At 40.4% G+C, this 69,675-nt stretch overlaps 1 long non-coding RNA gene and 1 pseudogene across 1 annotated transcript; one reads left to right on the forward strand and one right to left on the reverse strand.

Annotated features, from left to right (window-relative positions):
* Positions 1-31,440: 31,440 nt before the first annotated feature.
* Positions 31,441-31,806, reverse strand: LOC147620171 (uncharacterized). Its single transcript, XR_015261783.1, has 2 exons — positions 31,679-31,806; positions 31,441-31,587 (listed from the first exon to the last, which is right to left on the reverse strand). It is a non-coding gene; the product is annotated as an uncharacterized LOC147620171 (long non-coding RNA).
* Positions 31,807-35,529: 3,723 nt separating this feature from the next.
* LOC147620172 (uncharacterized) lies at positions 35,530-54,873 on the forward strand (annotated as a pseudogene).
* Positions 54,874-69,675: the final 14,802 nt, after the last annotated feature.

Genomic DNA, 69,675 nt, shown 5'->3' on the forward strand with positions numbered 1-69,675 from the left:
GGTAGTAGGCTTTCTACATGGTGTGGATAGAAATGTGAGGGCATAGGATTTACTTATGTATGGTGAAGTTGAAGCATATGTACAATGATGGTCCAAAAGTATTATGAAGAATAATAATAATAGTAATAAATAAATAAAAATATATTTAAGTTTTGTAATACACACACCTAATGAAGTATTTACATAATTAGAGAAAATAGAGACCCCCATATTTAGGCCCTTATATGAAATGAAATATTTACACAAAATGGGTCGTAATAATTTTATGTATTTTTGATGAGTAGCTAGCAAAAAAAAAAATATAGAAGATATGGGTAAAGTCCCTAACGCACACACGCCTATTTACAGCGAAAAGGTATTTATGACAAAGAGTTTATATGATTTTCCTTGGCCGAGGTAGCTCCTAGTGGTAATGTGGATAGCCGAAAAAACGGCTATCATTTAGCCCTCCCCCTAGATGATGGTATATTTATGTACCATCATAATGTAGGCCTTTTAAAGCAAGTGGTGTAATGTGGTTCTCGTGTCCATCTTTCTTCTGTTCCTTGTGTTTTGCACCACATCCATCACTCAAACCACATAACTTACATGCCCTTTTATCTCCTTTTTGTGGTTGCTTTTGTAAGTCTGTCGGTAGAATGCGACTCAAGTATGGCTTGAGTCTGTAGCCATTAACCCTCTTAGAATGTTCTTTGCCATCCAAATCCATGAGCTGATAATAGCCAGAGTTGAAAACCTTCTTGACAATGTATGGTCCCTGCCATCTAGTTTCAAACTTGGCATCAAACCGATTATCAAGTCGATTGTCATACCTTAGCACAAGATCTCCTTCCTTGATGCCCTTGTCTTTCAAAGTTGCATTGAACTTCTCTGCTGCTTGCATGGCTTTTCTTCTATAACACTCGTATGCAGCTTCTCTTTTCCACTCTAGCTCAACTAAAGTGAGAAGTTGATCTACCCATGCATCTTGATCTCCTAGTCCACCTTTTCCATGTAGCCGCATTGTTGGAATGTTGAGCTCAATAGGCTGCAATGCTTCTTGACCATAAACCAAGTGAAAGGGTGTAAACCCCGTTGCTTCTCGGTAGGTAGTCCGGTATGCCCATAGTGCTCCATCAAGGAACTCATCCCAAAGCTTCGTCTTGTTCTCCACCATCTTCCTTATGATTCCTATAATGACACCATTAGCCTTCTCTACTAACCCATTTGATTGGGGATAGTAGAGTGTGCTATGATGATGTGAAATATGAAGCAAACTTCGGTGAGCAAACCTTTTCTAAAACCTGGACCATTGTCAGAAACAATCTCCAAGGGGGTGCCAAATCTGCAACATATATGAGTGTAAACAAACTTGCTTACAGTCTTTCCATTCACCCTTGCCACACTTTGAGCCTCCACCCACCTAGTCATGTAGTCTATGGCCACTAAGATGTACAATTTTCCATTTTTAGTTCTAGGTAGTGGACCCATAGCATCAATGCCCCATTTTTCAAATGGACCACTTGCAATGACTAATTGGCGTGGACCATGTAGCAACCTCTTATTACCATTGACTTGGCAGTTATGACAGCTCCTACACCAATGTTGGACATCCATATGTAAGCTTGGCCAAACATACCCAGCAAGCAAAATCTTTTTCACGGGCGGTTAGTTCTTGAGCAAAATGGCCACCACATGCTTCTTCATGCAAACCCTCTAAAATGACTGGAATCTCCTTGGTTGTTGGTACCCTTCTGCACACTTGATCTTTTCCTTTTTGGTAGAGGGCACCTTCTAAGAACAAGAAAGAACTTGCCCTCTTCATGAGCCTCCTTTTTTGTGCCTTTGTGAAGTCTTGTGGGAATTCACCTTCCAAGATGTAGCTCACTATGGGAGCCAGTGCCTCCATTCCTTGGTACCGTGGTTGCTTAATAGCCGCTGTAGCCAAGACTACTACTTGCATTTCCTTCTTAACATATGCAACAGCTTGTTGTGCAAGTAGATCAGCATCCTCATTTTGTTTCCTAGGAATATGAAACAATTGCACCTCCTCAAATTGATTAAACAGCCTTCGGATAACATGAACCTTTTGCCTTAATCTTTCATTCTTGCATGCCCAAATGCCTAAAATTTGCCTTACAATAAGAAGTGCATCCCCTTTTACCAGGAGACGTTGAATCCCTTGATTGATGCACACCTTCAAACCATGAAGTAGTATGTCATACTCTGCTTCATTGTTGCTAGTAGAACTTGGCAAGCTCTCCTTCATAACCACCTCTCCATTTGGGTTGAGCAGCACCAGCCCTCCCCCTGCTTTACCTGTGGCTTTTCTAAAAGCTCCATCAAAGAAAAAGGTGAATGCATTAGGTATAGTTTTGGGTGCTGGCAATGGTGGGGTCTTTACTTCAGGCACCTTAATCTCCTTTTCATGCACTCTATAAGTGAGAATCCCTGCCAATTGTGCACGCACACTATCTTCTACCTTGAAAGAGTATTGGAATTCTTGCAATTCCATAACCCACTTTGTGATTCTAGCACTGATAGTCATTTGAGAAGACACCCAAGGAAACAAATTTTGTGTAGTGAGAATTACAAAAGGTTTTGGTAACAAGTAGGATCTAAATTTTCTCACCACAAAAATGAGAGCAAGCATCATGAGTTCCGCTTCCGTGTAGCCTTTCTCCAAGACATTCATGACCTTACTAACAAAGTAGATGGCCGCATCCTAGTACTGTGGGGATCTTGCTGTAACAAAACTGCACCCACTGTATCCTTTCCAACACTAGAGCTAACAAAGAAAGTGTACTCCCAACAAAGGAGGCATGAGTGTTGGTAGCTCTGACAAAATGACTTTAATGTTACAAAATTACTCCTCAAGCTCATTAGACCATGCAAACTCTACTTGTTGAGTCAATTTTTGCAAGGGGTGAAGTAACTCTGAGGCTAAGTGAATGAAGCGTGACATGTACTTCACCTTTTGAATGAATGAGATGGCTTCCTTGAGATTCTTTGGAGATGGTAGGTCGATAAGAGCCTTTGCCTTTGTAGGATCCACCTCAATGCCTTTGGAAGAAACCTTATGACCAAGCAAGATTACTTCATTCTCACCAATATGACATTTGTCGGGATTGAGTTGGCCCCCCATGTCATAGAGTTTCTTCAAGCCTTCTTCCACCCTCTGCACATGCAATGACTTAGAGCTATAGATGCAAAAATCATCTATGAACACTCTAATGGATTTCCCAAAGAATGCTCGAAACACCATGTTCATGAAACGTTGAAATGTCGCTGGAGCATTGGTTAAACCAAACGGCATGACTCTGAAAGCACAACAACCCCAAGGAGTGATGAAGGTTGTTTTCAATTGATCCTCCAATGCAATCCCAATTTGAAAGTAACCCGAGTAGCCATCACATATTGTATACTTCTCATGACCTGCTACCTCATTTAGGATCTCATCTTGAAATGGGAGAGGAAAGTGGTCCCTTTTTGTCGCCTCGTTGAGTGGACGATAGTCCACACACACCCTCCATTTGCCGTTCTTCTTGGGAGTGACCACGACAGGAGAGACCCACTCTGAATTTTCTACAGGATATATGAACCCCACTGCTAGAAGCTTCCTCACCTCTTTGAGTAGTGCTTGCTCCTTGATGACTCCTAGTCTTCGTAGCTTTTGTGCCTTAGGTTTGGCTTCTGGCTTTAGCTCGATCTTGTGTTGAATGGCCTCTACGCCACGCACATCTGTGTAATCTTTAGCAAAAAACCTGGGAAATTTCCTTAGTACACATTTAAACTCCTCTCCTTCCTCCGATGTAAGCGTTTTTGAGAGCATAGCATCAAACATTTCTTCATCATGCACAATTTGGTCTTCTTGAGAGCCTACCTCCTCCAAACCTTGACAGGGTGTCTCTTTGTCTTTTGCTCTGAATCTTACCCCCATGACTTCAATGGAAGACTCCTCGTCCATAGTGCTACTGCTGCTTTCTTCCTCTGAGGCGTCATCGGTCCAATCCTCCTCTGTTTTGCCTTGAGAAGATTCTTCATTTATCTCCTCTTGTCGTTGCTCCTTCATGTTAAAGATAATCTTCTTACGATTTTCATTCCTGCAAATTAACTTTCCATTTTCCCAATCCTGCAAAGCTCGCATTCTCATTAGCCATGGTCTACCTAGAATAAATGGATAACCACTTCCCTTGGTAGACATAACATAAAAATCAACGACCTTCTTAATGCCAAAAACTTCCACAGAAACATTCTTACAAATCCCAAGACACTTTGCTTTGCTATTGTTTGCCATTTTCACCTTAATTTCAGGTGTTTCATAAATATGCATGCCTAGTTTTTGCATAAGGTCCTCTGTCATGATGCAAATTTGTGCACCCCCATCTACTAGACCCTTCTTAACTAGCCTTCCCTTGATGTAGCAATCTAATATAGGTGTAATGTCCTCATCCATCTCGGCTTGTGAAATTTTTACAACAGGCACATTCTCTTTTGTTTTTCTCCTAGTGCTCACGGCCTTTGTTAATTCCCTCCTAACTTATGGACATAAGGCTAGAAATTGAGGCCACGAGATATCAGGACCCTTACCTCTCATATCTTCCAAAAGGTTGTATGGAGCCATACCATGTCCAAGGGGGAAATCTTGGAGGTTTATACGACGTCGTCTCCTCTTGACTTCCTTGTTTTCCTTCACTTTCTTTCCTCGTCCATGGTCACTTTGTGATGCCACACCCTCCTTTTCTTTCTCTTTTCCACGCCCTCGTTTGACACCATTTGCTTCAATGTCTACCTCCTTGGCCTTTGTTACCTCTACCACATGTACATTTGGGTCCGACAAGGGTGGCATTCCTTCCACTCCTCGTGGAGGTGGTCTTGTTGCATTGGGCCTCTGCAAAATCATCGGTTGTGTTGACTAGTGCCTTCACCTGCGTTCATCACTGGATAATTCATGTTAGGCTTCCCTGGCTCCCCACGAGGCCAAGGACAATTATACATCCCATGCCCTGACTCTTCGCAATTCCAACATTGCAAGAGTCGTCTAGGTCGTTGCTCTCGTTCTCCAACCCTTTTAGCTTGGCCCTTCTGTTCCACAGCTTGTGCAAAGTGGATAGACAAGTTATTTAAAGACTCATTTAACTTTTCTATCACCTCGACTGTGACCTCAGGTAATTCTCTACGAGTGCAAGACTGTACCTCTCCCCTAGGCTTTGAGTCATCAAAGATAAAGCCCCCCCCAAGCATACACCTCATCTTTCGGAGTTTCTTGGCAGCCCTAGCCTCAGCAGCATCAAATGTTGTGGGCTCTCCTGACTCTACTTACAATTTTAGTGATGGGTACATCCTTGCAATAAATCTCTCCTTCTTCAAGAATTCAGCACCATCTCCAGGGTTAGGAAGACTACGCAACCAAAGAGTCCAAAGACGTAAGAATTCTTGCTTATAGCTCAAGTAGTCCTCTAGATCCTTTTGCTTATGAGCAACTATTTCTTGCCATAGATTTTGTGTGTTCAAAGGAGTGAAGTAATTGTCTCTAAAAAGTTGCATGACCCCCTTGTAATCTACTCATGCGGGTGCAGGTAGAGATTGAAACCAAGTGGAAGCATCTCTTCGTAGGACCAACTCAAACATGTCTAAGCATTCTTGGTCTCCTATCACTCTCTTTATGTGGAGTGCCATTCTAAAGTTTGATAAGAATAACTCGGCATCCTCACCGAGCTCTCCAAAGAATAAGGGATAGCCACTCATTTGCCTAGTGGTATCCATGCTTGAGAAGAAGGAAGCACAAATATGATTGCACAAAGGTCTTCCTTCACTCTCTTTCTCTCTCACTCCTTTTTTCTTTTTTTTCTTTTTTTTCTTTTTTTTCTTTTTCAAAGTAGAATGAAAATGTAGACATCAAAGCTTATGTCATAACGAATCAAAGGCAAAATAAATGGATTAACCGAGGCATTAATGGCTGCTACTTGCCTAGGTCCAAACATACGACGAATGACACGCTGAAATTGTAACTTACTACCAACAACTATGTGTATTTTTTGCCTAGCATAAGAGATTGGCCTACGGTATAAGTCTTCTTGATTCATAAAACTAAGCTAAAACAAGATGAAAATATGCACATCAAAGGAAATGGTGTAATCTACAATGGGAAGTATGACAGGATTAGGTGATGCTAAAATCTCACTTAGTCTTTCTGGACCAAAAAGAAGAACCATGCGTTGTTGGTAAAAAATCTTTCTATCAATGCAAACATTCACTCTAATGGAGTGCACCCAATGAAACTGGTTGAATTGAATCCCAAGAGGATTAGGAGGAGGTGGATTGTTCATGAAAGATCACACAAAAGTACCACTTTCCTTCTTAAAATATGATACCCAACAAGCAAACAAGGAAATTTATGTGTTAAAGAGATCGATGTACCTTAAATACCCATTTAAAAACTGCTTGTTCCTCAGTGTGGGGGCACCAAAATTGAGGCAGTCCGGGGCGGGCAACAAGAAGAGCGGCCTCTAAGCACTCCTCAAGGCTCCCGTGGGTGTATCACAGTGGGGTCGGTACCAAGCAATATAAAGCAAACAGGATTCCAAAGGCCTTTGAATTGCTTGGTATTGACCCCATGACCAACGTTATCACAGTGGGGTCGGTACCGAGAGTGATATAAAATAAATAGGACTCCAGAGGGCTTCGAATTGCTTAGTACTAACCCCACGAAAAACATTATGATAGTGGGGTCGGAACCAAGCGAAATGAAACAAACAAGAGTTCAAAGGGCTTAGAATCGCTTGGTATTGCCCATGACCAACGTTATCACATTAGGGTCGGTACTAAAGTGATATAAAGTAGACATGATTCTTGAGGCCTTTGAATCGCTTGGTACTGACCCCATGGAAAACATTATGACAATGGGGTCGCCACCAACAAGCGATATAAAACAAAGAGGACTCCAGAGGGCTTCAAAATGCTTGGTACTGACCCCATGGAAAACATTATGACAATGGGGTTAGTACCAAGAGATATAAAGCAGATAGGATTCTGGAGACCTTTGAATCGCTTGGTACACCCCATGAAAAACATTATCCCCTTATGGGGTCGAAACCAAGCGATATGCACAGACAAAAACCCATAGGTCAGAACCAGCAAAACGTTAATAGAGGGTCTAAAAGAACTCTGAAATACCTACAATGGATGTAGAGGCCGATGGCGTTTGGCTCAGTTAGAGGGGCATTAAGGAGGCTGAAGTAGTCAGAGGCTCGGAGGACGATGGATGTAGCAGCGATGGCGTTTGGCTCTTACTATTTTGTGAGAGACTCAGAGGTGAAAAAAATAAACACATGCAAGAAAGGAGAGGAGTGAGCACATAGCACATACCATATTGATGCGTCATTAATGCGTCTGACCTTTTAAATGACGCCCCCCGGCCGGCCCTCGCGGAGCCATGCACGAATGCCCCCCGGTCGGCCCCCCGGAGCTGTGCCCGAACACCCCGCGGAGCCGTGCCCCCGAACGCCCCCCCCGAACGTCGTGCTCTCACGCCCCCCGGCCGGCCCCCCGGAGCCGTGCGAACACCCCGTGGAGCCGTGCCCGATCGCCTCACGGAGCCGTGCCTGAATGCCCCTCGGCTGACGCCCGCGGAGCTGTGCCCGAACGCCCCCCGGCCGGCCCCCCGAAGCTGTGCCCGAACACCCCGCGGAGCCGTGCCCGAACGCCCCCCCGACCGGCCCTCGCGGAGCCGTGTCCGAACGCGGCCGCGGAGCCGTGCCCTCACGCCCCCCCGGCTGGCCCCCCGGAGCCGTGCCCGAACGCCCCCCGACCGGCCCCCGCGGAGCCGTGCCATTGGACTCTTCTCAAACCAGCAAATCAAGCAATTTGGGACATACATTTTTAGAACTTTACACTATTTCATAAATTTTCTTTTCAAGCTAAAATCCTTCTAGGTTTAAGTCTGAAATCCACAAAGCAAACTGGCTTTGTGATAAGTTGAGACACCCATTTGCATTGAGTAAGATACGTTGCCGTCCCTCTACATCGCCAATGACATCGCCCCTTTGTCTTGGAAAACTGAAGCTTTCAGTTTTTTTTGCACGTATGCCCATCTCTCCCTCCCTCTCTTCCTCCCTCCCTCCCTCCTTCCCTCTCTCTCTCTCTCTCTCTCTCTCTCTCTCTCTCTCTCTCATACACACACACACACACACACACACACACACAAAAACACTCAAAAGGAACAAGATCAACACAGACACACACACACATGATGAGGTGGGGGGGCGAGCCGGTTTGAGCAACCCTCCACTAAAGTAAAAACCTTCATATTTTTTCTGTAAATATGAAGGCCAAGTAAGTTGTTAGGCTTTCACGTTGAAGGTTAGGTTAGGCCATCAATTTTCAGGCCTGGAAGACAGACTATTTCAGCTTACAAAATACAACTAAAATACAAAATATGCCGCTTGTATGTTTTTTATTTAATATATAAAGGATTCATCTATAAAAAAAAACTTATTAACCCCTTTAAGTCTCTTTAAATTTAGGGGTCAGTACTGAGCGGTGATGGGCTCGTGAATTCTGAGCCCTGTACCGCTTGGTACTAACTCCTCTTTTTTTGGTGCTAGTACCAAGCGACAGGGGGCTTGCATGTGTATATCCAAATCTCCTTATCGCTAGGTACTGACCCCATGTATAATAAGCGTGCATGTTCTAATTGATTGAAATGTTTTTTTTAGGCATGTCTTCGAAAGAGTTGGACATTGTCAATGAATCAAATGACGAGGCTAGGGAGTCTTGTGCTGCAAAATAGCTGTTAATGTTCTTGTACAATGCACAAGCCCACGATCATTTGCATGAGTTATCTTCAATGTTCAACAAGGAACTTTCTCTTGAGAACATCATTAATTCTTGTAGGATTGTTCTCTGTGACTGTGAGCAGGAGTATGAAGACATTGTTTCTGCCAATATCATTCTGTCCGATGGTGAATGATATGTTCATCCATCTAATTTTGCAAAAGACAAAGTTATGAAGAGGAGGCTTAGCCATTGTTTGAAAAGATTCCCAGCCGTTGCAGCAATAGAGTAGAGGAGAAATGCCCAATACACTCAAAGAAGTGTCGCCTGCTCCAATTTAGTATTGGTTTTCTTTGTTTTTTGCATCTTCTTACTAAGGAATTAGAGCCCGAGACAATGACTTTGGCAAGCACTCAAGTGCCAATCGAGGATGATGGGGTTGAGGAAGAGGTGGCTATAGATCCAGCAGAGGAGAGGGCAGAGGCCGAAAAGGAAACCTTGGAGGCTAATGCATCCCTTATCCCCTTTGATGCACAGCTATTTCATTGGAAGGTAGTCAATCAAATGAGAATGAACATGGAGAGTTGTCACTACCTTCCATGCCCAGATTTACTATTGTAGCCCAAGCTAATTATGTATTAATAGACATTATGCAACAGCTATTTCGTTGGAAGGCAGTCAATCTAATGAGAATGAACCTAGAGAGTTGTCACTACCTTCCATGCCCAGATTTACTATTGCAGCCCAAGCTAATTATGTATTAACAGACATTATGCAACATTTCAATATTCGTAGACTATTGCTTGGTTGCCTTAGAAAATTTTAGTGAAGCAGACATGGGCTGGATAGAGGAAGGAGTTGACAATTATCTACTAGCTGATTCTGTAGTCTAGGACTCTGAGTACATGCCTGGCAAGGAGATATTAAAGAAGATGCTTGATGAAGCTAGGACATATGAAACCCAATTGCCTTTTGAGGAGGAGGCTGCACAACAATTGCCGACCGTCTTGGTTTGGCAGATATAGGTAAATTTTTGGTACCTATTGTGCATGAAGACAGTAAGTCCATGATCCCTTTGTTGACAAGATCCATGCTTGAGGGTGATGAAAATCAATAGGTAATAGAGTTGAAGATTTTTCAAACTAAAAGAATTTGATTTATGTGGACTTAGTTGATTGTGTCAATTAAACATATAACATTGGTACGAGGTTTTTGTATATGATGATGATGTCCTGAAGAGAGTAGGAGGCTCAAGATCATCCGGTGCTTCCACTTCAAAGTCAACAAGTCATCGAAAGGATGTTGCTCTCACTCAATATATAAGACGTTTGAATCATCAAAAGGTACGTGCAATTTATGACACTTGCTTAAAATTGACAACAGCAAGCAGTGACATGAGTCATGATGATTACAATTTTAATACGCAGATCATTATATTTCACAAGGAGTTCTCAAAAGACAATGCAAAATTCCCTTTATTCACATTCAAAGTACTATCCAGGTTTTGTGGTGGATACGAAGTGCCTGGGAAGGTGGTGCTTGTTGAGAAATAGTTTGCACTGCGGGTGTTTGGTCAGGGGTATGGTTGCCAAACACTAAGATGCCCCTACTACCTATCATACAACACATGCTACTATAGCGGGAATTACAGACCCAGACACATTACATCCATATGGGAAAGATATCTAATAAGGAGACAAGAAAAAGCCGGCCGAAACTGTTGCCTCCAACGGTGCAGATGCCAAAAATAGATCTCTCAGCAGATGAAGAGGAAGAAGAGGAAAAGGAAGATGAAGAAGGAAGACCACTGAAGAAGATCAAGGCCGGGCCTCATCTAGACCACCTTCTCCCAACCCTGAATCTTGAGCGACGCCATAACTGATGGCGCTCTCTCACAGTTGATTGATTCCAAGTGCATTGTCGTTTTTCTTTATTAATCAATTGTATTGCACGTGTCAATGATGAGGACTTGAATGTGTCCTTTTATTTTGCTTTGTGAATCAATTTTCTGCAAGTCCATTGATGTAACTCTAAAAGACTATTGGCTCGATTCTTGCCTCCACCATGTCTAGTGTGCTTAAAGTAACATGTTCTTGCCATGAAATGTGACTTCTCTATGCCTTGAGTTGACCATATTGACAATGAACCGTATGTCTTTGCAAAATATGGTGTATGATTATATAGTATATGCTGCAATCAATGATAAAACATAAAAAAATCAGATGTATGTATTAGTTGGTCTCACAATATTGAGATTGCAGCAGTTTTTAAAGTTCTTACCATGTAATGAGTTACATGTTGATCACTCCATCCTGCAATGAATGCCTTCCTCCAAGTCTCTAATATGTTTTCAAATAATTTTATCTCACTATTGCTTTAGTTCTTTTTCTCCATGAATGCAAAGATCTTGTCAAGTGAAATCCACACATCTACCTTCCGATTTTGGATTGAACCTTCAGTTCCAATGTCCTTGATTGCATTATGTAGATCTTTCCATCGATTAAACATCTTTTGCTTGTTTTTATCTCGTCAGTCTTTGAGGCAGCATGACAAAAATCTTTTAGCTTTCACACCTTCTATTGATGGTTTTTTTGGTACTTTGTTGCCCCCTTGTGTGACTACTTATCATCCTCCTCAATTTTAACATGCCCCCCATACAAGCCAATGTCTAATAGCACTTTTTCTATTGCTAATATCCCCAGCTGAAACTGTATTGTTGGTTATGAATTCATCCACTATATCTCGTTGAACCACATTGAACTTCTTCTCTTTTTTCATTTCTCTTACCATTCTTAATGTCACGAATGGTTTTAGTTGCTTTTCTGGATTAAGATTGGGATTGATATTCTCTTTGTCATCAAGATGTATGAGAACCCTACAAATACAATACTACTCATTTTACTAACGTAGAGAACATGTAAATCCCAAAGAAGCCCAGCAAATAAAATAATATTAACTGCTAACACAAAATACATGTGAATGGGAATGCATTCAATGCAATCTTACCTTATGGCTTGGATTCTCTTCTTCAGGCCTCTAGAACCGAGCCTCAAGTTCTCGACGTTTTTGAGCTTTCTTTTTCGTATGCACCGTCCAATGATTGTCTTTTTCTCTATATTTGCGGAGGTCACTTCTTAGTTTATTGATTTGACATTCTTGTTCTTCCAATCTAACTTTTTGTGTCTTGCATTCACCAGACAAGCCAAGAAGCTCATTTGCTAAGTGTTGTGAATAATGTCTTTCTCTTTCTTGCATGTAAGAAATTGACTTGAAATATCCTAGTAAGCCTATGCCGCCATCACCTGCAAAACGTAAGAGAGTTGTGGGATTTGAAAAGGGAGGATGTGAAGTAGTACGAGGGTCAATAGGATAGATGGAGCAATCATACCAAAGGTCTATGTGTTGCTTCCCCCGACAACCTCATTAAACATATTAAAGAATTGAAACAAGAATTAACTCGATTAGTAAGGATGTTAATGAGAACATTAATCCAAATTTGGGGATTCCAATCAATCCACCTTCAACAACACATGGAGACACTCAAATTCTTAGTAAACAGTAGTAGAAATGGTGCATGTAAAAGGACATATGATACTTACCATCTTCATGTGGACATACAATCTGAGTACCAGTCTTTGAAGAAATGAAATAAGAGATTTTTTTTATGTTATTAGCAAAAAGATCAAAGGAGGGATAATGGAGAGCGTCATTTGGACTTGTGGACCGATGGGTCAATGTATCCCAAGGATCCATTTACAAATGCACCACCTCCATTTTACAATATTACAAACCTACTACATTTCACGGGTGATGGTAGACAAGGTTTGTTGGGTTATGCCCAACAGTTAGAAACAAAAGCGATGGTTACAGAACAGCAGAGGGATTTTCTAGAGATAGAGAGCACTAAAATAAAAAAACTAAATGGGTTGTATGCAGAGAAGCTTATGGCAAACAAAGAAACAATTCAAGACTTAGAGAAAAAGATTGATGCTTTAAGGAGAAAGAACATAGCACTAGGGCCACGTAAAAGAAGAAGGCAACTTTGTAACATAGAGAAAATGAAAGGTCTAGGCCTCAAGCAAGTTAGGGATTCCATGCAATTGCGATACTTCCATCTGGAGACCCAATAACTAATTTATGAATTACAGTCTAAATATTAATTTGTATGTATTTCATCACACAATTTTAACCTTTTACTTCTACTTCATAAATTTTTGACATTTCTGGTTTCTTGGTTGATCCACTTTAGCCAATTTGCATTGATACCAGCTGAAAGATCCCTGTCCCCACCTCGCTACGAATTCTAGGGTGCTAGCAGCAGAAGTAGCACTTCTTGCGCGGGACAGGGTCCCTCACTCGGGGCCTTGCCCATGTATATCCGAATAAGAGACTAATCCCTCGGTTATTCCAAAACCAAACCCGAAAAAACCTCCCTCACCCGAAAAGCAGGCGATTCCACTAGGATATTTTTACTCTAACGTAGTCAAGAGCCTTAACTAACTGAACTGATCTGATCGAACCCGTAAGTTCCATAGTTAGATCAAGGAAAAAGACTTGCACTTGGATCATAGAGACCTATTTTTTTTTCCTCATTGAGAGGCACAGCCGTTGATTCTTTTCTATGGAACAATTTTTATTCGGGATTTACCTCATCTATCGTACCATAACAGAATTGAGTCTCATTCTAGGGATCCATCAGTCTAGCCTAACCCCATCCATCCTCTTGGGTTAGCCAACCGCCCAACCACTCTGGTGATGGGATCTATTTAAAAATTTGGCTAGGTTTTGTCTCGGGTACCAGGGAAAAGAGTTCCCAGGCTCCCTAGCCAGATATTCATGCAAACTTAAAACTAGTCACACCACTTACACACCCAATATGAAATTGCCTTTTTCACAAATTCAGCTCTGTGAAATTACCTTTTTCACAGATTCAGCTATCTTTAAAACAATCTTTTAATGAAACTATAGTATCACTGATCATAATCCTCCAAAATATCCGGTTGAATCCTAATTTTTAATTTTTCCTTCATCGATGTACCTATGGCATCATTGGCAACAACCAGAACGCTACCACCTGTCAGGGGCCTTTTCGATAGTTCCTAGCTCATAGTACCCGACAATATATTCACTTATAAAAATCAAAATGGAATCTTCGTTGAAGATCAGCAAGATCAGCCAACAGATCCATATAAAAGAGCCGTGGACTCATCCGTTGAGGACCAACAAGGTCAATCAACCAGATCAATGCCCAAATTTAGAAAATAACTGTTACTCCTTGATCCAAATATCTTCCCCGATGCACGTGTGGGTATCTTTGGCAACCCAGAGCCCGAGCACCGTATGGTCAGCACCCTCTAGGATCCTTCGTAGGTCACCTAGCACTTCCCTCATAGGCCGCTTCCTTGGTCCCTCATCCAACGTACCGAAAGCTCACCATTTAAATTGAACCTAGGCTGGTCAAGACCTTGGTCGACCTTGCTATGTGAGACGTCCGCCATTGACTCTCTGTCAGCTATTACAACGGTCAAAATGCTTCCCCACCATACTTGACATAAAACAGTCATTTAAAAACAGGTCATAAATACAATTTCTATAACGAACTCTCGTATTTCCACATTGTTCCACATCAATCCACAATATTTAATCCACATCTCATTCATTCACATCTATCCCCGATTCTTATCCCATCACATCTCATCCATTCACATCACATCTCATTCATTTACATCTATCCCGATTTACATCACATCCATTTCACATCACATAACATCACATTCATTCATATCCATCATCCCATCACATACATTCTATTCACATAACATCTCATTCATACACATAACATCTCATTCATCCACATCCATCCAAATGTTCACATGTAGGATTACCTACATCTATTCATACATTCGTATCTATCACTTCACATCTATTCATACATTCATACACATCTCATCTCATTCATCCACATCCATCCAAATGTTCACATGTAGGATTACCCACATCTATTCATACATTCGTATCTATCACTTCACATCCACATATATTCATGTCACATCACATCTCTTTACATCACGTCACATTCTTTCACATACACATCCACATCCATTCTTTCACATACACATCCACACCCATTCTTCACATACATATCCACATCCATTCTTTCACATACATATCCACATCCATTCTTCACATACACATCCACATCCATTCTTTCACATACATCCACATCCATTCCTCACATACACATTCACATCCATTCTTCACATACACATCCACATCCATTCTTTTTTCACATACATATCCATATCCATTCTTTCACATACATCGACATCCATTCTTCACATACACATTCACATCCCTTCTTCACATACACATCCACATCTATTCTTTTACATACATCCACATCCATTCTTCACATACACATTCACATCCATTCTTCACATTCACATCCACATCCATTCTTTCACATACACATCCACATCCATTCTTTCACATACGTCCACATCCATTCTTCACATACACATTCACATCCATTCTTCACATTCACATCCACATCCATTCTTTCACATACACATCCACATCCATTCTTTCACATACGTCCACATCCATTCTTCACATACACATCCACATCCACATCCATTCTTCTTTCTATACCTATCCACATCTATTCTTTCACATACATCCACATCCATTCTTCACATACACATCCACATCTATTCTTCACATACACATCCACATCCATTCTTTCACATACATCTAGATCCATTCTTTCACATACACATCCACATCCATTCTTTCACATCCACATCCATTCTTCACATACACATTCACATCCATTCTTCACATACACATTCGCATCCATTCTTTCACATACACATCCACATCCATTCTTCACATACATCCACATCAGTTCTTTCACATACACATCCATATCCATTCTTCACATACACATTCATATCCATTCTTCACATACAAATTCACATTCATCCATTTATTCACATCTATCCGATTCACATCACATCTCATTTCTATGCAAGTTTGCAGTTGTTTGATTTTCTTTTGAATATAAGGAGTATTTATTGAATCAGTATCCCCAAAACTTCTTGATCTGAATTTCGGATTTCATACCAGAATTCCTCGATTTCTATAACCTTGATCCACAGATCAATTCGAAGGGTCTCAACTTAGTTTCAGATTTGGTGGAGTTTTGAGTGTATTTTTCTAAACTGGTCACACCTTCTTTCCTCGAAATTGATGAAAGAGTTTGGTCTTGGTCATAGAATGATTCAAGGTTTGAGTCGGATAAGATTTTTCCTGAACTATCTTTCTCGAAAAGGTTTGATAATTCAGTTACTATTTTACTGAATTTCTTTATTTGAATATTCACTTAACTGATTTCTAAATTAGTTTACGAATTCTAATGAGGAATAAATTAGTCATTTATGTGAATATTTCGATCTCGATAGATTTCTTGAATTTTCTTTTTACAATCCGTGTGAATATAAAACGATAGAAATTTCTCTCTTAGAGTATTTAATTACTCAATTTCTAAATACTCATAGAATTTAAACATAGAATTTAAGAGAATTTTAATTTTGATATAAAAATTCTTTATGCATCTATTTATGCATAAAAATCAACTTTAATGGGAATAACACTTTTATTAAAAAAATCCTTTTATGCATCTATTTACTCATGAAATCAAATTGCATAAGAATAACACTTTTATAATAAAATAATTCCTTTATGCATCTTTATATACATAAAAATCAAATTTAATGAGAATAACACTTTTGTAATAAAAAAAAAATTTTATGCACCTTTCAATGCATAAAAATCAAATTTAATAAGAATAACACTTTTATAATAAAAAAATTTCCTTTATGCATCTTTCTATACATAGAAATCAAATTTAATAATTAATATCAATGATATCCATGCATATTCATAGGTGAATATGTACATGGAGTAATTAGAATATTTCTTTTAGATGCAAAAATGGTGGGAATTACTCTTTTGGAATAACATTAAAAAAAACTTTCTTTTTCTCAAAATTCTAGAAAATTTTGCCATGACCTCCTTTATATGGCTAACCATTTCTCATTTTTATCTTTCTACTCTTAACTTAATTAACCCAATTTAGGATTATAGAACTCTAATCTACATAATTTTTTAAATTCAAGAGAGTAAACAATAAGAAGAGTTTAATTAATCACTAGATAATCTTTCTAGGATTAAGAAAGATTGGAATAATGTAAAGAAGAGAAGGGGGTGGCCTTTTCATCAAAGGCATAGCGTTTGAATTTAATTCAATCGTTTGCAAAACATAAAAATCAAGAAAACCATAGATTTTTCATTAAAATTCATAAACAAAGTAAGAAAATTAGCTTACATGGAGCTTGTAAGCTCTCCTTTGGCTTGAGGGATTGAGGGTTCTACTATTGTTTGAAGCAATAGTGGCCACCAATTCACTTGAAGAGGATTAGGCCAAAAATAATTGAATTATTAAAAAATTCAATATAAATGGCTCTCAGGACAGGAGTAGAGTAACAGTGCATAAACACCATTAAGCTTTTACAAAGGGGGGGCTTCTATTTATAGAAAAACGTGAGCCTCTAACCAAGCAAACCGATTCTAAAATTTTCCAGATCAGTTTGGTCAATTTTTGACCATTTTTGGGTCAGTTCAGCTTACTTTTTGGATCTAGTTGAAAACAGGAGAGAGGAGAGATAAAAATATCTCATTATTTTTTTAGTTTAAAACACATCCACACATGTGAAATAGGCGCCTCCTTGAAGAGTCCCCTTCTCCTTATTACCAAGGTGTCAAAAATGTATCATTATACCTAAAATATCTCATTTTTTAAAGTAATATTCATAGTTTTTTACTAATAAACCTTGTACTCAGTCAACTCTTCATCTTATGTGAGCATTTACTCATTTTTGGGTATTTTCTTTTATTCTTTGGATTTATCTCATCTCAACACTTGGATTAATCCTATTGGCCCATAGGAACCTTAATTAGACCATAATGCAAAGATTTCTTAAAATCTGGACCCTTAGGCTAAGGTCTTTTATACCTATTTTCAATTAATTCCAATTGCACATTGGAAAGTTCTTTTTGAATTTTTCTTTCAGGGGAAACCATTTTAGACACTAGGAGGATTTCTATATCAAAAAATATCTCAATTTTGAATTACCTCTCTCTAGAAATTTTCTCTCTCTAGACCAAAATAGGGTAAAATAGGATCTTTCTTTTATTTTAGAGAGGGAAATAATTATAAGATCAGAAGGGAAGGTTCTTACACCTATACACCTCAAAATCTGGAGAGAGGAATCTTACATCCTATCCCACTTAAAAAACACGAGATGTCCTCATCTCGCAGAGCTGGAGGACAACTCTTTCCCTTAAGATCCAATTGATTCTGGGGTTCCTTATAGTCTGGTGAACCCAATAGAATCCTAGGATAAAGATCCCCTATATAGAACTCATCATCAGATAACAATTCTTTCAGATCATATCATTCATATCCTTAACACAATAATGGTCCATTAGACCAAAATTTTCATCTGAACATTCCTCCATGGAAATTTCAATTATAGAAGTTTTTAATTTGACATCCCTTAACTTGATCCACTGGGTCAAGTGTTAACAGTAGCAATCTGTCAGCACAATCCACTAATCTCATAGTGATTTGCTGAAGTCATTATCATCATACCAGTTACGAACATCATCACACAAGGACTCATCCCATTCATCCCCTCATTGTGTTTTTGCTCAGCTTATCGCTTTTCAACCAAAATTCAGGAATTATCATTTTTCAATCAGAATCCAAATCAACTCAACAACCAGAGTTTTAAAATCATATCAACCACATTCGAATTCATTATCTGGATAGCATTTTTGTTTATAATTTCAAGTTCTTAGATTTACTCGTATTATACTGCCAGTAATGTTAAAACCCTAAAATCTCTCTAGATATTTGTTATGCATAAACATGCATAAATCAGGCATAAACTCGTCCACCCGACCACCCCCGAGCGCAAGGAATGCACCATGAATTATAAATGAAATACATCATACCTCTACCTTGATGTCCCATACCATCAAGAGGTATAACTCCAATCCAATAGCATGTAGCTATAGTGTGAAATGGTAGGTGAGTAGATATGATCCTCTACAAGAGACCATAGCCTAAGCCTCCAAGCCTCCCAAGCCTCCCTTGAGTGTGTCCCATGCCCCTATTATATAGGAGGGCCCTCAAGTGACTCTTGACTCTCCATTTCCCATGTGTGACCCTTGGATGCCTGACCCTAACCTTAACCCTTAAGGTTAGTCCTAACCCATGCTCCACTAGAGCTTGTTCCCATGCTCCCATGCTCACAAGCCTAATGTGGGTTAGCCTCCTAGTATATGCACACATAATGTGCATATAACATAGCACACATAATGTACATATAACATACTTTCCCTCTCTCCAAACATTGCACTCTTGCAAAGAAGAAGAACTGTGCTGAACAATCTCAACCGACTCCCAAGTCGAAATCTCTATTTTCCTATCTTTCCACCTAAAGTTAACCGCCGCACGGATTAGTCAACTACAAAGTTTCCTTTCCCTGAATTCAAGTACCTTATCAGGTTCATGTGAAACATAGGATAATTCTTCAACTTCAATGAGTTATTGAGGAGTAACTGTGTTATCCTCATCTTGTTGAGATATCGAGCTCATCTAGTGAGGTGGTGGACACTGATGACCCGCTTGGGGGATAGGCCCCACACTTACACCACTGGCATGGTTGGTGAGATCTTGGGTGATATGCGGCTAGTGGGATGACAGGTTGTGTGACAGCCATTCTAGAGACTGCTGGAATAGTTATAGCACCGGCTCATTTAGTCGGGTTCACACTATAGAGAACCCGTGTATGTATTTGGTTGAGTACCTTTCATATTATGTGTACTCTTATTCTTGTATGTGGTGTGTTGAGTGTTAAGTAGAGAAGAAGAAGATTTTCAGCCTCTCACCTTGTGTGTTCTCTATTAGGGTTTTGTGAGTGTGTGTGTATGCTTGCAAGAGCTCAAGCTCTCTTCCCCCCTGCATCTTTTCATGGTATCAGAGCCTGGTTCATGCTAAGGGCTGATCTGCAAGCAAGAGAACCACAGGAAGCGGTACGAGGGTAAGAGCTTCAACTACTCTTCCCTATTGTGTTGGTGACTACACCCTTGTCGGGAGCTCTACGGGAGGCACCGGCAAACGGTCTGTGAGGATTGAGGAGCTTTCTTCGCGGGAGTAAAGCTATAGGGCAACTACATAGTCCTATCGGACTGAAATTTTCGGGCCGAAAACGCGTTTCGGGCGCGTCTGGACCTCCGTTTTTCAGAAAGCAGGCGATTTCGAGCACTGCGGGTAAGTCATCGATTCTCTGCAAAACTCTGTTTTAAGAACTGCAGGAAGACAAATTGACTGTGCAGACAGTGTGGGTGCTGCAAAGAGGTCTACAGTTGCCATTGGGTGTATGTATGCACATTGAAGTCACTGGTTGTGACATTTGAGAGTACTATAGTACCGCTGCAGGAAATACAGCATTTGTGCAGGAAAAACCAGAGTGCAGTTTCTGGTAAAATTGTATGTTTGGCAAGATGTCTAATGATGGCATAACACAGATTGTGACTGAGAAGCTGTGGATAAGAATAACTTCCATGCTTGGAGGTTCAGGTTGACGAATTTCCTGATGGGAAAAGGCTATTGGGACTACATAGAAGGTGAGCATGAAGAGGCACCGGAGATACCAGATATAAATCCGACTGCTGCAGATGTGAAAGAGTTTAAAGACTGGAACCAAGGAGCCAGGAAGGTTATGTATTGGCTCTCCATTAGTATACAGGACACCATGATTGGGCACATTCAGGATGCCAAGTCCCCCAAGGAGGCGTGGGACACCTTGGTACAGCTCTATGAAACAAATACCAAAGCACGTAAGATACAGTTGAAGAATGAACTTCATACTGTGGAGAAAAAGAGCATGTCTGTGAATGACTATGCGCTGAAGATAAAGGGTATTGTGGAATCCCTTGCATCTATTGGTGTGTCAGTGGTGGATGATGATGACAAGGTGGAAGTCTGTCTACGTGGTCTCGGGCCACAATACAAGGCATTCAAGACGTCTATTCAGACTCGGGAAAACATTCCCAACTTTACAGATTTGGTGTCTATGCTGATTATCGAAGAGAAGAGCTTGGGTGAAGACCAACAATCTTCACAAAGCAAAAACAGTTCAGAGCAACAGGCCTTCTACACGAGTTCAGGAAGAGGACGAGGTAGAGGAGGCCGTGGACGCGGTCAAGGAGGTGGCCGAACAGGTAATCAGAATTATGGCTAGCAGCAGCAACAACAACAACAGTCCCAGAATCAACAACAACAACCACACGCAGGTGGAAGAGGCAAATTCAGAGGCAGGGGGAGTCAAAGAGGCCGTGGAAATTGGCAAAGGCAATATAATGATGCACGTGAATGCTATTATTGTGGTAAGCTTGGACATGTGCAGGCAGAATGTTATAAGAAGCAAGTTGACATGCAAAATGGGAAAGTGCAGCAAAACAACTATGCATCCTCAAGCAGAAATAATGAGGATAATGAAAGGTTGTTTGTTATGCAGCATGTCGTGAATGCCATGTCTGAAAATGTTGATGCAGCACAAAAAGATAATGTATGGTATGTGGATTCAGGCGCTTTGAACCACATGACGAGTCATGGGGAGTGGTTCAAGGAGATGAAAAACCCGAAAAGACCAGGTTTTGTGGAAACAGGGGATGACACTGCTCATCCAATTGCCCATGTTGGAGATGTGCCATTGTCTATGCAGGATGGCAAAGTGAAGTACCTTGCAGATGTACTTCATGTACCGAACATTACAAAGAATCTGGTTTCAGTTGGCCAGATGATTGAACAGGGTTTGTAGGTTCGGTTTAACCCTGATGGGTGTTATGTTGAAGATTTCAAAGACAAGTGCAAGTTGGTTGCAAAAGGCAACAGAGTGGGCAGAATGTTTACATTAAATGTAGACATGCCTGAAATGAGTGCTGCGATGTTTGCAAATGGTTCAGGAATTGTTGCAGACACAGACATTTGGCATAAAAGGATTGGACATGTAAATGTGCAGAGATTGAAGTCTATGCAGACAAAAGGAATTGTGACAGGGCTGCCAAAATTTAAAGTGGAAGGTATGCATACAATCTGTGAAGCATGCCAATTTGGGAAGTAAACAAAGCATGTGTTTCCACGTAACAGATATGTGAGCAAAAATGCACTAGATGTTGTGCATTCAGATGTATGGGGTCCTACGAAGACCATATCTATGGGAGGCTGTAGGTAATATGTGACTTTCATTGATGACCACACAAGGAAAGTGTGGGTATATTTCATGAAGGAGAAGAGTGAGGTGTTCACTCACTTTCAGAATTTCAGAGTTTTGGTTGAAAAGCAAACAGGGAAATATGTAAAGTGCCTAAGGTCAGATGGAGGGGGAGAATACTTCTCCAATGAGTTCTCTGAATTTTTGAAGAAGAATGGTATTCGGAGACAGTTTACATGCAAATACACTCCGCAGCAAAATGGAGTTGCTGAGCGGAAAAACAGGCACATTGCTGAGATTGCGCGAGCATTGATGGAAGAGAAGAATATGCCGCATTGCTATTGGGCTGAGGCTGTTTCTACAGCAGTATACATCATGAACAGGACTCCAACTGCAGCCATACATGATGTAACTCCAGAGGAGAGGTTTACTGGCAGAAAACCAGATTTGTCTCATCTGAAAGTCTTTGGATGCATTGCATAGGTGCATGTGCCAGATGAGCTGAGAACTAAGCTGGATCCAAAAGTTGAAAAATGTGTGTTTATTGGATATTCCCTTGAGCAAAAGGGATACAGGTGTTATAACCCTGCTACACGTGAGTTGAGGGTAAGCAGGGATGTTGTTTTTGATGAGATGAGCAGCTGGTATGCTGCTGAAAAAGAAGCTGTTAGGGCTGATGTGAGTGAAAGTGTGGTTGCACAGAATGCAGGTCAGCAATCACAGTCTTTGAGTGGACCAGGAGAGTCCTCATCTAGTGGGTCTGTTGATAGACCATGGAGTGGCAGGCTGCGTCATAATACCAGTCCTACAAATGTGATTACTACATCACGTAAAGGAAAAGAGAAAGTGGTTGAGCCCCTTGGTATGCCTGACATTTCTGTAGGGCATTCTCATGTTGATGGAGAGTCTAGTGGCTCAGATATGAGCCTTGATGAGGAGCTTGGGATCCCAGCTATGAGAACACCTGGTGTAAAGAAGGCTATGGAAGCCATGAATGAAAAGCTGCGAAGATTAGGGAGAGTGAAGAACCATGTGCAGAGATTTACATATGATGGTTATGTGGCACATCACTATGCATATATGGCAAAGGTTGTGCAGGTTGTTGAGCCCACATGCATTGATGAGGCTGTTGGAAATGTGTGTTGGGAGAAAGCTATGGATGAGGAGATGGATGCACTATATGGAAATGAAACTTGGGATTTAGTGCAATTGCCTGAAGGCAAGAAATCCATTGGTTGCAAGTGGGTGTACAAAGTTAAACATAACAGTGATGGAAGCATAAACAGGTACAAAGGATATGCGCAAACATATGGGATTGATTATGAGGAAACTTTCAGTCCAGTTGCCAAGATGGCAATGGTGAGAGTTGTGATAGCAGTGGCTGCGTCAAAGCAATGGTCTTTACATCAAATGGATGTAAAGAATGAATTCTTGCATGGGGATTTGCAAGAAGAGGTGTATATGTTGCAGCCACCTGCTGGTTATGAGGATGTGGGTCACCTCGAACATGTTTGCAGGTTGAAGAAAGCCTTGTATGACTTAAAGCAAGCACCAAGAGCATGGTCTAACAAGATTTCTGAATATCTTGTCACTATTCGCTTTTATGTAGCCAATGCAGATTTCTCATTGTATGTGAGATATGGTGATAGAGGAGTTGTGCTTGTTGTCATCTATGTAGATGACTTGATCATTAGGGGGGACCATGATGCAGAGATCTTTGATGTAAAGATCTTGCTAAGACAGAAGTTGGAGATGAAGGATTTGGGGGAGCTCAGATATTTCTTGGGCATTGAGATGATTAGGTCACCACATGGTATTGGATTATTGCAGAGACAGTATGGCTTGGACATGTTGTCCAAGTATGGTATGACAGGCTGTAAGCATATTTCTGCGCCATTGGATCAGAATGGCAAGTTGAGTGCAGATTCAGGAGAGATCTTGGAGGATCCTACTATGTATAGGCGCATAGTAGGAAGTTTGATCTACATGACGATCACCAGACCAGATTTGAGCTATGCTGTTGGGTTGGTGAGTCAATTTATGCAGGTTCCACGGAAACCGCATTTGGATGCAGTGAGATGCATACTGAGGTATGTGAAGTCTACTTTACATTGTGGACTATTCTATGAGACTGGGACAGAGATATGTGTACATGGGTACACAGATGCTGATTGGGCTGGTAGTATCTCAGACAGAAGATCTACCAGTGGCTTCATGTTTTCTTTGGGGAGTGCTACTATGACTTGGAGCAGCAAGAAGCAGCCTACGGTTGCTCTATCGAGTACAGAGGCCGAGTATCGAGGAGCTGCTATGGCAGCATGTGAGGTAGCTTGGTTGAGAAAGCTACTTGCAGATTTGGGTCTATCAGTGGATAGACAAGTTGTCATTTTCTGTGACAACATTAGCAGTATTCCAGGAACCCAGTCTTTCATGCTCGTACGAAGCACATAGAGGTCCACTACCACTTCGTCAGAGAGAAGGTCTTGGCAGGAGACCTTGACCTTGTTTATGTCAATACAGAGGATCAGGTAGCTGACATCTTCACCAAAGCATTGGGTACAGAGAAGCTCCGCAAATTCAGGGCTTCGCTTGGTGTACATGAGATGGAGTTGAGCTCGAGGGGGAGTGTTGAGATATCAAGCTCATCTAGTGAGGCGGTGGACACTGATGACCCGCCTGGGGAATAGGCCCCACACTTACACCACTAGCATGGTTGATGAGATCTTGGGTGATATGCGGCCAGTGGGATGACAGGCTGTGTGACAGCCATTCTAGAGACTGGCATAGTTATAGCGCCAGCTCATTTAGTCGGGTTCACACTATAGAGAACCCGTGTATGTATTTGGTTGAGTACCTTTCATATTATGTGTACTCTTATTCTTGTATATGGTGTGTTGAGTGTTGAGTAGAGAAGAAGAAGATTTTCAGCCTCTCACCTTGTGTGTTCTCTATTAGGGTTTTGTGAGTGTGTGTGTATGCTTGCAAGAGCTCAAGCTCTCTTCCCCCCTGCATCTTTTCACATCTCCCAGTTTCCCTTTCAATCTATTGATATGAAAGACTGGATGAACTCTAACATGTGGAGGTAGTTTTAAGTTCAAACGCAACCGTGCCAATCCGATGTATAACTCGAAAATGGACCACAATATCTAGGAGATAAATTCGAGCATTTTTCTATTGACAAAGTTTGAGAATCTTTAGGAACATTAAAATAAACCAACACTCCTGGTTCAAAAGACCAAGATGAGCGTCCCCTATCAATATAAAACCGTGCCCTTTCTTGAGCACTCCTCATAGAGAATCTCGAGCTTCGGTCAACATTTCTCGCATATCATGCAAGAAATCCCTCGATGCATCAAGCTCGATGTCCTTAAGATTGACATCAATAGGTGCCCTGGGTTGATACCCATACATAAGCATGAACGGACTAAAATCAATATTCGTATATTCAAAATTGTTATAGGCAAATTCCATCATTGGAAGATATTTTTCCCAATATGATGATTTTTCATAGACATATGCACGAAGCATATACTCTACAATTTGATTCATACACTCTGTTTGCCCATTAGACTACTGCGGATGATCAGAGTAATTCACATTCAAAGTAACTTCCTCGTTGTAAACCATTCAGAATAAAGTAGGAAAACATGGCATTATAACAACAAAAACCAGGGATTCATCGGTGCCTCGACATACCCACATCTGCATATGGAATAATCGACGTCCCGAGCTACCCATATGAACATAGAGAGTCATCAGCATCTCGATGAGTTACATATGTCCATCCGTAAACAATCAGGTTGACTATATAAATCACCTAAAGTATAAAACTAGAGAAAGAAATGCCAACAAAGGAAGAATCCAAATTTCCTTATCCGAACACAACAAGATAAACTTGTTTGAACTCTAAAAAAAGAGATTTCAACAAGTGAAAATGCCGATGAGATTACCCTCATCAAAACATGTAGGCTATAGATAAAAGAAGTTTATCTCAAGAATGCCCACACTATAACTTCTAGTGATTTAGAAAATGAGATTGTCTTTGAATGTTGAGGTCAACATGCTAAGAGATGTAAGCAAAGCAACAATCTTGAGCCTAAATTATCCCATAAGATAATATATGTGAGGGATCACTAGCGTCCCATACCACCATGATACCACCCATACATACCTTAACAATTTGAAAACTCCCTAGTATGCCATCTAGGAAAATATGAATAAAATATTGCACATCCTTGAAGAGCTTACTCTTTACTGAATCCATTACTGAGGGGTCTGGGATAGACCAATCCATGTAGTTCCACAGCTTGCAAAGGTAGCTCTTCTAGCGGGGCCACGACTGTGTTTCTTGTTTTAGCAGACAGTAGAAATGATCATAGAAAAATATTTCTGCATCTACAAGGCTCTTGTTGCTCCTTCCCTCATACTATAGCTGACCAATGTGTGCGTGAACCACATTCATAATTCCAATGATGCACTGAATTGGCTCCCACTCTCCTCATATGATGAGGGGTACACATTTGCAACCATAGACGTGGACAGTTTACACAGTTCATTAGACCATTATGAGAAAATGAAAGATTGACAAACGATAGATTAACTTACAGTTTGGTCTATGCGAGGGTAATTTTATGTCATCTGGATTCTTAAGCACAAGCTCATTATGCATATATATATGCTGCACTAGGACTTCCTTGATGGTTGCCCTTCCAGCCTCTATCTTGAAGTCTTTCACTCTTCCTTTCGCCCTAAATGTATTCTTGTTGCTTGTCTTTCTTCTCTTCCTTGAATGCATAAGGACCCATGTGCAGCACTTCAGTCCACTAATTTTGCGCATTGAGAGAGTTGGATACAAGTATAGCAAACACTGATGATCTTGGTCTCCTTGCCCTAGGAATTGAATCACCTATGATGGCATTAGTGGGGCAAAATTGAGATGATACAAAACGAGATTTGCTACCCATCTTTTCAAGAAGAAATGGAAAACAAAAGCCTGAAGCTTCAGAAAATGGAGTGCAGCAGAAGGTAGAGGAAATGAAAAGAGCGTGAGATATTGTTTAAGCCCAAGAGGAAGTTTTGAGAGGGAGGGAATTCTCCCTCCTTTGCAAAGATGTGTATTTAATACATGGATTCGAATAGAAGTTTCCCTCCCTACAACAATGTAGGTGTGTTTAATGCATTCGGGTGTGAAAAGTGACTATCAAGTGTAAGTAGAGTACATTTTGAGGTGAAAAAGAAGAGTTTTTGGATTTAGAAAAAAGAAATATCCTATTTTTTAACGTAACATTGCCTTCTTCTCGATTGGATGTGCTCATTTTTCTCTCTCTACTAAAACACCCTACGAATGACCTCCAAAAATGTCCTAATGTCTTGCTCTATTTTTATACCTTCTTGCTTCATGAGATCAAATATTAAATTAGGGTTTCCATGTTTCCCTTCTTAATTGGAATTTTTCTAGACTTCTCTTTTGTGAACTTCAACCATTTACTAGAGGCCATTATTGTAATTTCAAGAGGAGAGGTGTGAGTTGATGAGTTCTTACATTTCGCATGTGGGTGTATGTGTGTTTTTGTTAGAGAGAGGGGGATGGTAGGAGAAAGAAACCACCAAGGAAAAGCCTAGTTGGTTAAGCAAGCATATTGGTGATGGGATAACCTTTGAAATAAGAGCAAGATGTTAACTTGATTCAAAAGAGCTATATGGAAACAACAAAATGTCTATTTAAGCACCACATGCTCTATGTATTTGTAAGAAAAACTATCTAGCTACTCAGTGTGTGCTTGGTGCATTCTAGACTTTCATGGCTACAACTAGTAGAGTTCCAACTTCTTTGCCATTCTTAATGAGCTTCTACACCATTGCATATCCATGCTAGCTATAGCACTTCTACAACATCCTCTTGTTTTGGCTCAGTAAACCTTTCCTATCCTCAAAAAACTTAGTGATGTCTCCATGAAGCTTAAGCTACCCAGACAGCACAATGTCTTCCATGTTTCTTGGTTGAAACCCTACATTGGTCCAACATTGCAGGACATTTCAGATGAGCAACAACCGAACATGGTAGATGAAGCCGAAGTTATTGAGCCTGAGTATATTCTCCTCCATAGATGGAAGCATGGATCCGGTCGAAGACAAAGATAGTTCTACATGAATTTTAAAGACTGTGGTACCCATGAAGCTGTATGGCTTGACGAAGAGTTCTTCCCATAGTACCCCCAACTCTTGGTGGTGGACTGCTTGGAATCCATGAACCTGTTGCCATGCTAAGAAGGAAGGAATGTCACATGCACTTTGCACTAGAGTGCTATGTAACACACTGGGGTGGTGGACTGCTTGGAATCCATGAACCTGTTGCCATGCTAAGAAGGAAGGAATGTCACATGCACTTTGCACTAGAGTGCTATGTAACACACTGGCTCTACATCAGTGCAACATTTGTATAGTAGGATTATGTTATTTTTTTCAAGAACATTTTGTCATATGCCATGGTTCCATTGTGAGTCCTGGTCCAGGACATGTTAGGCACGAGCTATGTAGGTCAGTATCCTAGACTTAGAGAGTTTGCATATGTCCGTCCTCTTACCCACTTGGAGATTTTAGTAAATACATTCATGTAGGAGCATGTAGAAGTTAGTGTAGCATAAGGTCTTGCATCAAAAGCATTTATACCATAAGCATGTAGCATGGGCCAGCCCACCATGGGCTTTGCCTTAGGTTTGGTGACTAAAACATCATCAGCCTTTCAAACATCTAGTGGGGATCCTATATGGGGCTTCAAATAGCCAATTGGCTATTGGCCAATAGTTGGGACACATATGTGAGAAAGCGCAACATTTAATGCTATTTTATGGCATTTTTGTCTTGTCCAAAACTGGCCCAAGAGCCCCTGAAGAAGACCGACCATCAAGCATTATCCATATATGAGAAAACGCTTAATCCTTACATAAATCATCAATCATAATTTCAGTTCTCAAATCTAGCCTATTGTGCATACATCAAGCATTCAACACTTCATTGTTGTGCTGCCAGTCCCAAAGGCCTTAGTGAAGATCTTCTTCATCATTCAACCAACATATGTGCATCCCTCAATAGTTTTGGGCTTGTGTAGTGGTCATTGAAGAGATATTGAAAGTGTCTTGGACAACATATGGCTCACTGTGCGCTCGGTCTTCCTCGTCCTTGCATTTGGCAGTCATTAGTCATCATTCATTCTCATTGTAAAAAGTTCTCCAAAGAAATACAAGCAAATAATCATGCTTGTGGGAGGGAACCTTCAATGGGTAATTGGGACCCAACCTGGTGACTATCTATCTTCTCTCTCCACTCGTGTCTCTCAAAGTAAAGTGGACCCAACCTGGTGTCGACTATCTATCTTCTCTCTCTCTCTCCACTCATGTCTCTCAAAGTAAAGTGGATTGCATAAACTCACAGTTTTAAAGAAGGCTTTGTTGTGTGTTATGACAATCAACCTATTGCATGCTACATTCCATGTAAGGCCAACCTAGTGGCCAACGCCTTGAGCAGGAAATGAACCGTGTCCTACATCTGATGCACACAGATGAATCTCGCTAGTATAGGACTAGACGAGATAAAGCACAAGTACGTGGATTCCGTGGAATTTGATTAAGTGGGAATATGCATGGAACGCCACATGACCATGCCACTTCTTAATACGTGATGGTTGGCTATTCTACAAAGGTTGCCTTTGTGTATTGAAACAATTCTAGGCAACTCCTCCATAATGCACGTGATGCTGTTATTGGCAGTCATAGGGGCATGAACTTGGCTTTGGAGAAGTTAGAGTGGCAGTTTTATTGGCCTAGAATGAGGCAAGATGTGTTCTCACATGTGCAGCACTGTTTGATTTGTCAAAAGGTGAAAGCTCTCTGCGCGGGAAGAAGATAGGGTTGCCTATTCTCAAAGGACCTTTCCTGGATATATATATGGATTTTGTGACGAATTTGCCTCCCAATTTGGGTAAGCATAATATGTAGTGTTTGTGATCATTTTACCAAGTTTATTATGCTTATTACTTGTAGGGCTAACGTTACTGTTGAAGATGTTGCTAGATTGTTCATCAGCATTGGTACTCTATAGATGGCATACCTAGGACCATTGTGTCAGATCAAGATGCCAAGTTTACTTGTCATTTCTGGAGGGCATTATTATATAACTTTGGGACTAAGTTTAATTTTAATAGTGCATTTTACCCATAGACAGATTGTTGAGATATCGAGCTCGTCTAGTGAGGCGGTGGCCACTGATGACCCGCCTGGGGGATAGGCCCCACACTTACACCACTGGCATGGTTGGTGAGATCATGGGAGATATGCGGCCAGTGGGATGACAGGCTGTGTGACAGCCATTCTAGAGACTGGCATAGTTATAGCGCCAGCTCATTTAGTCGGGTTCACACACTACAAGGGATCGGGCTCATACCCGCGCTCCTAGCCGCTAAAAATGACTTGTGAAAAAAAGTAGCGGGCCCATGTATCAGCGCGTGTATCATCGCGGCCCCACAGACATGCGTGTAAAAGCGCGTGTATAGTACCTGCCAGATGCGCTCATACACGGGTGTATAGCCGCGTTCTGTTCAGTTCAGAGATGTACTCAGACGCGTTGATACATGCGTCTATACACGCGTTTCTTTAATTTAGATGCGGTTATACACGCGTAATTGTCAGTTTTGACGCGTTAATACACGGGTATTTTACAGATTTTCCGCGTATATACATGCAATTTTTAGCAGTTCTGACGCGTTTATACACGTGAACAGAGAGGTAAAAAAAAATCCAGAGAGTGCTATTTGGTGCCTGAATACTGTTCCAGCATTCCAGCACCCAATAACACTCTCTGGATTTTTTTTTTTTGTGCATTAGACCATCCACGAAGAACATATGCATGAGGGAGATTAAGACAAGAACGACATGAATGCATACATTGTCAATACACGATTCAAGACAGACATGAATGTAATACTATCGATTCACGATTCAATATTACTATCAAAATTTCATACATGTATACAAGGGAGTCCATATCTCGAAGTAGCCCATGGCTTCAGTTTACAAAAAAATATATACAACCACATCCTCAATATGGAATGTGATACTATAAGTCTGAGTACTACTCAGACCCAGATGATGACTCGGTGCTCCCTCCATGCTCAGATGAGCTCACATCGGTCGGAATGTCCAATGAGTAGTGCTCACGTCCACCCTCTGCAGTGGCGGCGGGTGGATCATCAGCAGCTTGTGCCTGTTCAAGTAATATATAGTATATAAGTATATATATATCTAATTCAATAAACCAAAATCATTCGTTTAGAATTTTCAAGTACCTATCGACCGTATGGTCTCATGGCCATCTCAAACTGCGCGTCCGTAATACGTCCCTCGGCTCTGAAGATGGCCCACGTGTCACGTCTGCTATGCCGGCGAGCATACGCAGTATCGTGGGTTGTGGGCTTCCTCCTCGTAACCCGTCGCTGTATCATAATCAACACAATTTGTAAGATTAAAACAATCATAGAATCAATGAATTAAGTAAACAATCAAATAAAGTGGCAACATACTTACGAACTCTGCCTCCCATGACTCGACGCCGCCAGATCCGAAATGCGAAGATCCAATGGTCTCCATCTGGATCCGTCGTGCCTCCACATGCTGCCTGCTCTTCACGCCACCCTCTGCTCGTTTCTTTGCCTCCTTCCACTCGCGTTTGTGCGCAGTGGCAGGTTTCTCGGCAGGATAGCCACCCGCAGCTACATTTAGCCGGTCATCGTACGCGAGTTTTTTAAGGTGAGATCTTTTATTACTTAAGATCTCCCTTATTCGCGTCCTTTCCCATACATCCGAGAATGTAGCATGTGGGGGATTGGGGTACCGACTATGTACAGCCTCTATCACCTCCCCAACTAATCGGCTATTTTGATCTTTAAATTTAATAAAACAATTTCTATATGAGTTTGATACTACCCCACGCATGTACTCCATTATCTCCCTCCCCCTCGCATCCATCACTATCCCGCCCCTATCCGTCACATCATAGCAGACCACTCTCTCCATCTCTCTCATCTCCTCCTCTTCCGAACTGTCTCCTCTAACTCTTCTCCCTCTATCTCCTCTCTCACCGCGTGCCCTACTACCTCCCCCACCTCCCCCACCTCCCCCACCAAAGCACTCGCCGCATCCTCCACTCCCACTCTTCCTACTGCTGCGGGTGGAGTCACGACTGGGGGATTGTCTACGTGACAGTGGCTGTGAGCCCTGACGTGACGGTGGCTCTGAGGGAGCACGTGATGGTGGCTGTGAGGGTGTGCGTGAGTGTGTCTGGGACGAGGTATGTCTCCTCGGTGGATGTGGAAGAGGAGAAGCTGCATGCCGTCTCGTCGGACTCGGAGGAATAGACGGCACTGGAGTGCCCTGGATACTCGCGGTAGGGGTATAGACACCAGGCAGGGAAGGAGGGGGATGGGCATACATATACTCTGTAAGCTCAACTGGACCAGGATGGCGCCCAAAATGATTCAGCATCTCCATCAGCCAATTGCTGTATGCAAATGGATCGGATGAAGAACCTGGAATATCCATAAAGAACCTGCAAAAATAATCCTCATGTACATCATGGGCTGTCTCTTGACTCACACAAATATCATCATTCAAGTCAGTTGTGTTGTCTGCAAACCATAGAAACAGGAAACGCAGTCTTGTGTATACACCCGTGCAGAAACGCGTGTATAAACCCGTCAAAAAACGCGTGTATACACCCGTCCAGAAATGCGTGTATATCCACATGAACAGACTCTGCAGACAGGATACACGCGCTTTTACACCCGTTTCTACACGCGACCTGCGCAAATTTTTTTTTCAAAGGGACCGACCTCCGACAAAGACAAAGTGTCCTTATAAAAGGACCATTGTCGCCCCTGTCAGAATCATTCACCCAATCGTGTGCACAGAAGCAAAAGGACGGAGACAAACCCAAAAAGCAAAGAGCAAATAGCATAAACAAATCTGAGGAAGGAGACAAGGCATAGGACAAACTGACTCACCTCTGAAAAAGTGAGTCTTCTTTCTTGCTCGGTTTCCTCCCGTGTGTGCTCCTTCTCTGCTCCCTCCTTGCACTTAGGTTTCGTTTCTGTTGGAAGAGGCAAAAACGAAAGCAGTGTTAGTTCAAAATCTATATTTGGGGAAGGCGGGCTATTTTTAGTTTAAATAGACCGTCGTGTTTATAAACGCGTGTATGTTCGCGTGTATGATATTTTAGCTGCGTTTATATACGCGTTTTGCAGGAATTACTCGCGTTAATACATGCGATTTTTAGGAAATAGCCGCGTTAATACACGCAATTTTTAGGAAATAGCCGCGTTAATACATGCGATTTTTATACTTTCATTAAAAACATATTATGATTTTGTGTTTTCTGGTTTGTACATAGGATGTCATCAACCTCTTCAAGCAGTTCTGGGGAAGATGAGATAATGCGTCATCGTAATCGCGATGTGTGGTTGGGACAACGGATCAAATGCATGTGTAATCGATGTCAAGGATGCATTGTACGAGCACGTCGAATTACCTTGAATCACATCTTCATGTATGGAGAATGGAATCAAACAGGTTTAGAGGTGAGTAGATGTAAATTGATGGTATTCAAATGACTCATGGTATCCAAATTAAATTAATAGAGTTGTAATATATAAACTCTAATTGAAACAGGTATAGTAATGTTTTTTCAATCTTGTTTTGTGTAGTCTCTAATTGGATTAAAGGTCACATAGAGCAATCCCTTGTGTAGGTACTCCATTTTTTTCGACTGCCATATTGGACCCATCTTAAGATCAACCATCTTCTTGATCCCATGCACATCTTCAAGAATGTGGGATCTGGTATTTGGGAATATATTATTGGTAAACGAGACAATGTTAGCGTACGTGAGGACTTGCGGGTCGCAGGACGTATGCATCAAGCTTGGCCACAAGAGGTGGGTGGGCACGTTCGTCTTCCGCCTGCACCATGGATTATATCAAAGAAAGAGGAGAAGCAGGTAAAGCAGGCCATCACCACTTTGCGTACTCCCACTGGATGCATGAGATCATTGAAGGGAGCCTTTACAACCACTAAGAAAAGAGGCGTTGAGCAACTATATGGGTTGAAGTCCCACGATTGGCACAAGATGCTTCAAGTAAGTGTTTTCCAAGTCTTGTACGTACGTTGAAATTAAATTTTTTAATGCCATAAACCATACATACATGTGCTCTTATGTGCGCAGTTCATACTACCTACTAGCATCGACCATTGTGCAAATAAGAGTTTGAAAAAATGTATTTATAAGATGGGCGAGCTTGTGAGGTATGTAAAACCCATGTCAGATCACTCTTCATTATACCTTGCAAAATGAACGTGCATGAGGTATAACGTACTATTTATTTATTTTTCAGATATGTTAGTTCCAAAGCAATTGATCCAGCCACGTTGGATGATGCGCGTGTTATGGCAGTGGAGGTGGTTTGTTTGGTAGAGGAGACTTTTTCGTGAACCATTCTCACAACTCAACTACATCTCATTGTGCATTTAGTGGACAAAATCGCTTTATGTGGTACTGTGCATGCACGTTGGATGTTCTTCCTAGAGCGCTTCATGAAGACCTTAAAAGACTTTGTGAGGCAAAGTGCAAGGTCTGAAGGAAGCATGGCCGAGGGTTGGTTGATACAAGAGTCTCTTGTATATATTTCAAAATTTCTTGGTCAGGTGGACAGCTCTTTGCCACGACTATGGAGCAATGAAGAGGACTTGAGGATGACCTCTATTGTGCTTCAAGGAAAAGGACAGAGTAAAGTAATTGACAGAACATTGATTGATGATCTCAATTTCACTTGTATCCTTAATAGTGATGTGATGAGCAGATGGGTTACAAGATATGAGGATGCAAAGACAAAAAGACAAGCAGAAAGAGCTCTCTTTCGGAGGCAACATGGCTCTCGGAAGGCGTACCCTAAGCATCTAGCAACACTTCCGAATGATATCCATGTTGATTGGTTGCATGAGGAAATGGAGAGAGCAGAGAGCGACGAGGGGCTGCATATCACGGCGAAAGAATGGGAGTATGCACAAGGATGCATGTCAAAGGTACATAGAACTAATGTTTTGCATTAGTTGTAAGTGATTTGCTTTTAATATTTATTCACATTGCTTACACAAATATTGCTTCTATTTTGGTCCAGTGCACTATGTTCAATGCTATATGGTGTGAAGGCAAGCATTTTCGAGCACAAAGAATTGATGAAAAGAGAAATACACAAGATTGCGGTGTCATTAGTAGCTTTGAGGGAGCTAATGGAAAAATGGATGATTATTGTGGCATAATCCAAGATATATTTAGGCTTGACTTTCGTCGCTTCTTTGTGTATGTTTTGGATGTCAAATGGCAAATGAACGTGGTGGAAAAAGGGCCTGATGCAACGATAAAACGCCATGCAAGTGGATATGTAACTATTGACTCTACAAAGTTTTGGCAAACAAAGAAAGATAGGCTCGTATTGCCACAACAATGTGAGCAGGTATGCATTTTTTTACTAATGTGTTTCATGTATATATATATCTAAGCTCGCGTACCCCTTGACTTTTGATATGCTAATTAATTACTGTACTATGTGTATTTGAGTAGGTTATCTATCTACCAATGGTGCATGACATTAAATGGTGGTACGTCATCCCTATTGCACCACGTTCCAAAGTGATGTATAATACATTCACTGATATGGAGCATATGGAGGATGTAACAAGCCGCAATGAAGATGATGTCGAACATGCCATTGAAGATGTTGTGATCGATGATCAAGAAATAAGAGATAATCATGATAATGAGGATGAGCATGCCATTTCTCATGATCATGAGAATGACCCTACCATTGAGGATGATGGTGATGTTGATGAGGATGATCAGGACATCGATACCATTATCAATGGAGTACAGAATATCGATAGTGGAATAAATTTAATCGTAGCCTTACAAATTGATCAAATGGATATTGATGTTGATCGTTTGGCAAGGATGGATCTTATTGAAGATGAGATCGAATCCTAACCAATCCGTCACTGTACGTTCTAAATTGATGACATTTCTATCATCTCATATGCATGATTTATTTTTGAATATATTTCATTGTTGTAAATGCATGTAGTGGGATTGTGTAATGATGTATACTGTAATGTACTATGAGATGGTTTAAAGAAAATAGTTTTTAATTTTGTAAAGGAATTCAGTTTTTTTTTCAGTTTTTCTCTGCCATGCGTGTATTAATCCGTGTATAGTGGCGTGTATTAATCCGTGTATAATAGCGTGTATTAATCCGTGAATTTCAACGTGTATAGATGCGTGTATTATTGCGTGTATATAAACGCATTTATACACGTGTTAATAAATGCAAATATACACGCGAATTTAAATGCTAAAATACACGCGCCCGTTTCTATTCAAATACAGGCGCGACCATACACGCGCTCGTAATTTATCGCGTGTATGAAATGCGTGTATGTGGCAGCATTGTCTTGTAGTGACACTATAGAGAACCCGTGTATGTATTGGTTGAGTACCTTTCATATTATGAGTACTCTTATTCTTGTATATGTGGTGTTGAGTGTTGAGTAGAGAAGAAGAAGATTTTCAGCCTCTCACCTTGTGTGTTCTCTATTAGGGTTTTGTGAATGTGTGTGTGTGCTTGCAAGAGCTCAAGCTCTCTTCCCTCCTGCATCTTTTCATGGTATCAGAGCCTGGTTCGTGCTAAGGGCTGAGCTACAAGCAAGAGAACCACAGGAAGCGGTACGAGGGTAAGAGCTGCAACTACTCTTCCCTATTGTGTTGGTGACTACACCCTTGTCGAGAGCTCTACGGGAGGCACCGGCAAACGGTCTCTGATTGAGGAGCTTTCTTCGCGGGAGTAAAGCTATAGGGCAACTATATAGTCCTATTTGACTAAAATTTCCGGGCCGAAAACGCGTTTCGAGCGCGTCTGGACCTCCGTTTTTCAGAAAACAGGCGATTTCGAGCACTGCGGGTAAGTCATCGATTCTCTGCAGAACTCTGTTTTAAGAACTGCAGGAAGACAGATTGACTGTGCAGACACTGTGGGTGCTGCAAAGAGGTCTACAGTTGCCATTGGGTGTATGTATGCACATTGAAGTCACTGGTTGTGACATTTGAGAGTACTACAGTACCGCTGCAAAAAATACAGCAGTTTGTGCAGAAAAACCAGAGTGCAATTTCTGGTAAAGTTGTGTGTTTGGCAAGATATCAAATGATGGGATAACTCAGATTGTGGCTGAGAAGCTTGATAAGAATAACTTCCATGCTTGGAGGTTCAGGTTGACGAATTTCCTGATGGGAAAAGGCTATTGGGACTACATAGAAGGTGAGCATGAAGAGGCACCGGAGATACCGGATATAAATCCGACTGCTCTGCAGATGTGAAAGAGTTTAAAGACTGGAACCAAGGAGCCAGGAAGGTTATGTATTGGCTATCCATTAGTATACAGGACACCATGATTGGGCACATTCAGGATGCCAAGTCCCCCAAGGAGGCGTGGGACACCTTGGTAAATCTTTATGAAACAAATACCAAGGCACGTAAGATACAGTTGAAGAATGAACTTCATACTGTTGGAGAAAAAGAGCATGTCTGTGAATGACTATGCATTGAAGATAAAGGGTATTGTGGAATCCCTTGCATCTATTGGTGTGTCAGATGATGATGACAAGGTGGAAGTCTGTCTACGTGGTCTCGGGCCACAATACAAGGCGTTCAAGACGTCTATTCACACTTGGGAAAACATTCCCAACTTTACAGATTTGGTGTCTGTGCTGATTATCGAAGAGAAGAACTTAGGTGAAGACCAACAGTCTTCATAAAGCAAAAATAGTTCAGAGCAACATGCCTTCTATACGAGTTCAGGAAGAGGACGAGGTAGAGGAGGCCGTGGATGCGGTCAAGGAGGTGGCCGAACAGGTAATCAGAATTATGGCCAGCACAGCAACAACAACAACAGTCCCAGAATCAACAACAACAACAACACGCAGGTGGAAGAGGCAAATTCAGAGGCAGGGGGAGGCAAAGAGGCCGTGGAAATTGGCAAAGGAAATATAATGATGCACGTGAATGCTATTATTGTGGTAAGCCTGGACATGTGCAGGCAGAATGTTATAAGAAGCAGGCAGAATGTTATAAGAAGCAGGCTGACATGTGCAGGCAGAATGTTATAAGAAGCAGGCTGACATGCAAAATGGGAAAGTGCAGCAAAACAACTATGCATCCTCAAGCAGAAATAATGAGAATAATGAAAGGTTGTTTGTTATGCAGCATGTCGTGAATGCCATGTCTGAAAATGTTGATGCAGCACAGAAAGATAATATATGGTATGTGGATTCAGGCGCTTCGAACCACATAACAAGTCATGAGGAGTGGTTCAAGGAGATGAAAAACCCGGAAAGACTAGGTTTTGTGGAAACAGGGGATGACACTGCTCATCCAACTGCCCATGTTGGAGATGTGCCATTGTCTATGCAGGATGGCAAAGTGAAGTACCTTGCAGATGTACTTCATGTACCAAACATAACAAAGAATTTGGTTTGAGTTGGCCAGATGATTGAGCAGGGTTTGCAGGTTCGGTTTAACCCTGATGGGTGTTATGTCGAAGACTTTAAAGACAAGTGTAGGTTGGTTGCAAAAGGCAACAGAGTGGGCAGAATGTTTACATTGAATGTAGACATGCCTGAAATGAGTGCTGCAATGTTTGCAAATGGTTCAGGAATTGTTGCAGACACACAGACATATGGCATAAAAGAATTGGACATGTAAATGTGCAGAGATTGAAGTCTATGCAGACAAAAGGAATTGTGACAGGGCTGCCAAAATTTAAAGTGGAAGGTATGCATACAATCTGTGAAGCATGCCAATTTGGGAAGTAAACAAAGCATGTGTTTCCACGTAACAGATATGTGAGCAGAAATGCACTAGATGTTGTGCATTCAGATGTATGGGGTCCTACGAAGACCATATCTATGGGAGGCTATAGGTATTATGTGACTTTCATTGATGACCACACAAGGAAAGTGTGGGTATATTTCATGAAGGAGAAGAGTGAGGTGTTCACTCACTTTCAGAATTTCAGAGTTTTGGTTGAAAAGCAAACAGGGAAATATGTAAAGTGCCTAAGGTCAGATGGAGGGGGAGAGTACTTCTCCAATGAGTTCTCTGAATTCTTGAAGAAGAATGGTATTCGGAGACAGTTTACATGCAGATACACTCCGCAGCGAAATGGAGTTGCTGAGCGGAAAAACAGGCACATTGCTGAGATTGCGCGAGCATTGATGGAAGAGAAGAAGATGCCGCATTGCTATTGGGCTGAGCTGTTTCTACAGCAGTATACATCATGAACAGGACTCCAACTGCAGCCATACATGATGTAACTCCAGAGGAGAGGTTTACTGGCAGAAAACCAGATTTGTCTCATCTGAAAGTCTTTGGATGCATTGCATATGTGCATGTGCCAGATGAGCTAAGAACTAAGCTGGACCCGAAAGCTGAAAAATGTGTGTTTATTGGATATTCCCTTGAGCAAAAGGGATACAAGTGTTATAACCCTGCTACACGTGAGTTGACGGTAAGCAGGGATGTTGTCTTTGATGAGATGAGCAGCTGGTATGCTGCTGAAAAAGAAGCTGTTGGGGCTGATTTGAGTGGAAGTGTGGTTGCACAGAATGCAGGTCAGTAATCACAGTCTTTGAGTGGACCAGGAGAGTCCTCATCTAGTGGGTCTATTGACAGACCATGGAGTGGCAGGCTACGTCATAATACCAGCCCTGCAAATGTGATTACTACATCACGTAAAGGAAAAGAGAAAGTGGTTGAGCCCCTTGGTATGCTTGACATTTCTGCAGGGCATTCTCATGTTGATGGAGAGTCTAGTGGCTCAGATATGAGCCTTGATGAGGAGCTTGGGATCCTAGCTATGAGAACACCTGGTGTAAAGAAGGCTATGGAAGCCATGAATGAGAAGCTGCGAAGATCTGGGAGAGTGAGAAATCCTGTGCAGAGATTTACCTATGATGGTTATGTGGCACAGCACTATGCATATATGGCAAAGGTTGTGCAGGTTGTTGAGCCCACATGCATTGATGAGGCTGTTGGAAATGTGTGTTGGGAGAAAGCTATGGATGAGGAGATGGATGGATGCACTATATGGAAATAAGACTTGGGATTTAGTGCAATTGCCTGAAGGCAAGAGAGCCATTGGATGCAAGTGGGTGTACAAAGTTAAACATAACAGTGATGGAAGCATAAACAGGTACAAGGCTAGATTGGTAGCCAAAGGATATGCGCAGACATATGGGATTGATTATGAGGAAACTTTCAGCCTGGTTGCCAAGATGGCAACGGTGAGAGTTGTGATAGCAGTGGCTGCGTCAAAGCAATGGTCTTTACATCAGATGGAAGTAAAGAATGCATTCTTGCATGGGGATTTGTAAGAAGAGGTGTATATGTTGCAGCCACCTAGTTATGAGGATGAGGGTCACCCCAAACATGTTTGCAGGTTGAAGAAAGCCTTGTATGGCTTAAAGCAAGCACCAAGAGCATGGTCTGCTGACAAGATTTCTGAATATCTTGTCACTATTGGCTTTCATGTAGCCAATGCAGATTTCTCATTGTATGTGAGACATGGTGATAGAGGAGTTGTGCTTGTTGTCATCTATGTAGATCATTACGAGGGACCATGATGCAGAGATCTTTGATGTAAAGATCTTGCTTAGACAGAAGTTTGAGATGAAGAATCTGGGGGAGCTCAGATATTTCTTGGGCATTGAGGTGATTAGGTCACCACATGGTATTGGATTACTGCAGAGACAGTATGGCTTGGACATGTTGTCCAAGTATGGTATGACAGGCTGTAAGCCTATTTCTGTGCCATTGGATCAGAATGGCAAGTTGAGTGCAGATTCAGGAGAGATCTTGGAGGATCGTACTATGTACAGGCGCATAGTAGGAAGCTTGATCTATATGACGATCACCAGACCAGATTTGAGCTATGCTGTTGGGTTGGTGAGTCAGTTTATGCAGGTTCCACGGAAACCGCATTTGGATGCTGTGAGACGCATACTGAGGTATGTGAAGTCTACTTTGCATTGTGGACTATTCTATGAGACTGGGACAGAGATATGTGTACATGGGTACACAGATGCTGATTGGGCTGGTGGTATCTCAGATAGAAGATCTACCAGTGGATTCATGTTTTCTTTGGGGAGTGCTGCTGTGACTTGGAGCAGCAAGAAGCAGCCTACGGTTGCTCTATCGAGTACAGAGGCCGAGTACAGAGGAGCTGCTATGGCAGCATGTGAGGTAGCTTGGTTGAGAAAGCTACTTACAGATTTGGGTCTATCAGTGGATAGACAAGTTGTCATTTTCTGTGACAACATTAGCAGTATACAGTTGGCCAGGAACCCAGTCTTTCATGCTCGTACGAAGCATATAGAGGTCCACTACCACTTCGTCAGAGAGAGGGTCTTGGCAGGAGACCTTGACCTTGTTTATGTCAGTACAGAGGATCAGGTAGCTGACATCTTCACCAAAGCATTGGGTACAGAGAAGCTCCGCAGATTCAGGGCTTCACTTGGTGTACATGAGATGGAGTTAAGCTCGAGGGGGAGTGTTGAGATATCGAGCTCGTCTAGTGAGGCGGTGGCCACTGACTGCCTGGGGGATAGGCCCCACACTTACACCACTGGCATGGTTGGTGAGATCATGGGAGATATGCGGCCAGTGGGATGACAGGCTGTGTGACAGCCATTCTAGAGACTGGCATAGTTATAGCGCCAGCTCATTTAGTCGGGTTCACACTATAGAGAACCCGTGTATGTATTGGTTGAGTACCTTTCATATTATGAGTACTCTTATTCTTGTATATGTGGTGTTGAGTGTTGAGTAGAGAAGAAGAAGATTTTTAGCCTCTCACCTTGTGTGTTCTCTATTAGGGTTTTGTGAGTGTGTGTGTGTGCTTGCAAGAGCTCAAGCTCTCTTCCCCCCTGCATCTTTTCACGGATGGCCAGATAGAGATTTATGGCGTTTGATGTGCTCAAGTGTCATGTTCATGACGAGTAAGGTAAGGGGGAACAATTTTTGCCTTTAGTTTGTTGGAAATATTGTCCATTCCTAGATGGACTCCATGCATGCTTGTATTTGGCCCATTTTTAACGCCATGCACTACATATTTTCTTTGCTATTTTTTTTGATTGGCCTTAGGCCCAAGATTCTCTCATAATCATCGATTTTTTAGGTGCTTAATTATCCGCCCGTAGGTGATGCCTCCAAGGAAGCACTAGGGGGTTTTGAACCCAAGACCTCTTGGTCCTAGCCTCTAGGCGGCAAACACCTTCACCACTTGAGAGGAGCTATCACCTCATTGGCTTTTCTCTACTATTTTTGCACCGTTCCTGGGTGCATTTTTAATATTTTCTAGCTTGTAGGACCTAGTTGACCAACCCTTGAGGATCTATGTGCCTCAGTCCAATTCATTTTTATCCCCCTTTTTTGGGTGCATTTTTAGTATTTTTCTAGCATTTTGTCCAAGTCGGCTTGTAGGACTTAACTAACCAACCCTTGAGGATCTATATAATAGGTGTCTTAGTCCAGTTTATTTTCATCTCCCTTTTCTGGCCTGATTTGTACATACCACCACTCACATGCCTCCCTCGTGCTATACTACAATCATTTTCAAGTTCTTGATCATTTGCAATCTACTCTCTAAACATATATGCTGTTTATTCTCTGTTTTCAGGTTTACAATAGTATCACTTAAATCTCACATGGTATCAGAGCCTAGAACTACTCTAGGACCTGGGTTTTTCTTCATGAACTTCTTGTTTACAGATTTTAGCAAATAAAGATCTACGTTTTCAGGTCCAGGAGCTCCGTTTACATTTGGGAACTGCATTTTTCATAAGAGAGATCGTTTTCTTAGTAGTTTTACGTTTTCTTCAATTAGGCTGTGTTTTTTTCTTTGCGGAGCTGTGTGTTCAGCATCTGTGGTGCCATTAAACCTTGGAGAACCATTTTTTGTCTACGCTTCTAGTTTTTTTCTTCCCATTGACCTCCCACTCTACATTCCTTCTCCTTTATCCCGATACTAACTATGCTAAGTTTTAGAGGAGGTCTAGCTGCTTCTAGTCCTATTTGAAGAAGAGGATACGACTTCAGAGATAATTATTCTAAATTCTCTGTTCAAGAAATCAATATTCTAACTTCTATGTACAGGAGATCAATATTCTACCTTCTCTGGACTTCTTTTCTCTTCCCTGTGAATCATATCCCCTACTTCTCAGGCTACCAATTCATTGGTACCCTCTCCCTCCATCCCTTTGGTAGCATCCCCATCCTTTCCTACAACCACTTATTCTCGTGCTTCTCCCCTCCCACAGAACCTTTCCCCTTCTTTCTCTCATGTTCCATCCTATAATCCTTCCCAAATCAGTGATTCCATGAAGCTTACAGGCCACCAATTATCATACTTGGTCATTTTATGCCAAGTTGCTTCTTGAAGGTGCTGATGTTTGGACATTAGTTATGACATTCACCTTGGTGGATCCAGCTTTATGGGGAGTTTTGGATGCTCGTGCACACCTCATTATCATTCATCATAGGACTCGTGCCATACATGCATAATTTATTTCAACAACAAGAAGTAATGCTTGATAGATGTGGCTTGAGATTTAGAGGAGGTTTGGTACTGTTTCTTCCATGAAGATTCCAAAGCTGGAGGTGGATCTTGAGAAGATTTCCATCAGTGAATTTGGCAATATCACACTGATCAGATTGGGGGATGTACTCTCATTAAGCGGCAACTTGAAAAATATGGGAGTGCAATCAATAACCCGATCAACAAGCTACTTGTTGGTAAATTGCCTCCCTCTTTTGATTCCTTCAAAGATCATATTTACTTTTTCCAGGGCCCTCCAACTTTTGAAGAAGTTGTGAGTTATCTACATGACAAGTGTTTGATGAAGACAAAGGAAAGTTGAAATCTGCTTTTGTTGCCCAAGATAAGGGCACGACCAAAGCAGAACGAGGAGGCAACAACATCAACAACAAAAACAAAAAAAAAAACAAAGCTCCCCAAGGAAAAGGCAAGAAGGATGCTACAGAGGCCAAAGGTAACCAAACCTTAGAGTGTTCATTTTGTGGCAGATCAGGCTATATGGAGGAATGGTGCTTTGCTTGACATGACAGTTCGTGAGCAGCCAAAGCCAAAGATAACTCTTAGGATTTTGACAAGGATTCTAATAAGAATGAAGGCAAGGAAAAGGTGAAAGACCATGGCAATGCCAAAGTGGCATACATGGCAGTAGCTACAGATTCTCTCCCTACCTCTCTAAAGGATAATTTCCTTGTGATCACATATATATATATATATATATATCTTTTTCCACATAGGTTACTGACACACCAACAAAGGTTGAGGGGGTTGGTGACAACGGGCTTTCTCTACTATTTTTGCACCATTTTTTGGAGCATTTTTAGTATTTTTCTAGCATTTTATGGACTTTTGTCTAGGTCGGCTTATAGGACCTAGCCAACCAGCTCTTGAGGATCCATATAATAGGTGCCTCAATTCATTTCATTTTTATCTCCCTTTTCAACCCTAATTTGCACATACCAGCACTCACACGGGCCTCCCTTGTTGCCATATATATATATAGGCAGTGATGTGTGTGAACACACTTAGGACCACCGGGGCACTTTTTCCCTCTTTAGGAGGTTTTTTCCCCCGGCTTGTATATATGCCCATCCTTCTAGGGGCTAACTTATCTTTTGTACATTGACACAATCTAATACACTTTGTGTTGTGTGCATTCTTGCTTCTTCTTCTCCAAGCTTTGTGTGCTTTCCTGTAACCCTAATTCCAACAATTGGTATCAGAGCAGGCATCGGCTCTCAGGGCTATGCCGCCAGCACTCTCCGACTCACGTTCTCCGATCGTGCAAGCGCTTTCACAAGTGCTTGCAGGTCCTTATACTCTGCAAATAAGCCTGTAGGACTTAGCGTTCTCAGAAATCGCATCTAAGGTCGTTTCGGGCTCCGTTTTTGCATTTCAAGTTCTGCACAGGTGTTTTCGTCATTTTTTGCAAAAATTTCGACAGTGCAGTTTTCTGCAAAACAGGCATACGTGTTCTATGTTGTGGACCATGCTACATAGCACAAGTTGTCTTTTTTTCAGTCTTTGCTTCATTATAGGTAGTCTTTTGCATCAGTTTCAGTCAGTGGCCCATGGCTGATAACAACAATGATGTATTTCGCATGTTGTCTGTTGAAGACAAACTGGATGGAGATAGCAACTACCCACTTTGGGCATACATGATGCAGCATGTTTTGGTTGAAAAAGGAGTGTGGAACATTGTGCAGGGTATGGATGTACGTCCAGGTTCTGTGGATGTAGGATCTGTTGAGGATGTTGCAGGATCTAGCAGCTCTACTGTTGCTACTGTTTTACCCACTGCTGAACAAGCTCATTGGGATGGTAAAGATGTGCAGGCTCATGCCTTGATTGCACTTTCTGTCAACCGTAACATCACCCCACATATTCGTTCAGCTAAAACAACAAAATAGGCTTGGGATATTCTAGCTGGTTTGTATGCAGGTCGTAAACGAGGCAAAAATCTCTTACCTGCGTAAAGAGCTAGAATTGAAGATTATGCAGGAAGATGATGACATGAATGTTTTTCTTGCTGAGATTAAAGATTTCAAAGAACATTTGATTTCTGTAGGTGAGATTATTCCTGATCATTCTCTTGTGCAGACTGTTCTTGATGCTTTACCTGAGACATATTAGACTTTTGCTTCCACATAGAGACTTCTTGCTGAGGACAGACCTGATGCTGTCAAGTATGATACTTTAGTCAACAAGATCTTGCAAGAAGCGAAGTCCAGGCAAAACAGGGCCAAGCAGCGTGCAGTTGATCAAGCATTTATTGCCCAGCAACAACAGAGAAGAAGTGGTAAGGTAGCCCCTTCCACTGTTTCTTCTCCTATTAGTAGGTCTGCAACTTTTTCTCCTTCCACAGGTAGCAACAATAAGTCTGAGAAGGCTCTTGATAAAGGCAAGAAAAAGATCAGGTGCAACTATTGTAAGGCAAATGATCATGTCATTAAGAATTGCCCTAAGCTAAAGGCTAAAGAGGCAAAGAAGAAAGAGTCAAATGCAGCCACAATAGCGGATGCTTCTACAAATGCAGATTCTGCAAATGTTGTGCAGGATACAGAATGGGCGTTTAGCGTGTATTGCCAGTATGACCCATCTATACATGATGCATGTTTGGCAATTTCTGTTGACTCTGATGTTTGGTATTTTGACAGTGGTGCTACAAAGCACATTACCTCGCATCGTGATATGTTCACTTCTCTTGAGGCTGTCCCTAATGGGAATACTGTCACATGTGCCAATAATGCTTCTTACCTAGTGAAGGGCATTGGTAAAATTATGCTTACTGCTCTATAAATGGCAGCGCTTTCACACTTTCAGATGCTTTGTATGTGCCAGGGATAAAGAAGAATCTATTGTCTGTCTCTGCGCTTGCTAGACTTGGACTTGTAGTCAAATTTGTGGATGACAGATGTACTGTTCATGATTTGACTTCTGGTGATACGATTATTGTATCTGGCACCTTGTTTCGTAGGATGTATAGGCTTCAATTCTTATGACAAGTGTGTGGAAGATTCAGCAAATGCAGTTTCTGATGAAAAGACAGTTTCAGATGCAAAACTATGGCATACTCGTTTTGGTCATCTGAACTTTGCTAGTTTGCTGCGTTTGTAGAAATTTGATATGGTTACTTCATTGCCCCCTCTTGAGGCACCATTGAAACATGTTTGTGAAGGCTGTATTTTGGGCAAAATGCAGCTTTCTGCATTTCCAAAGGATGGTTTTGTGCGGGCCACTCGCAAATTGCAACTTGTACATAGTGATGTATGTGGGCCTATGCAAACTCCGTCATTTGGTAAACACTTGTACTTCGTGACTTTCATTGCTGATTACTCAAGGCATGCATGGGTATATCCACACTGAAGGCAAAGTCCGAAGTGTTTTTGTGCTTCAAACAGTTTTTGCTTATGGTTGAAAATGTATCCAATTGTAATGTGGGCACCCTCCGTTCTGATCGAGGGAGGGAGTATATGTCTAAAGAGTTTGATGCATTTCTGGCTAGTCATGGGATAAAACACCAATCTACAGTGCCGTCGTATACCCCTCAGCAAAATGGTATTGCTGAGAGAGAAAACAGGTCACTTATGGAGATGGCATGATGTATGGTCAAGAGCCAAGCTTTGCCACATGTGTTTTGGCTTGAGGCTATCATGTGTGCTACATATGTACTCAATAGGTGTCCTACTAAGGCCTTGCAGTCTATCACTCCATACGAAGCTTGGCATGGCAGGAAGCCTTCTATTGGTCACTTGCGTGTCTTTGGTTGCTTGGCCTATGCTTTAGTGCCTGTGCAACAATGCAGAAAATTGGATGATAAGGCTGTCAAATGCATTTTTGTTGGTTATAGTGCTGAGAGCAAGGGTTACAGATTGTATCATCTGCAGTCAAAGCGTATCTTGATTAGTCGAGATGTTGTTTTTGTGGAAGATGCTGTGCAGCCCTTGTTATCATGTACCAAAGAGACAGGTGTGAGCTCACAGGATGTATTTGATATGTTGTTGCCTCTCTTTACAGGTGGGAATTCAAATGTAAGTCCTAATGAGGCAAATATTCAGCCTATGCAGATTTCAAACATCATAGATCAGCCTATTTCTGATGCAGATTTACAGGATGTAATTCATGAGGATAGGGCTGAAAATGAGCAGGCTAGAGGTATGCCTAAATGGCTGGTGCAAACCTTGCACGATAGTAAGATTGATGCACTTATGACTAGTCGTACTCGTTCAGGTTTTCAGCATGCCTCTTATACATTAGATTGTTATGCTTTGGCTGTGTTTAATATGTGTGAAGAGGAAGAACCTCTTTCATTTGATGAGGCACAAAAATAAAAAAATTGATTGGTTGCAATGCAAAGTGAATATGATGCTATAATGAAGAATGGTACATGGTCTTTGTGTGATTTGCCTGTTGGTAAAAAGGCCATTGGATGTAAGTGGGTTTTTAAGTTGAAACGAAAGCCAGATGGCAGTGTTGATCGCTATAAAGCTAGACTTGTTGCAAAGGGTTATGCTCCAGAAAAGGGCATTGTTTGATGAGACCTTTGCTCCCACTTGTCGTATGACTACCATTCGTAGCATTGGCAGCTCATAATGGTTGGAATGTACATCAGTTGGACATAAAGACCGCGTTCTTAAATGGAGATTTACATGAGGGGGTGTATGTATCGCAGCCTCGTGGTTTTGTTCAAAGAGGACAAGAAAACAAAGTATGCAGGTTGAAAAAGGCTTTATATGGTTTAAAGCAAGCTCCACGAGCTTGGTATGAAAAGATACATGCATATTTGATTGCACATGGTTTTCAGAATAGTCCAACAGAAAGCACTTTGTATGTTAAACATGTGGATGATGTACATCTAATCATTGCTCTCTATGTCGATGACATGCTGCTCACAGGACCAAATGAGAGTCATATTGCTGATTTTAAGGCTAATTTGAATGCTTCTTTTGAGATGTCAGATTTGGGGCATTTGCATCATTATTTGGGGATACAATTTAAGCAGTGTGATGGAGGTATTTCTTTGTGTCAGACAAAGTATATTGAGACATTGTTGCGGAGATTTGGCCTTGAAGTCTGCAAGTCTATTGCTACTCCAATGGAGACAGGTTTGAAGTTGAGTCTTCATGATGCTGGAGATCACTTTGATGTCACACTCTATCAGACAGCTATTGGTTGCCTCATTTATGTATGCATTATGAGGCCGGACATTCAGTTTGCAGTCTCACAGGTGAGCAGGTTTATGCATAGCCCAGGGTCTCAGCATTGGAAGGCAATTAAACGTATCTTTCGCTACTTGAGTGGCACCATATATCTTGGGTTGTTTTATCCCAAGGGGAGATCGTTGCCCTGCCAGATTTACATGCTTTTTCGGACTCAGATTGGGCTGGTTGCTATGACACAAGAGTGTCCACAAGTGGTTTTTGTTTCATGCTTGGTAGCTCATGCATATCTTGGTTGAGCAAGAAGCAACCTACTATGGCCACTTCTAGTTGTGAAGCTGAGTACAGGGTAGCTTTCACAGCTACGGTTGAGTGTGTGTGGCTTAGATGGCTTATGGGCGGCTGACTTGGGTGTTGGACAGGAGTCTGCCACCTCTATCTTCACTGACAATCAGAGCGCATTGGCAGTTGCGAGAAACCCAGTTTTTCATGCTCGCACACAAAGCACATTGAGGTGCATTATCACTATGTCACGGAGAGACTCTCAGCAGGAGAGATCAGCTTGGCCTATGTGCCAACAGAGGACAACCTCGTCGATCTTTTCATAAAGGTGCTTCCTCGTGAGAAGTTCGAAGCTTTTCGCAAAGCTTTGGGCTTGCTCCCCTTTGTGGACAGATCTACTTTGGGCATGGCACTCCCCTATACATGAGTGCCAGCTCTTGTTCACACCATCACTCCCAGGGGGGATTTGTTGCCATATATATATAGGCAGTGATGTGTGTGAACACACTTAGGACCGTCGGGACACTTTTTTCCTCTTTAGGAGGCTTTTTCCCCCGGCTTGTACATATGCCCATCCTTCTAGGGGCTAACTTATCTTTTGTACATTGACACAATCTAATACACTTTGTGTTGTGTGCATTCTTGCTTCTTCTTCTCCAAGCTTTGTGTGCTTTCCTGCAACCCTAATTCCAACATCTCTCGTGCTGTACCTTCAATCGTATTCAGGTTCTTAATCATCCATAGTCTATTGTCTACATGTATACATTATTTATTTTTTGTTTTCAGATTTACAGTAGTAGGCATAAATCTCACAAGTTCAAGTTGTGTTGAATGCCTCTTTTTCTTCAGCTATTTTTGAGGGGGCTTTTTGAAGACTATTCCAATACTTTTTGACCAGGATGCTATCCTTAACGCTTGAAGCTAATAGATTGACAGAGAATTACTAGGAGATTTTGGAGTCTGTGAAAAAGACAGGTTGGCTAAACACAGGAGGCCTATACTCAACAGGCTAATAAAGACAAAAGACATGTGATCTTCTTAGAAGGTGACTGGGTATATCGTAGGATCATGAAGAAAACATTAAAACAGGTGGGCAAGTGATGCCCAAAGTTATCGCTTTGGAGCTTCATATCTTTTCCCATTTTAAAGAAGATCAACAAGGTTTCTATGAAGCTAAAGCTACCTCACAGTTGGAGCATGCATGATGTGCTCCATGTGAGTTGGTTGAAGCCTTATATAGGATCTCTCTCTCCATGTGCTCCATGTGAGTTGGTTGAAGCCTTATATAGGATCTCTCTCTCCATGTGCTCCATGTGAGTTGGTTGAAGCCTTATATAGGATCTCTCTCTCCATTGTCCAACACATAGTGGATGAAGCTAAAGTTATGGTTCTCGAATAGAAATTCTTACATTGTTTCAAGCACGACTCTGGACAAAGAGAAAGATAGTTCCTCATGAAATTTCAAGACCGACCAACACATGAAACGGTGTGGCTTGATAAGAATTTCTTTGAAGATTATCCGGCATTACTGTTGTGAAGAACTACTTGGAGGCTTTACAACTTTCGTCTAGTTAAGCAGAAGGGGATGCCACGTGCATGCTATGCGGACATATTTGTACTCTAGGTGCAAGACCTGGAGTGGTAACTGGTCCTCCTTAGTCCAAGATGAGTCAGCTAGGATTCCATTCTAAGCATCTATGGTCGGGTGTACAAGTCCCATACATAGTCTTGGTTAGGTGTGCAAACCCTGCACACACTAAGCAGTGCGAGTACGTACTGTTGTAAGCCCCCCTCTAGAATGATAACAGGTGTTTTGAGCATTGATAGGATTGTAGCCAGATGCAAGGGCACCTAGGAAGCATATAGATGCATGTAGAAAAGCATAAAGTTTAGGGCCATGAGTCTACCCATGTTACCCTACACTTGGGCCACCTGCTGGGGTAGCCCATGGGCCATGGCATTGGCTCAAAAAAGCCGCATAGCATTGTTGGCAAGCCCTCATAGGACATAGGCCCAATCGGCTAGCCTCTAGAAGGCATGGGCCACCAGAGTTGATGAGGCCTAGAGGGATCTTAGCACAAGCAAGGTAGCCAGCCTTATTAATAGAGGAGCAAGGGGGGAAGCAGCCCTAGTGGGCTACATATAAAAAGCGCTAGATTTGAAGGGGGTGATATTAAAGTTGTGGGACTTTTTGAAGTGGCAGACAACCTTTTTCAGCCCAGCGAGACCAGCCTCTTTGGGATCTATATAAGCATAGGCTTGGAATAGGTCGAATCATCTCTCATTATTTACAAGTGCTGAAGTGATTCAAGGGCCAGGACAACCAAGGAAAGTCTAAGAAATGGTGAACTTGAAGGTCAAGGATTTAGGATGCAGATTTACAGCCAAGGGAAGAATTACAACCAAGGGAAATCTAGAGAAAGTGAGTCATTTTCATCATTCAATAAAGAAAATACATCAGTCCTTGGTGAGGGCCCTTCAGAAGGTATTTGGGACCCAATCGGTTGTAGTTGTCTTTGTTCTTATTCTTCTTCCTCTCTCTCTCTCTCTCTCTCTCTCTCTCTCTCTCTCTCTCTCTCTCTCTCTCTCTCTCTCTCTCTCTCTCTCTCTCTCTCTGTTATCTCCACTACATTGTGCAATCGTCAAGAACCAAGGTGTTGAATATTCCTTATCAAAGTATAATCTTATCTGTAAGCTTCCACATGTTAAATCCAATTGGCTACAAACTCTCATGAAACCCTCCCCTTGGTTTTGATGACACCAACCAACTTCTGGGGGTCTTGACACATGTTGAGTTTCTCTCCTTGTCTTCTGGGACACAAACAACACTTAGCATTGCTGAGCCTGACGCTCTTATACCATATTACATGCATGGAAGCTTTGTGTCTTCTTTTAGCCCTAATTTTTGTAACAGGACACTTAGCATTGTTGAGCCTGATGCTCTTATACCAATATTACATGCAAGGAAGCTTTGTGTCTTCTTTTAGCCCTAAGTTCTATGATGGGAACCTTGATACAAGAACTACTCAACATAGACAGAGAATAAAGAGAGAGTGTTGTAATTTCAATATGTATATATAGTACAAAAAGGTACAATGTTCTGGCAGCCATAGGTAGCCCCAAAATGGTGAGAATGTTGTCTTACCTAGTCTAATTTATGATCAGTCCCTTGGGAGGGATCAAATGAAATGAATGATTCTTGGCTAAGCCTTATATAGGCTTTTGGACACCCAATAATGATGGCCGACTATTGTTGGCCAGATCCATAATTCCATTGGACAAATAAATGCTAATAAAGCTGTCGACCAACCCCTGAATGCCTTGCAAACTTGGCCGACTTGGTCTTGATCCATGGGGATCCATTGTGGTGTCCTCCTAAGCCATGCTCATTGTAAGATTCCTCCTCAGCCTGAATAATGAATAAACCTTTACCTCAATACCCTATAATCATTCCCTGTTTTTGAATACAAGAAAATATTATTTTTCCTTGTTTTGTCTAGAGAGATAAAAATTTCTAGAGAGTGGTAAATAAATATTGAGATATTTTTGGATATATAAATTCTACAAATATCAAAAATATGTTTCCTTGAAATAGAAAATCAAAATAAATTTTCCAAGGTGCAATTGGAATTAATAAAAAATGATTCAAAAGACATTAGCCTAAGGGTCAAGATTTTTTGAAAATTTTAGATTATGGTCCAATTAAGGTTCCTATGGACCAATAAGATTAATCCAAGTGTTGGGATGAGATAAATCCAATGAATAAAAGAAAATACCCAAAAATGAGTAAATGCCCACATAAAATGAAGAGTTGACTGAGTACAGGATTTATTAGTTAAAAATTATGAAATATTACTAAAAAAATGAGATACTTTGGAGTAATCATATCATTTTGACACCTTGGTAAGGAAAGGGGGAGCCTTCAAGGAGGCACCTATTTCACATGTGTGGAGGAGTTTTAAACTAAAAAATAATAAGATATTTTTATCTCTCCTCTCTCCAAGATCAAAACCAAATAAAAAAGGGAGCCAAACTTGTCCAAATCTTGTCCAAATTTAGCCAAACTGAAGCTAGAAAATTCTAGAACTTAGTTGGACTCAGTTCGTGGCCTCCCTCACCTATAAATAGATCCTTAGTCCTTTGTAAAAATATGTGTGAACTATACCATGCTAGTATTATACTAAAATAATGATATTTTTTATTATCCCCTATAATTTGGAGAGATTGGAGCTTCTCTCTCTCTTCAACCTTCTTGGGAGTCTTCATCAACATTCTAAACCAATTGATTGGTTGGGGGCATTTCCTTAGATTAAAGAATCAAGCAAAATAAGAGGTAAAGTGTGACTTTATGGTCTTTTTTCTTAATCTCTAAATGTTTCTCACTTCTCAACCCCTCTCAAGCTTGAGAAGTATTCAATTGGATGGCTCTTTAATGCAACTGAAACTCTCTAATGAATTTTAGTGATAAATCTTATAAAGTTTCCATTTATTGCTTAAATTAAAATGTGTGTGTGTGTGTGTGTGTGTGTGTGTGTGTGTGTGTGTGTGTGTGTGTGAGAGAGAGAGAGAGAGAGAGAGAGAGAGAGAGAGAGAGATTGTTGCTATTTTGCAAGGATTGAAGTATATGGCTTTATTTTTGGGCCACCTATAGCTTTGGCTTTAGGTGCTAAGTTTTTCCCCATGAGAAAGCCCAAAAGGCTACTAGGTATATTTTTTTTGGGGGGTATCCGATGCAATCCACTTCACTTGATTTTTTTCCCCTTTGTCCTAGCTTTACCATGCTCCTCTATATGGCTTACATGTGGATGAGGAGTATGCTTTTTTCATATGAATAATATTTTGTAATTATTTTATTTTATATAGGTGAAGTGTTTTATGAGGATTATGTGCTAGAGTATGGAATATGGAACAAATCGTATGGAGATGCACGTGGGTGCAATTGAACAACCAGGTGATCGTGCCGCCCTGGTAGTTAATGATCTAATTGCCGTAGGTGGCACCTTGTGTGCTGCCATTAGATTGCTTGGTAAGCTTTACTTCCTTTTTAAAAAAATTAAAAACAAATAAAAGAAAAAAGTGTTGATTTGCATTTTGAGGAAATCAAAAGAAAGGGGGTCTTTTAAACATACATACTGTTTGGTTTTTGTTCATCCAGAGAGGGCTGAAGTGATAGAATGTACTTGCCTTATTGAGATACCTGAACTCAAGGTAAAGTGGAAATTGCAATGATTTTTACTCTCTTTTAACCCATCCCTTGGTAGAGTAAAATCATCTCTCTTTTTAACCCATCCCTTGGTGGAGTGCGGGCGAGGGAGTGCGGGCAAGGGTGAGCTTGATTCGAACTCGCATCCCGGCAAATAGGGCTCCCACTTGTGTAGTTGGGGGGCTATTGTTCCCAACCCCCAAAGGAAGTCCTTAAGTAGAGTGCAACTATGGTCAAAATAGGGACCCATTGGATTTAAACCATTTTTTGGTATAGAACAAACTTTTGAGTGTTCCTATCATTTTTTGGGTTTTCTGCATGGACGGGAGAGGTTGATGGATAAATCTTTTTTTATCTTGATACAGAAGCAGAGTAATGGCTCTGACTGATACATTATTTTAGATCTTAGACATTACTACAAACAAGATTTCTCTTAGAGGTTGCCATACATGATGCAAATTAAGTTAGTTTGAGTCACTATACTTCCAATTAACAAAATATTTATGACCTAGGTAATGAAGTATATTTCTTTTGTGGACACAAATAATATAAAAGCTTTGGGCTAATCTTTTGTGCTAACATGAAAAGCATTTTATGCAATTTACTTTCTAATCTAAGCTTGCCCATTTTTTATTTCCAAATACTAGAATGAATCCCTCCCCCCATACATATCCAAAGGAAGAAACTATGGCTATGATCAAAATTACATGAAATTTTAAACTCTAAATTGATGTACGAACAAACGTAGGGTGGTTACACTGAATTGGAATATAGAAGGATTAGCATGGCTCGTGTAAAAAAAACACTTTCAAATGCTTCTTCCTCCATTAAGCATTGGGAACAGTGAAGACTTTCTTCCAAAAAAATTGAAGTAATTCCCTCTTGATTTGCAATTTCACTTTTCTCTATGAAGCATCACACTGTGTTTTAGAATATTTCTCTTCTCAAAGCTAAAACCTAGTATGCTTGGGTAGCCAAAATAGAAGTGTAGTGCACATATAAATAGTGCAAAAGACCTTTGCACTAGTGCATAGTTTGTCTTGTAGTACAGTTGCACAAAAAAAAAACACTTACTCTTATGAAAAGTTTTCACAGTAGGCTGTCATGTAATAATAGCATGAAAGAAACACCTATTCTTATGGAAACTTTTCACAAAAAATGCTAGATAACCACTATGCATCCTATTTTTAGTGATTTAATGATACCAACTCTTAAAGTTATAAATTTTCCAAGGAGGTGAAGGAAGAGCTTTCTATGCCTAGATGGAGGCAAGAAAAGAAAGCCTTTGCGGTGGTTCTCTATCACAATTGGTGGATAGGGAAGAAACTAATAAAAGAGGGAAACCTCAAACAAACTTAGCATGCCTCCATCAAGAAAGCACAAGATTCAATAGCATACATGCAAGCAACATTAAAGAATAGAAGAACTTATAAGTATTCTATACAAGGAATTAATGTGTATTGTTTATTGTCAAAAGTGACTTATATACAAGTGACTAGTGTACCGGAGGGTAGTCGTTGATGAGGTTAGTTCCAGGTACATGTGTTCATGCATGCCGTGAGGTGCAAGATGTGAAAAAATGGTTATGCCCATTGTTAGGTATATAGGTCATGTGCATGTGCATGGATGCACGGTGTGGCATTTGTGTACTCCTCTAACTCAAAGGTTTCTCCAACTTAACTGCTTTCTTTGACTCACTTTATTGCGTTCTTTGACATTTACTCGACATCCCTTTTCTTCAAGTGTCAAGATCGTGAGATGATTTCTTTCACATTTACTCGACATCCCTTTTCTTAGGGAGTCGAGATCATGAGGCTAATGTGTATTAATGTACCTTCCCCAAAGCTACAATGGAGCTATACATGCTCTCTTGCTCGGGGGATTTGGCGTTAGCAGCAGCAGCAGTCACTATTAGGGATTTAGGCTATTTGGAGCAATGATTGGTGTGAGGAAAGAAGAGTTTAAGGAACGTTCTTGCTGATTTAAGGAGGGTCCAAGAAAAGCCTCGTGTAATAGTGTGGTCATGTGAAGGGTAGGGATTGGCCATCTTTAAGCAAAAGTTGGTACAAGTACTAGTGCAAATCTAGGAATTTGATTGGTTATCTCACATTCTGCCTCTCCTATTCACATCACCTACCTCTCCCATTAAATCCAAGGGCCTTCACTAAATGCAGGTGCCCATGGACTTGAAGACTAAGGTTTAGACCTTAGTCTTACCTTAGGAGTCCCAGGGCTATTTTTTGCTCGCCGTCACACTCGTTTTTGGGGTTGTGGTCATAAAGACGGGCTAGAAAATTTCTACCCTACAAATTTTACAGTAAAATTCCATGTATATATTGCATTTTGTAGATTTTGATGGGAAAGGGCACCTGTCAAAAATTAGCCCTGCTTAGGACCAATCAATATGATTGAGAACTAATAGCCATGTCCCAGTGGCATTTATGAATTTAGTGATATTTTTTTCACAAGCCAAGAGTTCTAGTCTGATATAGCTCTCTTTAGCATCACCTCGCACATTGTTGAGCTTGAATAATCCATTCTTCTTTAAAAGGAATTAATACTTAATAATGTAGCAACAATTAAAAAAAGATGTCATTCCTTATAATTAAATGCACACCAAGGGAGAAAAACTCTTTCTGCACAGGATTTGATGCACTTAGCTTCTGGCAACTCCCATTTTTGTTGTTGTTAATCTCCTTCAAGAAGTATTAGGAGTGCCTTGGAATTTTTGGGTTAAAACCACTAAACTTAGATGATGGAGGCACTTCAAAAGTGTCACTAAATTCATAAGCACCCAATGGAACAGGGCTCTTTAGCATTTGGACCATCATTTTACCTTAGTACCTTGGCTTCTACAAAAGACCTAAAGTTTGAGGTGTTGGCTTCTGGAAAAGCTTTTAAATTTTCTACTACATGAGATATGACTAGGAATTTAGTGGCTTCTACCTCTACTAGGCTACATTGCTTTGGTGTGTGCAAGAAGTGGGGACTGTCTGCCAACACTTGCTAAGCAAAAATAAAAAATCCTCATGGTGTCTAAAATGGTTTCCCTTGAAACTAAAATTCAAAAAGAACTTTCCAATGTGCAATTGCAAGTAATTGAAAATGTGTATAAAGGACCTTAGCCTAAGGGTCAAGATTTTCAGAAATTTCTGGATTATGATCCAATTAAGGTTCCTATGGACCAATAAGATTAATCCAAGTGTTGGGATGAGATAAATCCAAAGAATAAAAGATAATACCCAAAAATGAGTAAATGCTCACATAAGATGAAGAGTTGACTGAGTACGAGTACAAGGTTTATTAGCTAAAAACTATGAGATATTACTAAAAAAATGAGATATTTTAAAATAATGATACATTTTTGACACCTTGGTAAGGAGGGGGGAGACTTTGAGGTAAGCGCCTATTTCACACATGTGGATGAGTTTTTAATCCATTCCCCATTCACCCATATCCCACCCATCCCTTAAACCCATTCTCCCTCTCAGATCCTCCCACTTGATCTTCTCCTATCCCATCAAAACAATTCTACCCCCACACCTATCCCTATGTTTCTCAACCATGTTAAAATACCCCATAAGTATGCAATGACCCTGAATATTTAGGCTAACTATTCATTCCCACATCCCACTTCTTCTGACTTTATGATTATGAGCCCCATAAGCATTTATTACCCAAACTCTCTCCTCTCTCCTAGATCAAACTGAATCAAAAAGAGAGCCAAATTGATCCAAATCTTGTCCAATTCAACCTTTTACAATGTCAAGAAGGACTTAAAACATCATCAGATAAAATGAAAGAGATCCTCGCGAGAGAATGTGGAGAAGGATGCAAAGATTCAAAGGCTAGAGGAACTTATGAAACGACTCAAAGCAATGCTGAATGGTACTCGTGAATGCAAAAAGACATTGGCTGGTATAGAATCTCTTGCGTTGTTTAAAGGTGGAGCACGGAAGAAAAGGATAGAGGCCGCTCTTCTTGTTACCCTCCCTCGGACTGCCTCACCGTATATAGGCAAATTCCATCATTGGAACATATTTTTCCCAAGTTTGATGCTTTTCCCAAGACATATGCATGAAGCATATCCTCTACAATCTGATTCATACACTCTGTTTGCCCATCAGACTGCGGATGATCAGAGCAATTCACATTCAAAGTAACTTCCTCGTTGTAAACCATTCGGAATAAAGTAGGAAATTATGGCATTATAACAGCAACAGAAACCAAGGATTCATTAGCGCCCCAACATACCCACATCTACATATGGAATAATCGACGTCTCGAGTTACCCATATCAACATAGAGAGTCATCAACGTCTCGATGAGTCACATATGTCCATCCGTAAACCATCAGGTTGACTATATAAATCACCTAAAGTACGGAACTAGAGAAAGAAATGCCAACAAAGGAAGAATCCAAATTTCCTTATCCAAACACAACAAGATAAACTTGTTTGAACTCTAAAGAAAGAGATTTCAACAAGAATGCCGACGAGATTACCCTCATCAAAACATGGAGGCTATAGATAAAAGAAGTTTATCTAGAGAATGCCCACACTATAACTTCTAGTGAATTTAGAAAATGAGATTGCCTTTGAATGTTGAGGTCAACATGCTAAGAGATATAAGCAAACAATAATCTTGAGCCCAAATTATCCCATAAGATAATATATGTGAAGGATCACTAGCGTCCCATACCACCATGATACCACCCATACATACCTTAACAATTTGAAAACTCCCTAGTATGCTGTCTAGGAAAATATGAATAAAATCCTGTATAAAAGGAATTAAATGGCCTTATCCCAGACTTTCACATTCTAAAACCTGTCTCTATATACTTGAGGCCACATCAAGGAATAACTCTTTCCGAGTACATCATTAGAAAAGAATTTGAATTATTGGCTCCTTTCTAATGATAACTACCCAATAAACACAATAAAGTTGGGGTAGAAAAATAACTCACCTAGATTTATAAACAACTAGGTATCCAAGTTGGAATATGTACAAAAGTACAAGGAACATAGTCCAAAATTATGTGCAAAAAAACGAAGGCAAATGCTACCCTCGAAGTACATGAAATTATCCAAAAGATCAAAAGATCCTTATAAAACCATGGATAAAAGCATAAAAGCTCCTCGAATCCATAAAAACCATAGTTGATCATAAAAATCAATGCATGCCATCTAATGGTCATTAATCATGCCAAAAGAAGCATTAAAATTGGTGGCCAACTCATCAATCCGGAGTATATGAATGTAGTGTCGTTCAAACAAAACTCCAAAGTAAGTAAGTGAAACACATGTGTGTAGTACTCAATTAAAAAAAACCCTAGACACAAGTGATCTAGGCAAAACCTAATGAGTCTATATAAACCTTGAAAAACATCCGATAAATCCACCAAAACAAACGATCAACCGACCCATGATAGAATTTGTCTTAGGCTTAAGAAATTAAGCACAAACCACACTTAAATAAGTGTAAAATAAATTATCATGGACAAGTGTCAAAGGTCACACTTTGAACACAGATTATAGCCATCAAAAGTATGGAACATGTCCAAAAAGAATGGCTAAACAATGGTAAAAAATCATGAAAACATTGTTTAGAATTAATCTAAACAAAAATAACTATTAATACGAGGTATAATTATATTCATAATATGCGAATAACCCGCATCTATCTAATGTTAGCAGTACCAGAAAATGTACTTCAACATTAAATAACCCTCGAAAATATTAAATTCTCGAGAAAAAGAATTATCATAATTTTTTCTTAATTTTTTCTAATTTTCTAGAACCTCAAAATATGATAATTTTGAATTCCACAAAACCTATCTTATGGCATTCCAAACCTATGTTTTTTTAGAAAATTTTTAACAATTTTAATTTGCCAAAATACCATTGATATTTATAAAATATCAATTTTTAGGATTTCTAAAAAAAATTTCTAGAAAATTCCTAATTTTTCCTGAGAATCCCATCGTCACATGAAATTTTCAATTTCACCCGACAATTCTCAAATCCAATGAAAATTTTTAATTTTAATGGATTTTTTAATTTTATGGGTCAAAAAATATATTTTAAAGAAATTTGAATGGTCACACGGGCGCCTGAATGGACACACCACATGCCAAACACCAATCCCACACTTTCTTGAAATTTAAAATAACCTTTGTCTAATTTTCATGAATTTTTTAAAATTTTTAAATTACCCCGAACGCATTTAGAATACTAACGGTCAAAAAATTTCGGAATTCCAGGTTTTCCCGGAATACGGAAAGCCAAAAGTTTTGGGAAAATAAAGACACAAAAAAAAACCGGAATGTGAAAGGTCAAAAGTTTTCGGAATACGGAAGGTCAAAAGTTCTTCCACAATTCGAAAAGCCAAAAGGTTTCGGGAAAACAGAAAGCCAAACGTTTTCCGGAAGATGAAAAGCCAAAAAAATTTAAGAGAAAAAAATTCAAAAATTTCTAGAGATTTGTTCCTCAAATCCCATAATTTCTCATAATTTTCAGGCTTTTTTCAAGCTTTTTTTTGAAACATTTCCAAAAGTTTTTTAAATAAAAAACTCATTTTTAAAAAAATATTAATAAGATTTTATTAGCTTATTATGGTTTTTGATTTTTTAGGGAGGGGGGTGGTTTTTTTCGCCAGCTATCCCCCCCCCACCCGCCGCGGGCGCACCGCCTATGCGCAAAAGAGTGGGAGAGGGAGAGAATTTAAAAAAACTCCCTCTCTCTTCTCCCCTCTTTCCTCTCCTTCTTCTCCCTTTCATTCTCTTTCCTCCCCTCTCTATTAAACAGAGAGGTTAACATTAATCATTTGATTAAGATTTTTAATTAAACCCTTAATCATAATTAATATTAATTATGATTAATGTTTAATTTGAAAAAAAATCCCTTTTAAGAGAAATTCACACAGGAAAATCAGAATTGAGAGGCAGAGAGGACCCCACGCACACAGGAGAACATTTCATGCATCAACATGCTGTCTCCTATTGCATTTCACCAAAAAATCGACAGAAATTTGATCACATACCCATGGAAAAACCCACAAAAATGTATTAAAAAAATATATTTTTAACCATAAAAATACTCAAAACATTCCTAAAAAATTAGGAAATAATTCCTCAAAATTCTAGAAATTTAGAGAATCCATTCTACTAAAAATATCCACAATAAAATATGTGGTATTTTTGTAAAATTTTCTATTAATGCTTATTTTAAACCACAAAAAATAGGAAAAAATAGCATTAAACTCACGGAATTCCCCCGCAACGTCGATTCATCCATTGAATTGTAGTAACACGCATTCCAATCACCATATCGACAATCCACGTGCAAATCATCAACACAAATTAACAAAATAACATTTTTATTAGTAAATATTAAAATTTACTTCAACGATTAACTAGAGATTGCTCTGATACCACTGTTAAAACCCTAAAATCTCTCTAGATAATTAATATGCATAAACATGCATAAACTCATCCACCCGACCACCCTCAAGCCTAAGGGATACATACATAAATTATAAATGAAATACATCATACCTCTACCTTGATGTCCCATACCATCAAGAGGTATAACTCCAATCAAATAGCATGTAGCTATAGTGTGAAATGGTAGGTGAGTAGATATGACCCTCTACAAGAGACCATAGCCTAAGGCTCCAAGCCTCCCTTCCCATACCCCTATTATATAGGAGGGCCCTCAAGCGACTCTTAACTCTCCATTTTCCATGTGTGACCCTTGGATGCCTGACCCTAACCTTAACCCTTAAGGTTAGTCCTAACCCATGCTGCACTAGAGCTTGTTTCCATGCTCCCATGCTCAAAAGCCTAATGTGGGTTTAGTGAATTTAGAAAATGAGATTGTCTTTGAATGTTGAGGTCAACATGCTAAGTGATGTAAGCAAAGCAACAATCTTGAGCCCAAATTATCCCATAAGATAATATATGTGAGGGATCACTAGCGTCCCATACCACCATGATACCACGCATACATACCTTAACAATTTGAAAACTCCCTAGTATGCCGTCTAGGAAAATATGAATAAAATCCTGTATAAAAGGAATAAAATGGCCTTATCCGAGACTTTCACATACTAGAACCTGTCTCTATATTCCTGAGACTACATCAAGGAATAACTCTTTCCAAGTGTATCATTAGAAAAGAAATTGAATTATTGGCGCCTTTCTAATGATAACTACCCAATAAACTCAATAAAGTTAGGGTAGATAAAATAACTCACCTAGATACATAAGCAACTAGGTATCTGAGTTTAAATATGTACAAGAGTACAAGCAATACACTCCAAAATTAAGTGCAAAAAATGAAGGCAAATGCTACCTTCAAAGCACATGATATTATCCAAAAGATCAAAAGATCCCTATAAAACCATGGATAAAAGCATAGAAGCTTCTCGAATCCATGAAAACTATAGTTGATCTTAACAATCAATGCATGCTATCTAATGGTTATTAATCATGCCAAAGGATGGCACACAAGCAAAAAATTCAAAGATAAATCTGTTAATGCAATTCTACAATTGGACATGAAGGAAAGTGAACCTTTAATCACACACTTGAACAAATATAAAAGCATTAAGCAACAGCTGGCAGCTATTGGCAAAAAGGTAGAAGATGATAAGGCACTAGCAGTGCTTCTGAAGAGTGTGGACAAAGGTGAATATGAAAATATTGTAGCAACACTAAAGGATGTACCTGAATTGAAGCTACACGAGATAGAAGCAGCTCTACTAGAGCAAGAGAGCAGAGGCAAAGAGAAGAAATGGCTCAACTCAACAGCACGAGAAGAAAAGGCATTCTTCACTCGAGGAGGATTCTCTCAAGGACGAGGACGAGGACAAGGCAGAGTAGGAGGAAGGACCTTCACTTGCCACAAATGTGGAAAGCTAGGACACATGGCGAGAGACTGCTACAGCAAACCCAGTGGAGAAGGAGCGACATCAGCAAACTTCATGGAGGCTCCAAAGGAAGTGGAGTCGGATCATCTTTTCTGCTGAGAGAGAGAGAGAGAGAGAGAGAGAGAGAGAGAGAGAGAGAGAGAGACCCCACAACCCAATGTAACCTGTCCCAACAAAGTAAAACCACCTCTGAGCCACCGATGATGTAGGCCACGTGGTAAATGTATGTGTGAGCACTTTAGTCAAGGTTGCGAGCACTTACAGTAGCCTTAGATATACATAGAGAGAGAGTGTGTCAAGGACTATGGAGTTTAGGGACTTGAGGCACTGGTCAATCACGAACTGTCAAGTAAGAGAGAAACTTGATATAGTATCCAGGTGTGCTAAGATAACTTGAGGGGAGGAGTAGACACTGGTCGTGGACTATCAAGCAAGGGGAGGCAAACTTGGTATAGGGTCTAGGTGTGCTAGGATTATTCACTTGAGGGGAGGTGTTGAAAATACAAGTGAATAGGGTGTGTGCGGAAACAAGCCCTTGGTTAGAGGCTGTAAAAGAGAATGTGTAAATGTGAAAGAGCCTGTGAAAAGGTGAGAAGAATCTATTGGGAGAGGATAAAGGGTAGCATGAGAAGATTTAGGAAGTGTGGAGATATTCTGGGAGATATTCTGGGAAAAGTGAAGAGGTGGAGAGAATCTGGGAAAAGAGGTGGAGTGAATCAAGGAGAAATCAGTGGGATTAGATGCTTGATGTAAACTCTATAAATTGAGGCATTGGCCTAATGAGAATTTGTTGGTTTTTGAGTATCCAAGCCTACATTAATCTATTTGTTAATTACCCACTAATTATATCTTAATTTTTTGCTAATCACTTTGTTAATGATGTTGATTCTAGTGTTTGATCCACCATAGCTCATCACAATGCCCTAATTTCAACAATTTGCCCATCATCAATTATGGGTGAAAATAAAAATTACAAAGCCTTTTGGCTAAAACTGCGGGTAGCGGACCCACATGTGAAGTAACTTTTGCTGTTACAATCCAAATTTACAACTCCTTACACCATGTGGACAAGACTTTCAAAAGAAGCATGTGTGTGAATGAATCCTTGTTTAAGCGTGTTTTACACCACACATGAAACCTTATCTTTCTATCATCTCTTTTTTTTTCCAAAAAAATGTGAGGTGTCCATTGTGTTTCCAACAAGCTCCTGTGCAATCTCTCTCATCACTGCCTGCTTGGGGCGACTGGGCCTATCTGCCTTGCTTGAAACAATCATCCCTTACTGCCATTGGTAGACTCGAAGCAGTGGTCATGTGACGTGCCATTACTGCCTCTCTTCTCTCGCTGCCCCTTTGCTACTACTACGGGAGCCTCCTTGCTGCTGCTGATCTCCTTGGACTATAGCATTTGTAGCACATCACAAACATATCGTAGTTGCACGCCAATAGATCCATGCTACCTATCAGACGTCTTCCTACTTCATTGTGTCCATAGTAGCAAGTAGGATCAAGTATAACCGGGTTCCCATCCTTGTCGGGCTGCTACATTGCCACTCCAAAGATCTCCATGAAGAAGGCATGGCTTCACCTCTATATCCTTGAAGAGCAGCTGCATATTCTATAGCAACTTCTACCCTTTTGCATAAACATCATTGTCCCGGTATTGTTGCTGTGCAAGTTTAAGCTGGTAACCTAGCCTATGTTCACTGTAGAAGGTGACCCAATCATCTATCCAAGGATTCTATCGAGGCATACTGCCAATAGTGTTATCCATTGTTGGAAAGTAAAACCCCTTCTCAGTTGTCCCAACCTTGTGCATCGATGCAAGTTTTCTTCCAAGGTCTACCTCTTTACAATGCTGTCCACATGCCACTATGACTTTTATAAGCTCCAATATGCATGTTTGCTTGTGTTCCAAACTCTGCTTCAAGGGTACTTTTACATTAGCCTCTCCACAAGTTACTCATTGAGGTGTCTCCATTGATGTGCTCACCATCATTGAGCACTCCCATAAGCTATGCTCTTCTGCATGCTCCCAAAATGCATGCCTTTCTTCTTAGCATGCAAGTGTATCCTTCTTGATGCACAAATTTTTGCCTCTTCAACCTCTTTCATAAGGTTTCATCATAGCCATTTACATGGCCATGTTGAGCTCACACATGAGCTCCATAACTGCTTGCCTCTTCCATCTTTGAGTGACAAGCAAGCTTTCCATGCAGCTTCTCTCACAAGGAAACCACTCCAAGGGTGCCTTCAACTAGATTTCTCACAAGAAACCTCTAGGTGTCAAACATGTGAAAGCTATTAAGTGCTTTCACCATTGTTGCCCATCTTCCATGAGCAACTCTGTGAGCCATGCCCTTTCAACATGCTGCAACATGAGCCGCAATCAGCCCATTATAGCTTGCCACCAAGTTGACAAGCTTGCACCTCTTACACTCTTTGCCCAAATGCAAAGAACCATGGGATCTTCTCATCCCACAAATCAGCAACCCTTCTTCAAAATTTCATAAGGCAAAACTCACAAAACCAACCATCTTGAGACACCTTTGTCACCTTGGCAATTTTCTTGTTGCCACCGAAGACTCCATAGCCTTCATACTTGTTGAAATCTCCATTTTCAGCTTCTTTGATGATGAGCAGGCTCTTCATGTTGCAAAAATCCCATTTGCAACTCTCTTAGGCAGCTTCTATGCAACCTCCTTGTTGCAAATCTCCTCTCAAATCCTCACAAATGCAAATCCAAATGATAATATGAGTGTGCATAATTTTTTTCCATAATAACTGAAAATAATGCTTAATCAAAGAACTTATAAACCAAGAAAAACTATACATAAATATTCATCATGACCAAGAGCCCACCCAAGCTCTGATACCATGACCAAGAGCCCACCCAAGCTCTGATACCATGTTAACAATCCAAAAATGGGGTTGATCATGGTGAAGGACATAGATTAAGCAACATAATTAGGGTGGATTAAACCACACTAAGAACTCCATAACAAGAGAGAGATTGCACACTCAACACTCAATTCTATTGCTTATCTCAAGTGAACCATACAATGATATAGGCTTTCTAGCCTTATCCCACTTTACATGTCATCATCCATGTGGCACTCCCTTTTTCACTCTTTTGGTCAACACTCACACACCATTCAATATTACACGTGGCATTCTTATCTTGCCACAATATCTTGCACCTCTAGGGTGCTTTCCCACACACACAAGACCGCGATTACATCTCTCAACAATATACATACATACATACATATATATACATATATGTATGTATGTATGTATGTATGTATATGTATATATACATACATACATACATAGATATACATGTGTATATATATATATGTGTGTGTGTGTGTGTACACATATACATATATATATAAATATGTATATACGTTTATATGTATGTATGTATGTATGTGTGTGTGTGTGTGTGTGTGTTCCTCCCCTGATTATTTAGTGTGCTTTTCCCATAGCAGGCAGGCTCGGGGATAAACGACAAGAAGGTCCATAGTACGTGCCTACCTTAAAATAACCCCTTTGTCTTGGAATCATTCGAGGGGAAGCAACACTAGAGTATGGATCCACTATAGTGAAGAAGGGGCTTGTGTGTGTGTATCTATGTATATGTATACATATATATGTACATATACATATACATATACATACATACATACCTATATGTGTGTGTGTATGTATGTATGTATATCTATGTATATGTATATGCGTACATACACATACATACATGCATATATATGTATGTATGTATATGTATACACACACGCACATACACATACATATATGTGTATATATACATACATACATACATATATATATGTATATGTATATGTATATATACATACATATATGTATGTATGTATGTCTGTATTATGTATGTATGTATGTATGTTTGTATATATACACATATATGTAAGTATGTATGTATGTATGTATATATGTATGTATCGATTGAGGCTATGATAGGCCTGAATAAGGCCATAATTGGATTGTCACATAATACAGGTGCACATACATACATATATACATACACATGCAGAGATATACATACATACACACACACACACACATACACATACACACACATACACATACACACACACACACACACACACACACACACACACATACACACACACACACATATATGTATTTATGTATGTATGTCTGTGCGCGTGTGTGTGGCAATCCAATTATGGCCTAATCATAGCCTCAATCGAGACACCTCAGTTGCTTATTTCACTGCATAATCAATAGCTTTTTAAAATAAACTTTAGCTTCGATTGTTGGCTCACTTTGGGTCATGAATAGGGTATGGGTCATGAATAGGGTACTAGCCTTTAACATGATTTGGGACTCAATTAACAAGGATTAGGATCTAATTAATGTTAGAATTAGGTTTCTCGCCCTATATGGAATTGCTATCACAATTACAATCTTGGAGGTCCTAGCATTAGTCAAAATTTGGGCTCAAAAAGAGCCCTCTAAGAAATGCCATATCAACTTTTTCCAAAAAAAAGGGCTGATGGGTTAATTTTTTGTAAATCAAACCAAATTTTTTTGAGATTGCAGATAGGAATCTACTCTTTGAGATCTTTCCAAACAATGATATATTGAATGAGGGGCAATTTTTTATATTCAAGTTCGCAAATTGCTGATGATGTAACATGCCACATCATCATCAATTTGGAAACTTTGTTACATGCCATGTTATCACCAATTTGGGAATTGAATATAAAAAATTACCCATCATGCTATACATCATTAGAAAGATCTCAAAGACTAGATTCCTAATGGGAAATTTTCCATATTTAAGAAGTTTCCAAATTGGTGATGATGTGGCACACACCACATCATCACTAATTTGGGGACTTCTTGAATGTGAAAAATTGCTTTTCATTCTATATATCATTGGAAAGATCACAAAGAGTAGATTCATAATCTACAATCTCCGAAAAAATAAAATTTGATTTGATAACATTTTTCTAGAAAAAATTGACATGGCATTTCTTAGAGGGTCCTTTTTGAGTCCAAATTTTGCCTAATGTAATGTTCTTTGAAAATGGTACATTGCCTTTGTACATGGTATAGGTAATGCCTTTCTGATACAAGGCCCTCTTTGAGCTTATAAGATTGCAAAAAATTAGGATAGCTTTTACAAGGAGGCCATATCTCCCTAGCCAAATTCATGCACATATGCATAAAGTTACGAAAATGCATAAATAATCAATAAAGAGCTCACATATAACTACACATCATACAAACCACTCTTGGATCCAAACAAACAAGCAATAACTACACATCATACAAACCACTCTCGGATCCAAACAAACGAGCAAAACCATCCAAGGACACATCTTCCCCCAAAGCACTCATAACAACACCACAAAATAACCCAACACTATTCAATACCATGATCTTCTATGCCACCTCATTGAAAACAAAATTATTAATAGAAATGTCATTGGAGTGTGTACTTATGTGACAAAGTGTGTGCCTATGTGGCGTAAGGTGAAAAGCTAGCTTTATATCCACTAGATCACTTCATATCATCATCTCTATATTATCTTAAGGAAGAGTTTGACAAAGCTGTTGCCACATGGCAATAATTTAGAGGTTCGGGAAGGGGAGGAGGAGGTTTGGGTAGCATTTGATTTTGGAAGCCTCAAAAGACATGAGAAGCATGGGTTCCCAACTAGTATTCTTAAATTGAAGAGGAAAGATGGAGGTCCCACCAAGTGTTTCATCTCATAAAGTGATTGAGTAATTTTACCTACTATTGAATGTAGAACTAGGTTAAAGGAATTTATCTAAGAACACCTCTATTTTTCATATATGATTACATGCTTATCCTCACATTTTTTTATCATTACTATAATCCACCCTCTCACAAGAAGATTTTAACCATAATTCCTTTTCTTTAATGGCGAGATAACATTTTTATAAAAGAAAAGGTATGTACATCATTGGAGGCTAGAGCCTATGCAATGGTGTGAATTCAAATGGACAGCTTTATGATGGCTTTTGAACAAAATTCTTCCTTAAAAAAATTTCAAGACCCTTTACTCACAAAGCATGAAAATGTGCTGGTCTTAATTGAACTAGTTTTTGAGTAGTAAAAGTGGCTTCACTCCATAAAAATGGCTCAAGCCTCATCTCTTAAATTTTTGAGTAGTAAAAGTGGCTTCACTCCATAAAAATGGCTCAAGCCTCATCTCTTGAATT

Source organism: Cibotium barometz, chromosome 32, assembly GCF_041138505.1.
Source record: "Cibotium barometz isolate CiBa-2024 chromosome 32, ASM4113850v1, whole genome shotgun sequence".
NCBI lineage: Eukaryota > Viridiplantae > Streptophyta > Polypodiopsida > Cyatheales > Cibotiaceae > Cibotium > Cibotium barometz.